Here is a 60948-nt window from a genome sequence, read left to right on the forward strand (position 1 = left end):
TGTATTCTGCGTTGTTGAATGGCTCCAAACATACAAACGAAAAGATATAGTGACATCAACGTGAGGATGCTATGCAAATATTTCTATATATCACTATTATGATACTACTCTTGGATACTTGAATTGCTGTTGGTTGCTCTCATACAATTCTAAACTGGAATGAAGAAATCTATTGAAACTAATTAACTCTCAATTATGGTATGTATTTCGTTCTGAGCGCTCCTTGTAGCACCATGGACTTCTGTAAATTATTCTCTCCTTTTTAACAATAAATGTTATTGAACAGAACTTTAAAGTGCAGAATCTATACACAGAACTATAAAAAGGATGGCATGTAGTGCTAAGTCAATGCGATTGAACAAATGGATGTGGTCATACCAGTACTAGTGCTAATTCCACTTCACATTGATTGAAACTCATCTCAAGACTAAGCTATATACATTTGTAAAAGTCTTTCAATTATTCATTATTGACAGGCAAGTATTACAAGACATGCAAACCATGTAAGCCAGCAGTACTGCACCTGAAAGTTATGTGTTGCAATTTATAAGCCACTATAACCCTCCTGAAATGATTCATAGCATTTCAATGGAAACACTGCAGTGTACGTTACTTGTAGCCATGCTTTCTACACTAGAGTATCATTGCCAATACCATCTCTCAGTAGCTGAAAGACATTTAAATACTCACAGCAAAAGGTCATTGAAAATATGGTCGGTAATTTGATTGATTTTGACAGTACATCATCTGCTTACCTTGCAGATCCTGAGATAGACTGCCATCAGTTTGATTAGTAGCACTGTTACCGTTCACCTTCAGCAGTGGGACAAAAGTTATACAGACCAGCAGTTTCATTACACAGACCAGCAGATTCACTACATGGACCAGCAGTTTGCTGGCAGTACTACACCACCTTTTCCAACTTTATTTCAGTGTCACTGGAGTCTTCTCAATGATTCAACCAAAAGAATCCAGCCTTGCTAGTTATGCATATGTATTTCTAAATGCACCGAACATAATTTAATTAAAAAGTTAATTTTTTTTTAATACAGAAACAGCAGAGCAAATGCATACTGTAGCAGATAGCTAATGATCAAGAAAATCAGTAGTCACTATCATCACGATCATCATGTATCTTCTAGCAGCTGAGATGAGGTAATCTAGCTAATAATACAATCAGTATAAAGTATGCATGAATACTGAAAATTAAATTAATACCTTTTCCTATCACAACTTCTGTTTGTCCAGTCATCACTCACAGATTAACAATTCTCTGAAGTATAGGGAAAGCTAATGTTAGTATGTTCCTGACACAATTACTGACGGAGTCCTGGCCTGCTATTTAATTCTTGGTCTGTATATATACGTGCATCACTAAAAAGATAGTAAACAAGTTAACTACTGAATGTCAATAAATTATCTAGGGTGTAGCTAACACACAATATATAGTGTAGCCCAATGAGGTCACATCATAAGCGGCTACTAGAATTCAGTCTAAAGTTAAGCTAGCCCTGGTGATGAGAGTGGAGCAAAAACAGCTGGCTTTGCCACTGACAACAAAAGCATTCAGTCCACTCACCACTGCTAATGCCTTAATAGTTATAGACCAACGCCACATAATAAGCACATAAATAGTCAGTCTCCCTAACAAATTTGGAACAAGAACTATAAATTTAGCATTGTAAGTACTGTATTTGACCGGTTAATAGCTGCGGCTTGTATCTGAATATGCTGATACAAGTGTTGATGATGGAGAAACTAAGCAAAGTAGTTGTTTTAAGCCTGGAGTTAGTGTTTCTGAGAGGAGCCAAGTGGATTAACAGTATAAAAGGATGGTTACACAAGGTCAGCCATTTGAAAATCCGTTTAAACAATGCAGGCTACTGCCACACAAGCTCATAGTAGCTGCCCTCAGATAGTAGCCGCCTTCACATAATACCTGCATCATTTTCCTTGCTGAAAATTATAGTACCCGTGGCTATTAACCGGTAAAGTACGGTATTCGGATTAAACATATTCAGTATAGCATATCCATTGTGAGCAGAGTAACGTCAAGGTACGCTGCATTATTATGTGCATTCAAAGAGATAAATACTGCATGTTCTAGCTAACACAAAACACTAGTAATTCTAATGGAGCTGAGACTTGACATACCTTGCTTGCAAAGCACAATACAAAGCTCCCTATGGTTTCATGCTCACTGAAAGGCATGGATGGAAATTCAATATTTTTTGCCGTTGCTGCTGCTGCTATGCTACTTAAGGAATTATACTTCTTAAAAATATGTTCTCACAATAAGTATGTCTGCCAAATTTGTAGTCACTTTATATGTGACCAGATCTGTGAAAACCTGACACAATCGCACATTTTTAAATTCCTGTTTATGAAATATTTATAAACTAATTAGCCAAGTGTATGTTCTGGCAAAGTTTCAGCCTCATACAGTATGCCAATAACTTTGGTAGTTACAATCCTACAAAGTAGCAACAACAGAAAGATCAATTTGTACGGAAGTGTAGGGAAAATATGATTATTACAGGTACTTACTAAACAAATGATTGTAACTTACGACCAGAATGCCAGAGTTAAAATTTGCATCATCGTGTTCACCATGAACAGGGGAGTCGATTACTGGGTGAGTTTCTCCTTGTAGCACCTATCCTCACTACATACAAAGGCGAAGTGGTGAAGAAAGATTGATCTCGTACTTCCATTTCGATGTGATGTAAACAAACGCCCATATTGCGTATCCTTGAGTCTATTGCAATAAAACAAAGATTTTCAAGCTCCTTTTGAGTTGGCAAATAAGATGATAACCAGGTTTTTATTGTTAGTCCCTGTCTTCACTAAGAACAAAGCAGTTAATTTTTTTTAATAATATGCAAGTTGTATTCAATGCTTTATACTGAAAATTTAGGCTTGCACAATTGTGTCGGGTTTTTGCAGATCCAGTCACATAATATTAATGCTATTTGTAAACAGATTTACCAAGCAGCTTAGACTGCAGTATCCATCTCTTCTAATGCTGGAGATACCACTATTAAGCTACAACTGTCAGTAGTGGTCTTCCTCACAAGACATGAAAGTCACACTTGTACTAATTTATTAGAATATATTTACACACATACTAGTAGTGATAGAGGCTATTGTTGTAGCATAGTTTTATTTCTTAGCTGCAGTACTAGTACTTAGCACTAGTGTTAAGGCTTCACTGATGAGCCAGTAAGAGTTCTTAGTTGCATAGCCCCTAGCATCACTTTAAATTTGTTCTACCCACCAGCTCAATATCGAATAGTAAGTTCGTACCAATCTGCAACTGTCCATTCACTATAAGCAGGAGTTTATAAGCGCTGAAGGTGTGAATGCGACTTGTGGTGCTTATGAACTCCTGCTATAAGTTATGTGTAGGAATACCCATGCCACTCACCCTAAAGAGCCTGACTACTGTTAGCTATACGTTTTTGCAAATATTCTATTAATTTAGTCCATGTGCGACCTTCGTGACTTGTAAGGAAGAGCAGTACCAGTAAGCAGTTGTAGTTCGATAATGGTGTCAACAGCATTGCAAAAGATGGATAATGCCTGGATTATCAGTGTTAAAAAGCTGTTTCCAGCTCAATATGTGAATACATTATGCCTGCAGCTACCACCAATTTTTGACAGAAAATGTTAAACATGGAATCAAAAATATTTTTTTTATCCACATATGGAAACAATTTTGCGACATCAGTGAATTTTCTATTGGAGTATGTAAATATAGTCTTCATGGATTTCATTGATGTACATAACACCTTGTGTGTAGCTATAGACACTTAGTAAAGTGCTATATACATCATATGGACCAATGAATTTGCTTTAATAATGAATAACATTTAAGAAACCAAATATGTCATACCTGTCTCGTTGAGTGGTATGAATATACTTAACAGTTGTAAGGATTTCATTACCTGAATAAGTAAGTAGCTGACCACTAAAGAAGGCAATACAGAGCAACTGATTTTAAGTACAATTGTTTCTGATATACGATAACAATAATTTTGAAGTATTCTAATAAAGCAGTCGGCCAGGTTTGTATTTAATTTTTTTTATAGTAAACAGTGATCACTTGAAGAAAAATTGAAGGGTTTGCCTTGAAGACAATTATTTATGTGCACTGTATGAGCTAATGAATTCCCTTCAATAATGAATCATGTTAAAGAAAATTAATGCGACATAGAAAAGGCTCATTGTCACATATTGCCATATGAATGTAATTTGCACTTGTAGGGATTTCATTGGTTAGATAGGCTACTGATCAACAAATAAAGATGTTTGTATACATCAATCATCTCTCAGTATAGCTATCTCTATTTAATTATGACAGAAAGATTTTAAAACACTCTAATAAGCAGTCTGTCTTTTTTTTGTATTAAATTGTTCCATATGCAATTAAATTGTAAGGTGCTTATAGAATGGAACCAATCAGGACATGTGCAAATTAAGCAAACAAATCATTTTTAGCAGATTGTGCACCATTTCCAATAATCACACATTAAGTAGAATTGTGCTAGAATTAGTTTGCTTATACTTCTAGGCAGACTAAAAACCATTCAATCAAAAGTCTATTTAATGCCCATAACATGGCATGTTGTATTTTTAAAAGCGCAGATTAAAACTCATGCAGATGTACTTCTAAAAGGTAAACTACCATAGTACTTTCATATTGTAGTTGTACCCAACCTTTAGTAAAAGTGAGGGTGGTTGCCTAAACAGCTATACTGTAGTTCTACCAATATTGGCAGCGGTTAACTGCAAACTAAATTTTAACTTGGCACATGCCCCAATTGGTTCCTGCCTGCATTCCATTCCATTTCAGGGTTCTACAGCTACACTCTAGTGAGCATAAAATAAAACCCATTCCATCACTGCATTTTATTACCTTCAGTAAAAATACCAAAACCAGAGGTTAAACTTGCAGTTTGGGTAGTTTAGACTACAAATATTAGTATAGCTATACCAGACTCAAATCTATTATACTGTCTGTAAACTAACACAATAACAATTAAACCAACTACCAACAAATGCATTATTCAAGATGGTTTTGATGCTCTACAAGTACATGGGTGGAATTTATACTCAGGCATGTGCACACATACACACACACAAATACATGTATATGAATCATCAAAGTACGTACTGTCCATTTGAGTACACTCTAATATGTCTTATTAGTCACTCATTCTACAAGGAGTGTAAACATACGTGTATCTGACATAATATTCAGTAACTGTATTTTCATACGATTTGGCCACCTAGGTGTAAGATTTGTACTGCTGCACACAAGGTTTCTGCGGACTATACCATAACATGGCAAACTACATAAATAAATTGAATTATGTTGGTACTCATGACTACCTGCTTCAAAGGCTCTGAAGCGGTGTGCTACAACAAATACAGTATATTGACACAACAGCTTAAATAAAAGAACTAAGCATTGTTGGTTGGTGAATTACACTAGCACCCCTGGTGTTGATTCACTATATACATTATTACAAACTGAAACAATTATATTTCAAATTCACATACAGTAATTTGCTTTTAGTGGTTGTAAAATAATTTTTGTATGTAAAACTTATACAAAGAATTCTTACACGAAAACTTTTACACAAGATTGAACTACTCTAATAGAGCAGTCATTCATGTAAATCTTTATACAAAAAAACACAAAAATTTTTGCACAAAAATAAAGCAAATTATGGTACACACTAGAACAATGCTCCCTTCTTTCTTGTTGCTGTGGATGTTGATGATGGACTCTTCCTTCTTGTCCTTGATGTTGACAATGGGTGCTGCTGCAACTAACAATCCACACTGTTCCAAAATTGAATTTCAACCTCACCTATATATTTACTGCACATTGCACTGGATTCCTTGGAACGGGCAGTACAGAGGGACAGCCTTCCACCCTTGGCTTAGCAGAAAAGTGACCACCAAACACATATTTTTCTCTACTCAATCATCAAGGACCACCTGCTTGAGTTCATGTAATTCTGTCAAAACCATAACACAATTATTTGAATATCTATTATATAATAAAAATCCCTTACCATCAGATGCTCATGGCAGATGGTGGAGTACCATATGCCATCCTCCAGTTTGTTGAGATGGGTGCATCTAGCAATAAAGGTTTAAAAGAATGTGTACACACCGCACATACACGCACCCACGCATGCACACACTCAAACACACACTAGCACGCACACACACTGGCACACACACACACACACACACACACTGGCACACACACACACACATACTAACAAACGCCACATACACACACGCACACACCTGTCCTCCTGCCATAAATTTTATAGTCTCCTCATACCCCTCAGTGTAGGCTAAGTCCTTACAGATAACATCCCTTCACCTTTCCTTGGACCACAACTAGGTCAGGTTCAGACAACGAACTAATCAAAACACTCCTGTTTTCTGCCATTCTTGCCAGATGACCAAGCCACTCTAGTCACTTCATTCTAATCTTTTTCTTCACTTCTGTCATTGTGATGCGTTCAGACCACTGCTGTCTGTTGGGATGCCCAGAATCACCCTAATACATCTATGATGAAAAGGAGTTCAATTTTCTATTGTTATGCACGCACACACACACACACACACACACACATAGTGCACTTTACACACTAAACATACATATACACTACATCACATACAGTACACTACACTGCACTACATACACACATATACTTAGTAAAAAAGTGGTAACTGGCTTGTCAAGATGGGTGCATCTCAACACATGATATGTCACATGATGAACAGTGACATATCCTAGATGTCGCCTTCTGACTACCTGTTATGCTTTTTTTTACAGAACAAGTCAATCTTGTGTGTACTCAATGAGGGTTGTGTTTACTATAAACTGTTCTCTTGTTTGCAGGGATGCCTACAAGACCTGGTGATATCATTTAGGGAAAGTGGCATTCGAAGATTGTGCCCGTTAGCTCCTACTTGTAAGCATACATGAGTAGTGATAGTTTTGGGGTGTCATTTGTATGTCATTCTGTATATAGATTGTGAGTACACTGCTTCTTACCAAGCTCTAAATGACACAGTTCACACATTGATGGCCACTAATATTGAACTTACGGCAGAGGTAAATGTTTAAAACGATTCATAATAATACTGTTTATGTTATTGTCTGTGTAGGCTGCTGAGTTGAAGCAAAACTTGTCCATGATGGAACTAATGACCAAACCATTTACATGTTTCGTTGATGGCAAACAATATGATTTTGAGGAGTTATTCTGGAAAGAAGATGGAAGACTTTGCGTATGCAGCGAGAGTGTATTAAAGCATATGGCTATTAACAGATAACCCTACTACTTGCCAGTATGTACTAATACTAACAACTGTGTTTTTTAGACTGGTTCCACTCTGAGATGTACTGTCCCAAGCAGCTTAGAAAAACCAGGAAGAGTTGTAATCATAGATCCAGGATTGGAACAAAGTGAGTACTTGTATTTCTATACAGAAGGTGCAGTTTACTGTTCTTTTTGTGCTAAATATTGTAGCTTGTGAAATTAATGGGGAAGATATATTGGCTGACCATTATCACACTAAAAGAGAAGATGACAAATGCATTTTGACAAAATGCTATGTATCACATGTAGGTAATCTGTTAACATGCTTGTACAGTCTTGTAGACATTGTAAAGTGGTCATCTGTATAAAATGTTTAATATAATATATTTATTGATTTTCGTTGTAGCCAATTTTGGGTCGATACATTAAAAGAGCAGAGACACCTAAGCAATACATGTGTACTGATAGACTGAAAAAATGTTCTGAAGCTAAAAAATGGACTGTAGAAGAGAAAGTTGCCTTGCGTTGTTGTGGATTTTGTACTGGTAAGTAGTTTAAAATAGCAGCTTTGAAAATTATTTTCTTTAGTTTGCCAAATGCAGAGTTACTGCCTAGAACATGAAGAATGCATATCAAAAGGTGATGATTACACCTGCGAGTGTAAGAAAGATTTTGTTGAGAGTAAAGGCAAATGTAAAGGTAAGATTATTACTAGTTATTGTTTTGTTGAAAAGATTGTCGCATAATTCTTAATCTGTTTAGATCTTGATGAGTGCAGTAATGGACACATTGACAAATATGGACATTACTGTCCCTCTGATGCAAGATGTATTAACACTCAGGATGGATTTATATGCCAGTGTCCTGTGGGGTTTAACTTCAATGATCAAAGAGACTTCTCATTAGATTGTACAAGTACAAATTGCGGCGTAGTGTGTTACTGTCATATCATTGTTACTAACTAGATGTCTTGATATGCACTGTGAAAAAAGAGGGATATAAGATGGTATTTCCGGTGGCTTATTGAATACAAAAAAGCTTGGTATAACCTGTGTTATACTAACAATCTCTTGTAAGACTTCAGTTAATGTGTTAAATATACTGAAACCATATATGCGACGGTATAGTGTGGACATTATATTAGATATAAGCTATTTCAGGTAATGTGATAAGTAAACTGAAACCATATATGCAATAGTATAGTATGGATTATACTAAAGTATAAAATTAGTATAATACAGGATTTATATTAAGGCTTATTTGTATTCAATAAGCCACTAGAAATACCATCTTATATCCCACTTTTTGCACAGTGATGTATCATTGTTACTATCTTGATGTCTAGATATGTATCATTGTTACTATCTTGATGTCATAACTTTTCCGCTATAGATATCAATGAATGTGAAGATGACTCTGTCTGTCCTAACAATTTGGTGTGCAAAGATCTTCATGGTTCATATGAGTACACCTGTGAAACTGGTAACATCAGAGCAGGAGATGGTTGTACACGTATATTACACTCTTCTGCTGTGTAGTAACATTGTATCTGATCAGGAAAGTTTTAAAGAGTTTTCTTTCTACCTGTAGCTCATTGTAATCCACCATGTCATTCAGCAGGAACTTGTGTAGCTAATAACACATGTTTGTGTCCTGGAGGACTTACTGGAAGATACTGTGAGAGTGGTATGTTATAATTATGATATCAGATAGTTGTGGGTCACTGTGTTATTGTAGGTAGTTGAGTTGTAGCTCCTCTATGTTGTCACTGTAGATATCAATGAGTGTGACAGTAACTATGGGTGTAGTGAACATGCCACTTGTATCAACTTTCATGGTGGATATTTCTGTGTTTGTAAAGATGGCTACCATGGCAATGGAAGAACTTGTACTGGCAAGTGCACTCTGTTGTGGTATTTTCACAAACAACAAACCAAATAGCAACTTTTCATATAACATGTACCTTAAAGTGTTGACATTTTATTGTCGTAACTCCTACAGACGTCAACAAATGCAATGAAGGAACTTATGATTGTCCACACACAACAACTTGTAAGAACACAAACAGTAGTTATGAGTGTTGGTGCGCAAGTGGAGACTGCGGAGGTATGCAGTGTGCTCATTGTACCAGATATGCCATCATGTTTATTTGTTTAAACAGGTGGTTGTGTCCATAATGATGAAGTATTTCCAAATAATGGATTCTTCTACAGAGGACATCACAATTGCCGAAAATGTACTTGCCTTGTAAGTCGTATGAATAATTACTTGTTAAGTTACAATAAGTATACTTTTTATACAGAATGGAGAATGGGATGACTGTCCTTGCCAATGTGACACTAACTCTTGTTGTAAAAGTTGCAGAAAAGGTATTAATGGTACAATACTTACACAGTACACAATATAGTTTATATCATACAACAATATAATTATTTCAGCACTCTATACACATCTACTAGTTATTGTTTGTAACATTACAGTATTTTTTTCATGCAGTAGGTTCTTGTCAAATTGGTGGTCAGGAATTCAATCACAACAAAGGCTTCATTCACCCTAATGACTCATGTAAAACTTGTACATGTGAGGTAAATATACAAGGAAGAACTACTAACTTCATTATTAGAACGGTGAGATACAATGTACAGGCGAAGGACTTGGGTTTAATTGTCCTAAGGAACTGCTGATAAGTACAGGAAAGGGCAAATGCCCAAAATGTGAAGGTATGTGTGTTTGGGTTGTTGTTGATATCTACTGAATGTTTGTCATATTCCTATAGTGGAAAGTGTACAGAAGCTAATGACAGAGCTGTTCATAACAACAGCTGTACTGAATGCATCTGTGAGGTAGGTGGTACTATTGTATGGTATTGAATATCGATATGCTCAAATATTGTCCACATTTTACAATATATATTTTTACTACTCAGAACAACGAATAGACCTGTCGTAAGAAAGAAGTACTGTGCCCACCAGTGACGTGTAAATCTACTATAATTGTGGGATGCTGTGAAGTGTGTGATGGGTCTCAAACAACTACAAGTACAAGGATACTCTCTAGTAGTAGCCAACCAGCAATTGTAAGTACTTGAAATGTACATCATTAGAAGACACAGTGGGACACCTCAATAATCAAGTCACTTTTCAACAGCGCTGTTTATTAAGTGTTTATGTTTAGATGCTAGTGACCGGAACTTGGGAGGTATCTATTGTGTATGGAGTATATGTACTGTGTGTGCATAACCGTGCAGTTTTAACAATATTTTATTAGGTAACTACAAATCCTGTCACTGCGACATCGACACAACCTGACGATGATGATGATGGGTATTGCTAACTGTCCTGCATAATAAGTACATTTCAACTCTTGTGTAAATATGGATTAATCTTTGTTGTTATTTCATTGTATACTCATGAATCTCTGCTATAGTTTTAATGACTTGTTTTACCTGATCTGCTTGTAATGTTATACTAAGGTTATTATGTATGTACTCTATACATGTGACCTAGTCTGGGAAAACCGGCTATTTCAAAGTATTGAGAAATGACTGTTTTAATTATTTAGTGTGTTGTAGCTTGCCAATGGTTGAAGCTATGCATACCACTGAAATTTTCAAATGTTTTACACCTATTTTTTACCTTCCTGAGCATCAACAAGTAGCCAGCAGCTAAGTTTTAGGATTTTAAACTGTCTCAGGCGAGCTCCAAAAAGGGAGGGAGGCAGGGCCCCAGAAGGAGGGCAAGAGGCTGATTAAATAATTGGAAAGGAAGGTGTAGGATGAATTAGACCAAGTTACTGTATGGGCCATTCAGGTCTCAACAGTGGCTTAAATGAAAGGCAATTCACAGCACAGGTCTTTATTCAACACCACGGAGCTGTACATGTACAGCCACATACAGCCATCCCCATGCTGACCAGAGCTCTATTAAGGCCCCACACTGCATGTACAGATTTCCACTTACTGGGCTTGGGAAAAGCACTCAAGTCTAGCTAATTTTGATTGTAAAAATTGAATCTGCTGACATGGGCGATAAGACCAGTTTTCCCAGACCCAATCACATATGAACACAGTTACTTGTTCTTGACCAGTTTTATGAATGGATGATTTTAAAAGTATATACGTATTGAGTCATATGCATCTATCTACCATTGTGAAGGTAATGAGAATATTATTTCAAGTCAGAGGAGGTTGGATGTGCTTTAAGCGCCATGCACTAAAACAAATTATGCAAAATTCATTCTTTTTGTTGAGGAGGTTAATACATCACGATCTCAGAATAACTCAATAAATCATCTCGTTTTCATTAATAGAATATACGTGCAGACTGGTGAAGTAGTGTACACTAAACCGCAACTTATTAATTTCACCCATAATTCAAGCACGGATTACAAAACAAAGTACATTACCTTGAAGCTTACATGAAGGACAATCTAAATATTTAATGATCCCCAGCATTTTTCAGTATCATGTGAAATACCAAATCAAAGAATGCAATTAAGGGTATTGCTCACGTGAACGTGTCCAACCTCCTCTGGTTTAAAGTGTAGACTTTTCTGATAAGTTAATTAATCACTGACTATTGTTTCATAGTTCACTGCCAGAATCTGTCTTGTTATATTAACATAATATCCTCACGATCAAAAGCAGAGTGAAACTACTTACACTTTGAACTATATACTCAAACCATCTTACCTGGTACAGTATGGTCATTGTTGATATCTACTGAACGTTTATCATTAACCTTATAGTGGAAAAGTGTACAGAAGCTAATAACAAAGCTGTTCATAACAACAGCTGTACTGAAGTAGCTACAGCTGTATCTCAGTGATAACAGTTTCCAGCAGCTTCAAGGTGATGAATGCTTTGCCAAGTATTTTCTTCACTGCTTGTTTAGTCAATCCAATGATATGTTCCCAAAATCCTGGGTCAAGCATTGGGATAAAATGCAGTGGCATTCTGGGATTCCAGGGCTTCCTTTAGAGCTTCTGATTTAACATTCTCTGTAATTCCTCTGCCTCAGCCAAGTACACTATGTAGAGGTGTTCATCATTTTGGACAATTGTTTCCGGCTGCAGAATCAATGAAATGGTAGCAAACACATTTCTGCTACTACTTCTAAATGTGCAGCTCATGTAACTGTGTATGAGAACACCTCTCTCTGTGTGACATACATACAGTGCCTTGGTAAATGGTGACTGTACATGGTGGGGTTTCCATGTAGGGGTCCAGAAATTATGCCTAGGCTTGTGTCATTTATGCCAGCATAATAGGGATGAAAAGCATAAAGCATAATGCTGGCATAATGGAGCATAATTAGGAGCATAATGGACAAATTTCCACTACAATAAGTATAATTTCTGCTATAACAGTCACAAAGTCAAGGGCTAACCTGTTTTGGAAGATGAAATGATTCCTGATAACGAGTAGAAAAATGCAGTACTACAAGTTTACACCCCTTGACAAAATTAATATTTTTCATTGTGGGTTTGATTTTTACAGGGCACATGCAGTCATGTGCAGGGGAGTCCACATTCCAAATTTGAAGAAAATTGCTCCATCCATTTCCCAGATACGACCGGCCAAAGTTTGGTGTTTTTTTTTTTTCGTTTTTTTCTTCTACTTCTTTTCGCACACTTTGAAAAATCCACCATAAAACACGAATTCATGCTCCAATCGGGCTGAAATTTGGCACACTTAAAGGGCTCATTAATGCGAATCTCAGTACCAAGTTTGGTAGGAATCCGATGAACATTCACCGAGTTATGACCGATTATTTGCGTAAAATAAGGTCGAAGGTCTGTCACGCCCACAGGGTAAACCGCTTGAAGGAATGAGCTGAAAATTGCTATGTAGATGGAGTAACTATCGTAGGAGTGCCTTTTTGTGGTTTGAAAGGAATCCAGTTAAAGGCCATCGAGATATGACACAAAACCCAACCTGTGTCACAATTACGCGATCGATTTTTATGAATAAAAAAACTATTAGTTTTCACGCCTACTAGGCAAACCGCTTAGAGCAGTGAGCTGAAAATCGGTGTGTAGCTGGAATAATCATCATAGAAAGTCCTTGCAGTAGTACAGAAGAATCGGATTACAAACCACTGAGTTTCTTTTTTTGTTTTTTTTTTATTAATTTTTTTTTCCCGGGCTAGATGGACTGCCCTTGCCACCACCCCCAGCACTAGGTGTTAAAGTGCTGGACAGCTGGAAATACCAGCAATCAAACAAGGCCGCCAGACTCCAAGCGACCCTCGGAGTAGGCCAGATCAATATTAATTGTTGATGGATGGCCAACTGAAGAGCGATGACCCCTCAAACACATCACTGCAGATCTTAACAATGAAAAGCAAAGCCTACATCGCAGCCAGAATAAGCATTTGCTGTAATTAATGCTTCTCTTCTCAGCCAATATTGAAGCAAGCTTCCTGAAAACCATTGTAGCAGTGGACCCCATGCCACCAGTAGCTGCAAACACCAATGGTGAAAAGCAAGCTCTCTCAACCTCTCTAACACGCTCATCATATACCTGTCTTTTTTCACGTTCATGAAGCTGGTAACATCTGGACAATTGGGAGCGAAAATAAGAGCGTGCAAAAGGGTTGAAAACCCTGACATCGAAAAACGCACGCTGCCTATTTCGACCCCAAAAATCCCTGGCAACAACATCAAGACGGGCACCATCTTCACTATTGGCAGTAGCAAATTGCAATGGCTCACCATCAAGAGGCTGGAGAGCAGGCTCAACACCAACATCACTGCACACTTCACTCAACAGGCTTGCAGTTAAATCCCTGACTTCATTGTGGCGGATAGATGGAAACCCACCACAGGGACAAGTAAAGGCATGCTCCACACAAAAGGGTTTACCACAAACACACGTCTGAGACAAGTTAATAGGTTGCCATCCAAATCTTAAACACAGGGCATCATGAAACTCCCCCTTGCTTAAGGTAAACCCATGTTCAGCAATAGGTAGTGCCGTTAGCCAACACGACGCATCTCGCTCTGATGCAGCTTCAAAGGCACGTTGCAATTGTGGAGACAGTTGATCACAAAGCAAGTCTGCTTGAGCAGATAGATCATTTCAGTGTGAGACCCGTAAATCAAGCTTGCACTGGTACATTTGCTGATAAACATCTAAGGAACAAGAGGTACATTTTCTTAAAAGATGGTCAACTAGGGGAGCCTCAACACGGCTAGAAGACAAAAATGATGAGGAAAAGTGAACGGTTGGAATAATGACACCAAGCCCTCCAAGGCGAGCAGGCAGTGAAAGAAGCTCTCGTTCGATAGAACCAAATGCTGGTCGGCCAGTCATTGCAGGAAGAAAACGAAGACTCAGGACATCATCAAGTGGATGGAAAAGCTCAGGAATGAAAGGCACTGTCCGAGTAATATACGACCAACGGTGCAGAAACACATGTGTAAAGGCCGTATATGCTGCTTGTGGTTGGGTGATAGCAATTTCAGAAAGTTTCTTCATCTCACCCACCCATGTAGAAACCTTGTTTTGAACGTAACTGTTCAGAAATTCATCAGTGCCCAATGCGGAGCCAAGGTGGCGCTTACCAGCATCAGTGATGACCGCACCAGTGCCCCGGCCCGAAACAAAGCCCTAGCCTTACGTAGATGTTGTGGCTTCACAATAAGGCAAGTCTTAATGGCATTTGGAAAATATCCAAAATCAGGTCCCAGACAAATCAAGTGATCCCACCAACAACGGAGACTCTGCAGGGAGCCACCCACTGAGGCATCGTCAGCATACCACATCTGTGAGACATCAATGTTAGCTAGTTTCTGGATTAGAGGCACAACACCCAGAGCATACATTGGCATTGCCAAACGATCTCCCTGGGTCGTGCCCTCTTGGGAAAGTAAATAGTTACCGTCAATGTAAAGTTTGGAATCCTCACGATAGGTATTAATCAAAATTCTAGCAAAAGATGGACAGAGGACTGAAATGTTATGATTCCAAAGCCAACTATGTGTAACATATGCGAGATCGAGATACTCTAATAGAACAGTCACCATAATAGAGCATTCAGCTAATTAATTTACTCCATTATAGAATTCTATTACATTGCAAGTTATTCTGTAGGGAGTTCAGCTGCAAACAGTTAATCTTATAGACAGTTCAGCAAGAATCAAATCACCCTATAGAGAGTTCAGCTACAGATATATCGCTGTAGTGATTCAGAAGAATCAGAACATTACAAGTCACACTGAGGAGAGTTCAACTATAAACAAGTCATGCACCCTGTGGAGAGTTTGGCTACACTCTCTAGAGAGTTCAGCTACAAACAAGTCACTGTGGAGAGAATTCAGCTACAAAGAAACTACCCTGTAGAGAGTTCATCTATACAAACAAGTTAACCTATAGAGACCAGCTGCAAACAAGTAACCTTGTAGAGATTTCAGCTACAGACAAGTCACTTTATAGTTTATACAATGTTCAGCTACAAGTAAGTCAATCTGTAGAGAATTCAGCTACATACAAGTCACTCTGTAGAGAATTTTGCTACAAACAAGTCACAGTGTAGAGAGTTCAGCAACCAAAAAACCACCTGTAAAGAGTTCAGCTATACAAACAAGTTACTCTGTAGAGAGAACAGCTAGAAACAAGAGAGAGCTCAGTTAGAAGAAGTTGCCTTGTAGAGATCTCAGCTGCAAAGAAACCCTGTAGAGAGATCAACTACAAACAAATCACCCTGCAGAGTGCTCAGCTATAAACAAATCACCCTGTAGAAAGTTCAAGTACATACAAATCACCCTATATAGAGTTCAGCTACAAAAAAAAATCACTTTGTAGAGAATTCAGCTACAAAGAAACCATCCTGTAGAGAGTTCAGCTACAAACAAGTTACCCTACAGTGAAATCAGTTTGAAACAAGAGATTTCAGCTACAAACAAATCAACCTGTAGAGAGTTCAGCTATGAACAGATCACCCTGTAGAGAGTTCAGCTATACAAGTCACCCTGTAGAGAAATCAGCTAGAAGAAGTCACCATCTACACAGATCAGCTAGAAGCAAGTCACCTTGTAGAGAGTTCAGTGACAAAGAAACAATCCTGTAGAGAGTTCAGCTACAAACCAATCACCCTGTAGAGAGTTCAGCTACAAATAAATCAACCTGTAGAGAGATCAGCTAGAAACTAGACACAATATAGGGAATTCGGTTACAAGCAAATCACCCTGTAAAGAGATCAGCTACAAACAAATCACCTTGCAGTGAGTTCAGCTACAAACAAATTACCCTGTAGAGAGATCAGCTACAAACAAAATACCTTGCAGTGAGTTCAGCTACAAACAAATCAACCTGTAGAGAGATCAGCTATATAGACACTAGACACAATATAGGGAATTCGGTTACAAGCAAATCAACCTGTAGAGAGTTCAGCTACGAACACATCACCCTGTAGAGAGATCAGCTACAAACAAATCACCTTGCAGTGAGTTCAGCTACAAACAAATTACCCTGTAGAGAGATCGGCTACAAACAAAACACCTTGTAGAGACTTCAGCTACAAACAAATCAACCTGTAGAGATTTCAGTTACAAGCAAATCACCCACTGTAGAGAGAGCAGCTACAACCTAAATCACCCTGTAGAGAGATCAGCTACAAATAAATCACCCTGTAGAGAGTTCAGCTACAAAAACAAATCACCCTGTAGAGAGATCAGCTAGAAACACATCACCCTGTAGAGAGTTCAGTTACAAACAAATCACCTTGTAGAGAGTTAAGCTACAAACAAATTACCCCTGTAGAGAAATCAGCTACAAACAAATCACTTTGTAGAGAGTTCACTTAGAAACAAATCTACCCGTACAGATATCAGTTACAAACAAATCACCCCCTGTAGAGAGATCAGATCACCCTGTAGAGAGTTCACTTACAAACAAATCTACCTGTAGAGATATCAGTTACAAACAAATCACCCCCTGTAGAGAGATCAGATCACCCTGTAGAGAGTTCACCTACAAACAAATCACCCTGTAGAAAGTTCAGGTATAAAAAAATCACCCTATAGATAGTTTTGATACAAACAAATCACCCTGTAGAGTGTTCAGCAAGATAACAGTCACCCTGCAGAGACATCAGGTTACCCTATAGAGAGGTCAGCTAGAAGAAGTCACCTTATAGAGAGCTCAGCAACAAAGAACCCACTCTGTAGAGAGTTCAACTAGAAACTAGTTACCCTATACAGAGATCAGCTATATGTAGAAACAAGTCATCCTGTAGAGAATTCAGCTACAAACACATCACCCTGTAGAGATTTCAGCTACAAACAGATCATCATCCTGTAGATAGTTCAGCTATAGATACAAGTCACCCTGTAGTAGGAGAAGTCACCTTGTAGAGAGATCAGTTAGAAACAAGTCACCTTGTAGAGACCAGCTACAAAGAAACCATCCTGTAGAGAGTTCAGCTACAAACAAATCACCCAGAGAGTTCAGCTATGAACAGATCACCCTGTAGAGAGTTCAGCTATACAAGTCACCCTGTAGAGAGATCAGCTAGAAGCAAGTCACCTTGTAGAGAGTTCAGCTACAAAGAAACCATCCTGTAGAGAGTTCAGCTACAAACAAATCATCCTGCATAGAGTTCAGCTGCAAATAAATTACCCTGTAGAGAGTTCAGCTACAAACAAATCACCCTGTAGAGTGTTCAGCTAGATAAAAGTCACCCTACAGAGAGATCAGGTCACCCTATAGAGAGATCAACTAGAAGAAGTGATCTTGTAGAGAGTTCAGCTACAAAGAACCCACTCTGTAGAGAGTTCAGCTAGAAATAAGTTACCTAATAGAGAGATCAGCTAGAAACAAGTCACCCTGTAGAGATTTCAGTTACAAACAGATCATTCTGTAGATAGTTCAGCTAGATACAAGGCACCTTGTAGAGAAATCAGCTAGAGGAAGTCATCTTGTAGAGAGCCAGCTAGAAACAAGTCACCTTGTAGAGAGTTCAGTGACAAAGAAACTATCCTGTAGAGAGTTCTTCTACAAACAAATCGCCCTGTAGAGAGTTCAGATGCAAACAAATCACCCTGTAGAGAGTGCAGGTACAAACAAATCAACCTGTAGAGAGTTTAGCTACATTTCAAGTCCCTTAGTAGAAAGATCAGCTGCGAACAAGTTATCCAGTAGGGAATAATAGACATGTAATAAATATATTTATATAATTACTGATAAAATCAAAAACAGTTGAAGTATTAAAAATCTGCTCTGTCTTTTTATTCTTCCTGTGATAAAGAAATAGGATAGGTTTAAAAAGCCCCAAAGCCAGCCTATGGCCAGCTTTGTGGTATACAAATACAAAAAGAAGTGATATCTAATCAAAAACAGCCAAGCTGTAAAAAAAGGTGTGGCCCCTAAAAAGGCCATGGTGAAAAAAGATGTGAAATCCAAGGTGGCGGCCAAAAAATGGCTGTGATAGTAGGTTAATGGTAAAAATTTTAATAACGACAATTCAGGTGAATTTGGTGCCGCTTGGTCTTGGCACAAAATTCACCTGAATTGTTGTTATTAAAATTTTTACCATTAACCTACCATCACAGCCATTTCTTGGCCGCCACCTTGGATTTCACATCTTTTTTCACCATAGCCTTTCTGAGGGCCGCACCTATTTTTACAGCTTGGCTGTTTTTGATTAGATATTAAGTGACATGAAGCATTAAATTGTGGTAGTTAGGCCAGTGTGGTTGCTAAGTTTTGACTAGTTGATAGTTACAAAACGATGATTTTATGAATGCATATTTCCACCTACCAATGTGTCAGCCATACAGAACAACACAAAGAAGACAACTAGGTAAGTAACTTATAGTCTTATTGTACTATTGTGTGCAGATCCTGTATACAGGCTGTGCCTTTACCGGTACTTTAATCATAATCATAATCATAACAAGCCTTTATCCTTAAGATACAAATATATAAAAGATCGAGATTCTCTAATAGAACAGTCAAACACTCTAATAGAACACTCATTGCATGCAACAGAGAGAACAATGAGTGTTTATCCCCAGGAGGCTAATATGTTCTTGGCATGGTGATGCAAATGCAAGTTACATATTATACTGAGCAGTTGCTGTCTAGACAGGAGTCTATTATGCTTTTTATTCTTCCAATTATTCTTTCTGGCAATTCCTTTTAAATTGACCTATTATTCCCAAACTTATTCCTGGAATTTGTGTAAAAGAAAGCATGTTAGTCAGAGTTTTACATAAGTGACTGCTATATTAGAATTATGGACTCAACGTTGACTGCTCTATTAGAGTAAGTGACTGCTCTATTACAGTATCTTGATCTTTTCAACCGTTTTTATGCTTGCACTGTTTCAGTGGTGTATTCAAAAGATTTTTGTATCACACTACAAGAAAAACTTATAAGAGAGAAAACCATCATTATTATAATGAGACACAGACATTTACATTAACATTAAGGAATCCTCGGTCACATGCGACCACCAGACAGGGTTGGTTAAAAACACCTAGGTGGGCATGGCAAGGGAGTACAAAACATAAAGTAAGTATACATGCATGTACATTTACACGACTAACTAAAGAGTAGGTCTGGGGAGGCAGGAAACCACTCACGACAATCCCTAGCCATAAATATTCTTTGAGATGCTGTAATACACCTTTGCACTAATTATTCCTAGAACTCATCCGATTATTCCAGAATATTCCCCAATTCTTTTCACTACCTATTATTCCCAAAATTATTCCGGCATAATAGACGCATCCCTATTGCTGTCCTTTGAACACCAATTGTTACAACTCAGAAAATCAATCAGAATTGATGCATAAAATTTTATCTGCATAGCAAAACTACAAAGATATTAGACAATAAAATGTCTATAGCTTTGATGGACTATAGATATGCCCACTCTAATATGCTACGAACCAGGGGCGGTGGAGCAGGCCAAAGAGTGAGGGGGGCAGGCCAGCTGTGAGTTGAAGACCAAAAAAAAAAGGTCACAGCCTGCTAACAATAGCTGCTCTCCACCAATTATATCTCCTTATTTATAACTACACATACGTAGCTAAGTAATTTGCTACACTGCTTCTCTGAATATTGTGACTGTTCTATTAGAGTATCTCGATCTTTTCTTACAAACAGTGTCCCAAAAAAGTGGGACCGTCTATGCTACGAACTCTGGAGCACATCCCCTTTCAAAGCTATTGATATTATTTGTATGTTGCAGTTGAAGAGACACTTACCATTTACGAAGAACTTGTTTGAAGAACTTGTTTGCACAAAGAAAAAGCACACAAATAAAAGCAAAATGCATTTCTGAAAAGCATAAAAACAAACATAATAGGCAGAAAATTGGAGAAATGCCAAAAAGCATAATAGACAAATTTTGGAACATATTAGACTCAAGTCTAATATATTATGCCTGCATAATTTTGAGCATACATAATGATGGGTTTGGGAATTATTCTGGTATTTTGAAGTGATTTAAGAGCATAATTTAATCATTCTAAACATTATAAATAGCAACAGTCAAATATCTTTATATAAAAATTGGGAATAATTTTGAGAATAATGAGTTCATTTTGGGAATAATAAAAGCATAATGATCATCTTTTTAGATAAATTCAGAATAGAATAATGATGAAAATTTGGAGCATAATTTCCTGATTCCTATTTCCATGACTCTGACTTTGGATATCGGTAAGGAATCTGGAGATCTGTATGGCTTTCCTATAAGTTTTCTACAGTGTACACATTCTCTCAGTATGCTCTGGACACATTGTACATGTCATGGTATCCACTATGAACTGTAACCATTATTAATTTTACTCCTCCATGGTGTAGTCTCGGATGAGTATCAACAACAATCATTTTGGTGATGGGATGCATGCATGCTTACTGGGTAGAAGTTAAGGAAATATGTTGAAGTCCGTTGTAGGTACGTTGTGTACTTTTCCTCCACAACAAATTCGTTTCATAGGCAAGGAAGAGGCAACAAGTTCTCACTAATCAGGGGGACATGTAGACATTCTCGTAAGGAGAGATCCCACAACTTAACATCTTTTAACAATATGTATGGCGTGATTGGTGTATCTCTACCTGATCACTAGCACTTCACCACCACACATACTACACATCATCCATAATACCATCTACAAGTACCACTACAATTTAAGTAAGTTTTCAGGAGCCATAACTGATTGTTTGTAATGTGCACAGCATGTTGTTAATTCTAACATATATTATATATTTAGAGGATGGCTGACATTAGTTGAGATAGTGACCACCTTTTCTCTAGCTATGCTTTATTCAACTTCTTTGGGCAGCTTGTCATGGATAATAGCACTAAAAGATTCTCATAAGTCTCTTCTGACTTCGAAGAAGATAAGCCACGAGTATGACCTTCAACAGCATCATGAGATGTAGGCTTGAGTCAATTATGCTTTAAAAAATTCCTATTATGCTTTTGAGCAATGCTCAAAAATCCAGCCTATTTACTGTATGCTTTCAAAATCAAGACTATGCTCTATAGTCGGCTGTTTTATTAGAGAGAAAATCATCAATGATTAAATGATGACAATGACAATTTTGTATAATGAAAATTAAATGCAGGTGAGTCCTTGGACACATGCGACCATGGGGACAGTCCTAAAAGAGGACCTGTGTGGGCATGGCAAGGGTGTGTGGATATAAAAATAGAATAATTACAGTAGAAAGTTACCTAAAGTTAGTTAATATTAGTTGGATACAACCTTCCTTTACAATCCCTAGCCAAAATATCCTCTTGGAGGCTAGGATACTCTGGTAGGCAGCATCTTCTAATCATTTTCTAATGGATTACTTGGAGATAGCTATGATAGAGTTGGAAAATTTGATTAAAATTCAGAAAATTTCCAATGGAGGCTGGTTGGTAATGGCCAAGTGCTGAAATTTCAATGGTCTCACAAAAACTGGAGATGTTCAACCTATCAAATTTTGCTAATAATTGCAAATATTAAATTTTGATTGCTTCCTATTCTACGCTGATTGTAAATGGACAGAGTCTATAATGGACGTGTTAATTCCAGCATAGCAACACAATGGACTTGCAAGTTGTATACAACAATATCAGGGCAATACAAAGGTATCACATTGTGATGGTACCTTGAGGTGCTTCACAGGCCTCAGTGGTTATGTAAGACATGAACAAATGGGTAATCAGCAAAAACCGCAATGAACATAGTAGCAAGGATAGAGAGCACCTGATTATGTCGATAAGTGTAGCGCTGCTGAGACAATGAAACAGGGCAACCATTCAAGCAGACCTAGCTCTTGAAGCTGGGGGTCATAAGTAGCACTAACACAGGACAACAGACTACCGAATAGCTGGTAATTTTCGAAAGGTTTTTATTTTCGGATATTTTGAAGAGGTCCTTCTCTCCAAAAATAAATTCCAACGTCCAGTTGTTCTTCGAAAATAAATTCCCACAAGTGAAAGCAACGATCCAACTTTTGGTGATTCGCTTGTGTATTCCTTGAGTTTTAGCTCAGTATTACTGATGATAATGGGTAAACTGTATCATTACTGTGCCAATAACCAGAAAATAGGTGATCCAGAATGGGATTAATGCCGTCTGCTCTAGAATCTATGCTAGCTATGATCGAGCATGATCGAGCCAGTGAATTTACTCCACTCGAAACTCCCTCGGTCTTCCCTCCAGTGAACAGGGATGGGGGGTTATTCCATCAGTAAGTCAGTTTTTGGCAAACATTCACGCATCTTCATAATTTGTGATATGAAATCCATCCGGACTTCGAAATATACACTCTTCGAAATTAAAATCCTTCGAAATTCAGATTTTGCTTCTTGTGCAAAATTTTCTGTTTCTAAAATAACCCGCTATATGGTAAGCTTTGTTTTCCTGGACACATGAGTAATACTCAGGCAACAAATTCCTGGGTAGTACAGTATAACCTTGGAAGTACTACAAGGCAACTTAAGCCATTTATTGAGGAAATGAGTGACAATGGATTCTAACTTTGAAATAATCCAGCTGGAAACTATATCTACACACAAACAAAATCATATATAGTAAAGAGATTATGTAGTTCCGATATATATCCTGAGTTTATACTCCCCATGAATAGGGAGTAAGTCGGTGGCAGTAAGCACATCAGACAATCGAGTAATTATTTATTTACTAGCAGCTTCTTGCAAGTTATATCAGCCTTTCCTGACTGCTGTATTAGAGTATCTCGATCTTATTCCCGTGAAGTATGAATCATCAACCAAGAAACAATAAAAATAATAACAATGCACATTTTCTTGATATGAAATGCAGAATTAAGGTGTGTTTGTGTTTTGCTGTATTTTGGCGCACTCAATGTACATTTAATTTAAAATCTTGAAAATCATCTATTTTGCTGGCATAATGCTTGATTTTTTGCTAGCCTACTACGCCTAATGAAAGGTAAGAAGGGACTCAGTAGTCTAACAGTGCCTGCATGTGTGCATCAATTAATTGATTTGTACTGCATATCATGATTAATGTTACAATCAATTAATTGCATCATTGATAAAATTGCACATCAGTAGAATTTGTGTGTGATAGTTAACCATGCAGAACATAGGTGTGTGTGTGTGTGTGTGTGTGTGTGTGTGTGTGTGTGTGTGTGTGTGTGTGTGTGTGTGTGTGTGTGTGTGTGTGTGTGTGTGTGTGTGTGTGTGTTGCGTGTTGCATGTGTGTGTTGCGTGTGTGTGTTGTATGTGTGTGTATGTGCTGTGTGTGTGTTGTGTGTGTGTGTTGTGTGTGTGTTGTGTGTGTGTGTATGCGTGTGCGTGTTGTGTGTGTTGTGTGTGTGTGTGTGTGTGTGTGTGTGTGATGTACGTAATATAGGTAAAGTGTGTAAAGTAATGTAAAGTATAGACAGTAGTAAATTTCATTATATCCTGCTTTTCCCCACATCTTGTAACATACAACCTTTCTTGCAGATAATATACAGCTTTGCACATCAACAGTGAATATATACACACATCATGCTTTTTAATTGCTTTTGTAAGGTCATTAACCTGCTATAAAATTACATCTGTAGTTGTACTTTTGCTGAGATATTTTTAATTGCCTTGGTAGTATACTGAGATACTAAAACCAACTGATGTTGGCATTTACATGATAAACTAAGCTTCCAGTACTATATTTTAATCATTGAAAGTGATTCGAAGGCTGCATACAATCAATTTAGGCATACAATCAATTTAGGCATATAATTTACATTCATAAATAACTACTGTATAATAGACGATTACGGGCTCCTGTATGTATAATTAGCTACAGCTAGCTTGAATAATACAGCTATGATAGCTATGACAACATTGGTAACATTAGCTACGTACATACATGCACATTTCAAATGTACACTTATGTACATACGTACAGTACATACGTACAGTACATACAAACAGTACATACACAAAATTGTTGGCTTGCATGAGTATTATGAAGTTACTGAGTATGCCTTGAGTGATGACCCAATTCCAGCTATCAAGACAGGACAGTACCTGTTACCCCCAGAGCAGTGATGAGTGAAGCACACTGCAGGTAAGTGATGGCTGTCAGCTAGTACTGGAACACTCTGTAGCTTGTGACCATTTAGTAGTGACCACATGTTAATACTTGACTGACTTGCTACATAGGTAAATGTACAGAAGTATGTAATGATTCGAGTTTCTAGTACAGAATTTCAAAGAAAATTCAGCAAACTGAATGCTAATTTATCACCACATAAAGTATGCGGCACAAACAGTGTATAGTACAAATCAGGGTTGAAATCAAGTCACCATCACTGACCAGCAACTGACTTGCATTGTAATCTAGGTGTAGTGGTATAATTATAATAATAAATGAGCATGCGCCTAGGTGCATAGCGGGTGTTATTCAGAGTTGAGCATGTTGTCCGTACCTTAACAAATCTGGGGGCTTGCACGGGAGTCGATACATCGAAAACCAACCTCCTAATCGACATAGACGACAAAAGAAACTATTGTTGCAGCTGTCTTTGTCTTCGAGACTGTTCAGAAGTCAGTATTATCTTAGCTTTAAGTGTGGACTTCACCAAAATGTCCACGATCACTTTTAACCAACCACTCAAAGTCCTTGGTACCTGGGTAACGGTACCCACAAAGGTGTTCCATCATTATTCTGTCATTTTTGTGGTTATTTTGCTTCCTTTTGACAGGTTTTAGGTGCTATTTGTTGCATTCTATTAATATTTTGTACAAAATGTCCACTGAATTTAATCAGGAAACTTTTGTTAATGAACCTTCGCTCCAAGTTGTCCAAACTTTACACATACCTTCAACGAATTGCCACATATTTTAAACTATCAACAACCACCACAGCTAGGAAGGACAAACTTTGTAAGATGGTTATGGAATATTTAGTCAATGAAGAATTAGTTCCTGAGGAAAGCATTGAAGACTTATCTTCACGCACCGTGGATAACAGTGCATGCTAGAGCTTAAACACCTAGAATTGCAGGATCGTGAGTGGGAACAAGAAAGCCAACTAAAGCTACATGAACTTGAGATACAAGAGAAGGAATTTTCCGTCCAGCTTAATTAAGATGAAAGAATTAGAGAAGCTGTAGATACACCAACTAAATCCCCTGAAGTATCCACAGCATTTGATGTAAGCAAACACATACGGTTTTTGCCAGTTTCAAGAAAAAAAGTAGACAAGTACTTCCTCCATTTTGAGAAAGTGGCAATGAGTCTAGCATGGCCAAAGGAAGTGTGGATGGTGTTACTGCAAAGTGTACTAGCTGGCAAAACCAGGGAGGTATATTCCGTTTTAAGTGTTGAGCAAAGTTCACAGTGTGATCATGTTAAGCAGGTTGTTTTGAAAGTGAACGAACTTGTATACAGACAAAAATTTTAGGAAGTGTAGAAAGGAAGAGAAACAGACATACACAGAATCTGCCTGCACAAAGGAAGCTCTATTTGAACACTGGTGCACATCGAAAGAAGTAGCAAAGGACTATGAGAAGCTTTGTCAGATGATTTCAGTAGAATTCAAGAGTTGGTTACCAAATATCAAGACTTACATTGAAAAGCAGACAGTCTCATATGCAACTATTGCAAGCGTCAAGGTCATGTGATTTCAGAATGTTGGACTTTAGAACGGAAAAGGAATAATCCCTCTGGCGATCTATTGGTCAGAAAAGTAAACTCTCTTGCCACTCGTAGTGTCCCTCCAGTCAAGAATAGCGATGAATCACCTTCCTCAACTAATTATCATCCGTTTGTTTCTGAAGGGTATGTGTCCCTCTCAGAGGATGGAGAAACTATTGCAGTGAAGATTATACGTGATACTGAAGCCACCCAGTCACCTGTTAGTTGATAACACATTGCCACTCTCTGACCGAACCTCTATTAGAACTAGTGTACTGATACAAAGCATAGGGTTGTATGTGATCAATGCTCCACTTCACCAGATATTCCTCAAATCAGAATTAGTGTCAGGACCTGGTATAAGGCCTACTTTGCCTGTAGAAGGTATCTCTCTGATACTTGGTAACGACTTAGCAGGTGGTGAAGTTCGACCTGATCCACAGGTTATCAGCAATCCTAGCAATGTTCTGTATTTGACTTCCACTAATGAGGGGCTAGCACAGACCTTTTCAGCATGTGTTGTAACATGAGCTGCTGCACGTCGTGTTCAAACACAAGCTAGCCTAGACCCAAACAATGAGTCAATCACTCCAGATGGTAGCAATTCAGCTGTTAAACCTATTCAGACAGTGCATAGTGAATGACACACTGTGAATGGGGCTCCATCACCAGTGGATGACAGTGATTTTTCCATCTCTCGTAGACATTTGTGATCGGGAGAGCAATGATGAAATCACCCAATTATCCCAATATGTGGTTAGCAAAGCTGAAGCCAGTCATCAAGGTCAGTGTTTCAGGAGTGTTGGTGCATAAATGGCATTTACGAGATATTCCAGCTGATGAGGAATGGACAGTTGTTCACCAGATCGTGATATCAAAAAGTACTGGCCACATTTTAGAATAGACATTTCTGAATACTGCAAATCCTGTCATGTGTGCCAGATGGTCGGAAAACAATCCCTGTGGCACCTCTCAAGCCCATTCCGGCTTGCAGTAAACCATTCAATGAGACTATTATTGATTGCATTGGTCCTCTGCCCAAGACCAAATCAGGTAACCAATACCTACTTACAATTATGTGCAGATCTACACATTTTCCCGAGGCAATCATAATAAGGCTCCTCTAATTGTATAATCCCTTGTTAAGTTTTTCTGATTTGTTGGCCTGCCAACCTTGCTACAGTCAAATCAACGCTCGAATTTCATGTCCAGTGTCATGCAACAGGCCACTTATCAATTAGGGATCAAACAACATAAATCAGCAGCATACCACCCTGAGTCCCAGGGGCACTTGAACATCATCAAACTCTGAAAGACGTGATCCATGCTTACTGCTTTCAGTATGACAAACAATGGGACCAGGGAATCCATTTACTACTTTTTGCAGAATATGAAACAGTCCAGGAATCACTGGGCTTTAGCCCATTTGAATTAGTTTTCAGATGTACTGTTCGTGGGCCTCTTAAAGTATTGAAGGCTGGCTAAGAGAGGAACCCCCTACTAACTTACTAGACCAGGTATCTACTCTCCGTAACAGACTAACTGTCGCTTGTGAGTTAGCACAGAGGAACATGAAGTCAGCACAGACTAAGATGAAGAGATGGTATGACAAGAATGCCAAGCAACATCATTTTAGGGTCGGAGACAAGGTCCTTGTGTTACTACCCCATTAGAACCACCCTCTTCAGACAAGATACTCTGGTCCTTATTCAGTGGCTAACAAAGTCAATGAGGTGGACTATGTCATTAACACTCCTGATAGGTGGAAGACTCAGCATTTGTGCCATGTGAACAATGAAGCCATATGTTGAGAGATAGAGTAGTGGACAACCAGCTAAACAGCCTGTTCCAGTTCTGGTTGTTCAGAAGGGACTTGTAGATCTTGCGGAAGTGCCATCAGTATGTGACATCACAAGTGACAATACGAAACTGATGAATTCTGCTGTATTAGTTAATTTGGGAACAACGTTATGCTATCTGACCTGCTCACAGCAAATGCAGCTTTCTTCACTGATTAGGGAGTTTATTGATGCATTTCCTGATGTGCCACCTCAGATCATTCTTGTATCACACATGATGTGGGTGTTGGGGATTCCCGCCTCACCAAGCAGCACCTGTAGAGTGTAAATCCGGTAAAGCTAGAGGCTATGAAGAAGGAAATACACTACATGTTGGCAAATGATGTGATTGAACCCAGCAAGAGCCAATGGAGTTCTCTGTGTGTGCTGGTTTCAAAGGGCGATGGAAGGTACAGATTCTGTACAGATTTCCGCAAGGTGAATCTGATAACTAAGACTGACTCATACCCCATTCCCCGGGTAGAAGATTGCATTGGCAGTAGTGCAGAATATGTGAGCAATTCAATCTTTTAAAGGGATGTTGGTAAGTTCCCTTAACATCCTTAGCCAAGGAGATAACAGCATTAAGACCCCTACAGAGTTTTACCAGTACAAAGTTATGCTTTTCAGGTTGAAAAAAAATGTGCCCACAACTTTCCAATGTAGGTTCTTGAGGGCCTGGAAGGATGCAAGGGGTGTATTGATGATATTGACATTTTAGTGACACTTGGGAGCAGCACGTACAGAGAATGAAGCAGTTTTTGACATGTCTCAGATAAGCCAAGCTGACTGTCAATTTGGCCAAGAGTGAGTTTGGTCAAGCTTGTGTTATGTATTTGGGGAATGTTGTGGGTAAAGGGAGTATCAAGCCCATTCAGGCCAAGGTAGAGGCCATAACCAATTTTCCCATACCCACGAGCAGTGGCATAGCCTGGTTGGGCATGTGCCCACCCAAATTTCCGTAGGACAGTGGTGCTCACTTGCTATTGCTACTACAAACAAGAAACAAGTAGTATGCACCTCAGCAGTGCAATATTTTCATTGTAAATCAGCAGTTGATGTTGAGATAAGTTCAATAATTACATCACGTGATCCAAGTCATTTCAGTCCTTTCTGTTTAATGCACAACATCACGCCATCCAAATTTTAGGCGGGGAAAAACAGGAACATGAGAAAGGGGGATTCAGACTATTTTTCACATCCAGAATACTGAGTTGTGAGTAACAGCACAGATTCTGTTGCTGGAGAGGTTTCATAACCAAAAGTGATAGACAGAAATTAAATTCTCTGGTGTTACACAAGTCGGTTGAAGATGGATAATATTCAGAAGTGACTGAATTAAGCCATACGATTATCTTAAGAGTCAGGCTGGAGTATAAAGAGTTGTGTGCAAGTACAGGAGAACAAGACAAGGAGGTGTAATAAGTTAGTTTTCATTTCTAGCTTCTATATCATTCATGCAGTAGCATAGATTACTTAAATAAGCTGCAGGAGCAGCAGTGTAGTGTATTATTATTAGCTAGCTGGATACATATCTGCACTTTTGAAACAGTTTTTAAACCAAACGTATGTAGGGTCCACTAAGGATGGACTCGTATTTTGTACTAGTTAGTTGCATGGGGTGAAACATGTGGGTGAGTGTGCCCACCCATCCCTGAAGGTCTGGCTACACCACTGCCCACAAGCAAGAGCCAACTAATGAAATTCTTGGGGATGGTGAGTTTCTATTGCAAGTTCTGCAAGAACTTTGCAGTTGTGGCTGAGCCTCTGACAAGACTCCTTCAGAAGAAACACAGCTTTACTTGGACAGATAGTCAACAGCAAGCTTTTTGTAAGATCAAGAGGATACTCATCACTGCCCCGTGTTAGCCATGCCAGACTTCAAGAAACCATTCATCATACACGTGGACGCCAGTGATTTGGGAGAGGTAGCTGTCCTCAAGCAAGATGTGCATAAGTTAGAGCATCCAACCTGTTATTTCTCAAAGAAATTTAACTCTGTTTCCTATAGACATTTTTACTGATCACAATCCTATAGTTTTCCTTAACCGTGCAAAGAACCGGAATCAACGGTTATTGAAGTGGAGTTTGATGCCAGAAGAGTACACCCTCAATATACACCACATCCCAGGAAAGCAAAATGTCATGGCAGACAACGTTGAAACCGGGTCACTACTGCTGACCCGGATGACCCACTGACCCGGATTTGACCCGGATGTGACCCGGATTAATTAAAGCCGAGATGTGTTTCGGCTAGTCTCGGGCGAGCGAACGAGTCTACATTTTGAGCGTTCAATTCGTGTTGAGTAAATATTGCAACTTCAGCCTAGCTGTAGGTTGAAGACCAAAAAAAAAAAAAAAAAAAAAAGTCTTCACCTACTGACAATAGCTACCCCTCACCATAGATACCCTCAGTATCGTGCTACATACTGCACTTACTAACAAATAGGCGTGGCTGAGCATATGTTGGTAATGCGATAGGTGGGCGTGGCTCACGAAAGAGCTACGCGGTAGCGTTTATAAGTTCCACGTCGTCAAACTAACAATTTCGTTTCTCACGTGATCCAATCCGGGTCAGACCCGGATAAATTGTAAACCGTGTCAGACCCGGATGACCCGGATGACCCGACCCGGTTTCAACGCTGATGGCAGATGCTTTGTCAAGGGGTCTTTGAATCATTGTTGTAACTTGTAGTACTAGTAGTATTTCTAGGTCATTTTTGTGTAACGTTTTCTTTCTTTTGGTTTGTTCTGTTGTATCTAGGTTATTCTACTGACCATTCTTTCATGAGGGGGGTGATGTATAATTATAATAATAAATGCACCTAAGCGGCCATTTTTCAGAGTTGAGCACATTGTCTGTACCAATAACAAGGGTGTGTGCTAAACTTTTCATTGTGGGTACTTCAATTGGTTTTATACTAGACAGATGATAAAACATATTGGGGTGAGCCTGAACTGTCTGGTATGTGATATTTAATTGAACGTCTCTCTGTAGCCATACTCAGCTGATCATGAGAAAGGCAGTAGATGCACGCAGGAGACAATTAGCAGAGTAGTGAATTAGAACATCTAGTCAACCCTTCTTTTCAATTTACTAAGGACATACAGAATATTAACAACCTACAATACTATAAAGAAGTGTGGGGTGTCCAAGTCACCAAACTGTTGCCACAAGTACAGTAATAACACTGTATTTCATAGCATATTACAAAAGGCTTCAACACCTATTACTTCTCAATAAACGAGAAAAGGCGAACTTGTGGTGATAATTTTACAGATTTCCATATACGTATAAAATGTATGTCACTTGTAATGTTCAGGCAGTACTACACTTAGCTCCTATATTATATTAGCAACAGCAAAAGTGAATATGTATATAAACCAAACTGTAACACCTATAGGCAAGCTTATTTATCACTACGTACTCTCATATGCAAGAGTTGGCGTGGCTCCAACTAGACAACTGTAACATTTTTTTGCTGTATTGGTGCTTTCTCGATGAGTGATCATTGATAGATAAGCATCAAACAGTTGAAATACTGTAATAGAGCAGTCACATAGCTATATTTGAAATTGCATAACACTCTACTTCTTTTCTATTTTTCTTAGATCACTAGCACTGATCTATTTCTGAGCATTGCACTTCCAACTGTCACTATCCAACAAGACGTTAAATATAATCACTACACAAAATGCAATGCACAATTTTGGTCAGACAAGGATACTATACAAACCAGGTTGGAGCAAAAATGAACATGACCCAGTTGACCCGACCTAATATCAACCCTAATCCTACAATATGGCATAACTATGGATATGCCACTAACAATTTGTCGGTATTTCTGACGACAACCTAAAGCTTTGCTAATTCTCACCTGAAGTCAAAAACATTTCTTTACTATCAACATTGCTTTTAGTATAGAAGAAAGATGATTCATCCACTACTCCATGTGAAAATGGCATCACCACTCTTCTCATTCTCAGATCCCATTCTAATACCTACGTGTAGCATGAACACAATATAAACCCTAGTCAAGTGCCTTTACCTACTGTATAAAGATTCTGGTATAACTAATTTGACATAATATACACATGTTTTCCACATACTTAAAAGCACAAAAATCAGTGTGGGCCAAAATGATAGTGTGAGCTAAGGCAATACAGTGTAGGCTAAGCACCCATTTATGCATACATGTACATACAGTGCAGCCTCAGTTATCCAAACTCCTTGGGACCAGGGGTAGTCTATTAGTCTGAAAAGTCTGTAATCTGAAACTGTATAAATAACCTATAATTTTTTTTTTAATTTTAGTATTATCAACTACCCTAATAGAACAGTCACTACTCTAATAGAACAGTTATTTCTGTAGTTCAGTTAACTAAGAATCCGGATAAGTGGGGCCCGGATAACTGAGGTTCCACTGTAGCTGGATCTGCACGTGTAGTCCAGAGACTTGTACCACTACATACACACCTGTACATTCAGCTGTACACACTAACCGTTCCATTAGCTGAAGTGCTTATCAAGTAGTTCTCATCTCGTAGTACATTTAGACAGGTGACTGAATTCCCTACTCTTTTGTGAACTTGTAACATGATAGTGGGTGGAGCGTGACCCCTCAACTCCCTAATATCCCACAAGATGATCTTGCCATTTCTAGTACCACACATCACACATGGAGTCTGAAAGATATGGACAAGCACATAATTTTTATGGCACTAAATATTTACCTTTGGAGGGTGATACAATGTGTATGTACACACAGCATGCTTACTTTTACCATGCTGCAGTCCTCAAACACACTGCTTAATATGCTGATAATGTTTATGACTCAGTTCCAACGTTTAACTAATAAATTTTGCAGTTACTGAATAGATAATAATGCAAGTATTGTTACCTATGAAAAACTTATCAATTTGGTTGCATTGTAAAACATTTGATTGCCATAGTCTAATAAAACAGTTATGTCAAATACTTACTGGACTGCTCTATTAGAGTATATCAATCTTTTCTATGACATGCTATTTTTACAAGTGAGTTAGGATCTGCATGTTATATGCTAGCATGCTTCACAAGTTATGCTCTAAAATAATGAAAGCATTTCTGTCGTATGTATAGAGCCTATTGTAGATGATTATCATTCACCACTTAACTGTATTATAAATCCACATGTATCACATACCTTTGTACCAAACTGAGTACACAGTACATCACTGTCAGTAGCAAAGTACTCTGAGACTCCTGCATTTGGGTGGTCATAATAATCTTCTACCCAATCACTCACTACCCACACTTGTTTGCCTTCACCTACAACACCGTATAACTGGAATAAACTCATTGTGCTAGCAAAGGTTGGGTATCTATATAGCTAAAAAATAAATCTTGTGCAGCCAGACCTTATCTTTTGTCTTAGCTGTGTAGAAATACCTCTCTAGCTGTATACAAAATCTACAATACAACATTGACTACCATCCAATTGTGGATGACAATCAAAAACACAATTCATTTATCAGCATACTTAGCTAAAGCTAATTATGTTACCTGAGAATTGCATAGAGGACGGCTTACATGCAGTATTTTACCTGGAAGACTACAGGTTTCCATATTGTATGTGCTTACTGGAATGTGTCTGTATACCAGGTTATCCAGAATTATTGACCTGTACAATGCTGTTTTATCCTTCATAAAAAGTTGGCTTAGGCCACATAACCTTAACTATTAGTTTCTCATCCCCGCCCGCATTGCCGTTTTTCTTACCTCATCAAGGATTTTTTTGCACCACTGGTGGCTTAGTGCAGCCATCCAGCACCTTTTAAAAGTTGGCACCTTGCTAGAGCAGTCTAAGAAAACTGTATTCTCAGTCATTTTAACTAGCTAATTCAGCTATTACTTAAATATTAGTTTCTCACTAAAAATAAAATAAAAATCCGCCCTCCCACACTGCTATTTTGAGTGCAGGAGGATGAGAAACTAATAATTAAATTTATGTGGCCTTAGGTTAAAGGATGTAATTGCAGTACTTGTGGATTTGGGACCTACGTAGATAGGTGTGGGTCTACCTACAAATCAGGGTTATCCATAAAGTTGGGGGGGGGGGGGGGGAGGAGGATTTCACTGTACTTAAAAATAATCAGTCTTACTAACCAAACGCCATCAAATTCATCCTTGGATTCCATGAGAAACCAAAGCATTCATCTATTGAGTATTCATGACATTCACCACCACCATCATTATCAAACAACCGGTGAATTGTTGCACCTGCAAATCTAGAGTTTGGTTGGGTACGTATTGATGAAAAGCTAGTTACAAAAGTTAAGTGTAAATACCATTAGAAAAGTAAGGATCGAGTACTTTAATTGATAAAAAGCAATGTTACAGTGGTCCCTCCATTATCCGAACTTATTGGGCCCCAGATGTGTTCAGATAATGGAACTTTCAGATAAACGAAACCCATTCAGAGCTCAGTTAAATACTCTAATAGACTATACAATTTAGGCAGAATACTCTAATAGAACAGTCACTTCCATAGTTTGGATAACTAAGGACCACTGTAACTATAGCACAAACCCAATGAAGACATGATAAAATGAAACAAGCAACATAAATAGGACAACGTGTGTAAAACAAAGCAACATGTATGTAATATCATGCACAAAGTAGCTTGTCAAAGTGTGTGTGTGTGTGCGTGTGTGTGTGCGTGTGTGCGTGTGTGTGTGTGTGTACGTGTGTGTGTGTGTGTGTGTGTGTGTGTGTGTGTGTGTGTGTGTGTGTGTGTGTGTGTGTGTGTGTGTGTGTGTGTGTGTGTGTGTGTGTGTGTGTGTGTATCACTAATAAGGAAAGCAAGGTATTTAAAATGTTGATTAGTTTGCCTTTCCACCAAGACAAGGAGATCAGAAATATGTTTATTGTTATATACTTGCTGGAGAAAGGTATTAACAATTTTTTTACAAAACTTCATGCACGAAGTTCTTCACACAGCATGGGTTGCTGGATCAAAAATTCTACACATCAGTGAGGTCACTGCAAAACCCTATATTTGGAGATATCCAGACAAACATGCACTGTCCTTAGTGTATGAAGAGGCAGGATTGATTGCCATGTTGTAAATGGATCTCACCTTCAGCTATATATCAGCAAATCCCAAGCAGCCATCGTATAAGTAAACAACTACAGAGCATTCACCCCATTTGTTCTATACACTGGTATATGATTGATTGTGGTTTTAATGATTATGGGCTAATAGCCCTCAGAACACTATTCACACGTCATTATGGTTCAACACATAATGTTGCAACTTACAATTATGTTTTGTTTTTTTTACTCTTTAGTACTACTGTATTATGAACTCTTGGTACTACATTAAGGCTATAAGTACTTAGATTTTCAATGTGAAGATCTTGTTTAGTTGCACGATGCTGTGGCTAATTACGCATCCACGCATCACCCAAACAATTTTAGTGATCATTTATCAATAAATATTTTGTAACTACACTCAGCCTTGCAAAGAAACTGATACTGAATCCCACAACGCAATGCTCCATGTCACTCAATATGGAGTTTAACTATTTTGTATCTTTGAACTGGTTGGGCATCAAAGCCATGAGCAAACTGCATTCCCTTGATATGGCCTGGGAAATATGAGAGTTGAACTCCAAGTAGCGCCTATCAATGCCCACGCTAAAATGGTATATATAGGAAGTTACATAATACTACTTGTATAACCATACTACAGAGTACATACATACCTATGTGTATATATGTAGAGTATGTATGGTGCTTTGCATGATTATTACAGTGAAGGATACGCTAACATGTCTTCTTCTCCTCCACATAAAAATTTCATATCAGTTACACCCTAGAAATGAATGCACGTCTATAACTTTTTAAATACTCTAATAGAACAGTCATTTCCAATTTCAGATAAATGAGGGTACACTAACTGAGGGTCTACTGCAATGAAGAGTTTGACATTGTTGATGCTATTAAAAGCTTGTCATATCACACTGTTTTAATCTGAACTGACTTGCACATTTAATATTAAATACTCTTTTACAACACAAATCAAATAACATGGGGATTTGTATAGGATATACTTGGTTTACAAGATGTGTGATGTTTATGGTACACCTTTATGACAGAGGACTTGACCACTTGAAAAAGATCAAAATTTTATACCATCCAAAATCATATTCAAATGTTTATAAATCTTCACAAAATTATCCATTTTAGCTCTAGCTAGTACTATATACACTAATGCACACACCTCCAAGCGTCCTGTAAACCCTAGTGGGTTTCTTCTCTCAATAGATAAAACAGGATTAGATGCTTCCCATGAATTAGTGCAAAGGTCGAAGGTGTATAAACTACAGAACACAACAAACATACACAATATTATGTGTGTGACATGTCACTTCATGAACTCACGTACAAGTCCCTCGATTCATGGCTAACACAAACAGCGATGATTTCGTTTGTTGGATGAATCTGTGAACACAAAAGTACACATAGTGCTAAGTAAAACACACAACTTAGTGATTAAGTATTCAAGGTTGATCTCAAAACACCACAGACCCCTTGTTTTTCTCTATAAATGTACTGTAAGTATTTGATGTACTTTACAATGATTTTTGTAAAGTGTACAAAAGAAGGCACTCTAAATCTAGGCCCCAGGAAAGAGATAATAAAGAATATAAGTGCAGGCGTAATGCATAATAAAGTTGTTAATGTGTGTAAAAATATTTCCACTTGTACGTTAGCATGAAATTTGTCCTTTTGTTCTTCTTGTTTAACAACCTTAACATGTGTCGTGATCTAAAAGTAGCCACAGCTCAAATTACAGTGCACAAAAAAGTAACAAAGAAGTTGTTAAGTGATGCAGGCTTTTTGTCTGTTGCTAGGTTACCTAACACCAATAGGAGCAAAGCATAACCTTATATCAACAGCTTATGATTTACAGTCTGATTCAATTAGTAAATACAACACAACAGGGTACATAGTTCACATAATGTTCGTAATGCCTATGTAACAATCTCGCAAAGCCTTGCACCTAACGAATGTGTGCAAACCACCACAACTTTTGTTACTTTTTTGTGCAGTGTACCATAATCATAACGACCATAATAACTTGAACCCATGTTGTTAGTAGTACTGAATATTAGGCCTAGAGTTTATTACAACAACAAACTAGTGTGACCACTCACTGCAATGTGTTTGATGACACAATGGTTGAAATCATAAAGTTGAACAGAAGAGTTTAACAGGCCAGGAATACCAGAGTACATTAGCCTGCAATAACAAACATCACGTAAAGTCTGCAAAAGCAATACCAACAGACACAGCATATCAGTGTAACACAGCATATCAGTGTAACACAGCATATCAGTGTAACACAGCACATCAGTGTAACACACCAACCAATACAACACATGACCCTTAGATATACGCGCACCATTACCAATATTATTGGTATCAGTCAGTTTTGGTAATATCATAATATTATCTGTATCGGTTATGGTATAAACGATTGAGACCAAAACTGATACTATTTATGATTTCTTTTAAGATGGTGGCATGTGCAGCAAGTTGAATGGACTATTACAGAAAAATATAATCGATAATTTCCTTAAAAGAAGCCAGTGATTATGATTATTAGAACAGTTGATTTGAGTAGTAAGTCATGAAACAATTATTGAAGCCATATACGTGATAATTGCAATTGATAGCAACAAAACCAACAACCAGTACTATAAGTCATTAGGAATTAAGGTAGCTGCCACATTGGAAATATTAGTCGTTTCTTGTAAATAATGCGTCTATGACAAAGCATTGCCATTGGCAGATTGGCTATTTCTCATCTAAATGTACTGGGATCAGATCAGCCGGTAAAAAGTGGTAATAATACATCACCAATGACACTGTGGATCTCAGATATCTGAACACTTTTGTTCCTACAGTTATCCAAGTGTTCAGATAAGTGAAATTGTTTGGATAACGATGTATATACAGAGCTTTGTTCAATCACTCTAATAGAGTGCACACTAATGACAAAGTATTGTAATACAACAGTCACTTTTGACATTCAGGTAATCAGTTGCTCGAATAACTGAGGTTAGAATATCGGGTACCCACTGTACATGATTATATTAACCAACACATATGTACAGCTGTATGACACCAAAACTATACTATACAGTAAATACAGTATGTACTAAATACTTGGTAAGCGTGTGATGATGCAATATCCAGTCCAGTCAATTACACAAGATAAATAAATATTTGACTATACAATAACACATTGTAGCAAATAATAAAGTAAAATTTTACATTAACTTCACACATCATAATGCATACATAGACTAGTAGCAGTACAATATACCATGTATGAAGCAGCTAGGACTGTGTAATTACAGAATCATCTAAACCTACAGCAGGGGGTACTACGACAACTGACAGGATATGTTGCATGATGAGTACATGAAAAATTGTAATTTCTTATACAATATATCCTTAGGGGGCAAAATTAAAGCAATTAACTACTCTAATAGAGCAATCATACGGCATTTGATAACAAGGGGAAATATTGAAGTCCCCTCCACACACACGTCCGTGCACACACACGCACGCATGCACACACACCCACACACACACACACACACACACACACACACACACACACACACACACACACACACACACACACACACACACACACACACACACACACACACACACACACACACACACACACACACACACACACACACACACACACACACACACACACACACACAAACACACACTACACACACGCGTACTACACACGCGCAATACACACAGACACACATACATGCACACACACAACACACTACACACACACATACATTACACACATGCTATACACATACACACACACAACACACATGTGCACTACACACACGCAATACACACACTACACACACGCACGCACGCACGCACACACACAGAAACATACACACGCACACACACACACACTAACACGCACGCACACTAGGTTCTTTCCATACCTTCTTGACTGTGATACCCCATATTCTCTGTACTGAAGTAATTCATTTATACTACTACAATTACCAACAGCAGTAAGTTGACATAGTCTTTCAGTAAGTCGACTTCCCAATGAGTTTTGAGTATGAGTACTAGATTGTGAAGAAGTGAATTTGGAGTAAGTCTTCCTTCTCTTGCTACTGGTACTATTTGACTTGACTGGAGATCGCTTACTGACTGATGGTTTCACTAGAGATGACATGGAGGGATTATTAGTGATGCGGTAGTAACGATTCTTGTCTGGGTCATACCAGTAACCAGGTATATCTATAGGTTACAATGGTACATAACACATAGTTGTATCACTACATGACATAACATATGTATTGTAGCAGTGGTGATTGTGTACCAAAATTTCCCAGCTTCAATACACAGATAATAGGCAGGCACTTAGTACACAAGATGTCACGGTTAGTTTAATTTCACCACACGATCAAGTCAGATAAAACTTGCAGATATTCAAGACAACATTAAAAATTGACAGGGGAGAATTTCTGTACATGAAAGTTTACTAGGAAAAGCAAATAACAGCTGGACTTTTCCTAATCAGTGGATACGACTAATCAACAACTTTACAAACTGGTCATTGATCTGGTCATACTGTGCCTCCCTTTATGGTGTTGTCATGACTCGTATTCTATAATCAAATACTTACAATTTGGTGTAGCTACAAAATTGATGCAGACAGTGACAGGATACAAAGAATCACAAACAATGATGGCCTTGCAACTGATCAAATACATACACCCATACAAAATGCATTACAGCAACTTTAGTATAATCATATGACATACACGTGGGTGCATTCTGTCAGCGCAGGTAGCTCTAATACGTTGCTAGCATATGCAAAACTTGTAATTGTGGGTTTCAGAAATTGCCTAGCTGATCACTGAGTTACCTGAAGTTTTGGATGGTGCAATAACCCAGCTATGAGTATATGTACAAAGTGCCGACCACACTACACTCTCACCCATATTAGATGTGCTACATTCACCAATGTCGGAACGGATATTTCCGTAATACTGCCAGGAAACCTGAATCTTCCACTCACGCTTTGCGTAGCGTTAATTAGAAAAAGATGGATGCAATAGACTTGACGGTTCACATTCACCCGGTGGCTTTGTTCACGATTGTAGGAGGATATGAGAGGCGTCCAGATACAGAAGCAAGGAGGGATGCGCCCAAAACGCCCCAAAAGCGAATCATAGGAACTGTATTGGGTTCTCGCGAACGTAACATCTTAGAGGTCAAGACCGCATTTACGGTTCCCCATAATGAAACTGCAGACGAGGTGTGTACTTTGTGTGCTGTTGTTCATGTGATTTGTGCTACAGTAATGAAGGATGGTAATTTTTAAAATTATCCTCGTGTTTCTCCAGAAATCTGGATCTATCCTAGGTTTTGTCTTCATCATTGGACAGGAATGTGTTCATCCCAAATAATAGCATATTGATTACAAGCACATCACTACTATTTAGCTGCTTTTGGAGTATATGTATCATTTGAACGAGTTTAACTGTTATATGACTATGACAAATTGTGCAAAATTGTTGTGCTGTACTAATCCTGCTCAGTTGACTTCAAACGCATGAGCTATGTGCATGTTTGTGATGTCAATCATCAAATGTAAACAATGTGAACTGTACCACCCTACCCAATGATGATTGATAAAGGGATTAAAGGTATACTGGTCCCAAGAAATTAGGGCGCATTTGCAATGATTTCCCTTGCAGTTATATTCCAAACAATATTTGGGACATAATCCACTAGTGGTGTATTCCAAGTACAAAAAGCACTTGTACGATAAAAGCATTTGGGTTTGGTCTCGAGCCTATTATAGCACTCAGCTTCACCCTCATGCTATATTATAGTCTCTCGCCCATGCCCTCGTGCTTTTATTTCCACATTGTATGCACGGCGGTGCTTTAACTAGTATAAGCTGTCGAATCTACAATGTACGTACAGGTATAACACTTTCTTTACTATCACTCAACTTGGAGAACACTTTAACACCTGTACTAAAAAAAGAAAAAACTTTACACTTTAACATAATAAATGTGTCAATTATCCTCCTATGAATTTGACCCCTATGGGCGTGTCCATTTCGCTACTAGTGTATCTTGCTATGAAATGTGTAATGTAGGGGTGGGCGATATTGATCAATATCATATCACGGATAAATATTGTGGTGTTACTAAATACCCACTAAATATGTATAAGCTTCCATTGTATCAATAGTCTCATTGTAGACTATGCAGTACTTAGTCTTCAAGTGGGAAAACAAATTGGAGGCGTTAGCCAACAAACGTTTTAGACAGAGGTAACAAATATCACTCTCATATTTGACTGGTCTCCCATTAGTACCTTACTAGTAGTCCTATGCTACACTCTTTGGTAACAAGTTCTGCTATAATGCTGTTAAACAATTTGAAAACCTTAATAATTTGCTAATATTCTCCTGATATTCTCGGTATGTGGTATTACTAAATGTTACGTATTAATTTAGTGATTCGGTTTTAAAAAATATTGTACAACAACTAAAAACCAGTATATTGCTCACCCCTACCCTAACGCAATACAGAACTTTTATAACTACAGGGTAGGCAAGTTGTGGGTAAGTTATGATGGCATGCCGCCAATGGAGTTAAGTAGGTTTGAAAGTGTGGTGTATTAGAGACTGAGCGGTATTGTTTATTAGCACACACTGCCTGTTTGTTATCTCTTATTACTCCTATACAGGTACAAGTTGATATGGAGTTTGCCCAAGGCATGTTTGAGCTACATAAAAAAGTGAAACACTCAGATATTATTTTAGGATGGTAAGGGAGTAGTGATGTAGTAACGTGTGGTGGGGACTAACTGAATAGTGTATCCATAGTCAAGCTTCTCAGAAAGGATTATAAAACCAGGACACTTGTCTGTGATGGTCTCATTTTTATTATTAGTGTGCGTATATGTTTAAATTGACCCCTGAAATCAGGCCACCTCACCAATAATTCTGTGAATTGGAATAGGTGGGTTTTACACTGTTGTATAAAACTTTTGATGGAAGATACTTGTTTCCCAACTGCAGTTTTACTTAGTGTACTAATGATTGCAGCCTTGTTCTGTCATTTTGTGCAAGTCACATAACGTCCCATCAGTTAGTATTTTAGTTTTGTGTGTGTGTGTATTGTATGAGTAGAAGTTTTTGAAGCTAGGGAAAATGTAAAATATTTTGGTGAGGTGTGGACGGTTTTACATAAAAGTGGCTACTTAATTTTCTTTTCATATTCAAACATTGTTCAATGCTATGATGTAGAGGTGTGATATACACTGTACAGTGAAAGGGGTCTATTTATTTTGCACGTTCATTTCCTGTTTTACAGGTTTGCGACAGGTTTAGAAATTACGGAACATTCTAAACTCATCCATGATTATTACAACCGTATTTCTGATGGTCCTGCAATCCATGTTACCGTGGATACCACAATACAAAATGGCCGCATGGAAATCAACAGCTACATCGGGTGAGTTATTGACAATAATGAATCTCTTTGTAATGGACATGCCACACTTGGCAACCAGACCATTTTAGAACGTTTTTCTTTATTCTAAACCTTTTGCCTTTCTCCGAATGTGTATAATGATTGTATATTTGTACAGTGGAACCTCTCCATAATATAGTCACAACCTGTTACCAATCACTAAATCTAGGTGTCCTGCATAAATTGGTGCAATGCTGTTTTGGTTAACTACACAGGTGTCATTTTACATAATTTAATATCAGCTTGTAACTTTAGTGTTTGTAAAAGGAAAACTGGGTGTACACCGTCTGCTTACAAAGACACTTGTATAATAATGATATCTCTCTAAACCAGTGCTGCAGCTTTAAATATTTCCCTATTCAAAGTTTTTAAACCAGGCGCACGGCTGTGGGCACGCGCCTGGTTTACTGAAATTGTTTTCGTAAAAGTGTGTATGTGTACCTATCTACCTATGTTTGTCCGTACACACTCACCTGAGTAAAATCATTAAATAATGGTAAAAGCAGCTTTTACGTAAGAAGTGAAATGAAGTTTGTATTAAACTTCTGCGCAGGTGAACTTTGCTCTGAGGTGGTTTCTTTTTGGGGGACTGAAATACGGGTGTGGCGACTTTGCTCAGACTACCTTCCCCTTGAGGTTTTCAGGCATTTAGCAACTGAAAAACAACGATGCAGGCCTCGTACACTACCAGGAATAGCCTATCGCTTCGAGTTGAAAGGGGGGGCGTATCTCTTACGTACGCGAAAGAAAATGAAGAGCAGCTTTGAGGTTTTGTCAAGAGAATTTGTGGGAAGAAACACATTAGTCACACTATAAAACAGTTTAGAAGATACTTCTGTGCGTAATATGTTGGTAAAAGTGGTTTGTGTATCAAACGCTTCCTTAGCAGTGCATAGCAACATAATTGAACGAATTACGAATATTTCATGAATTACGAAATACAAGAATTAGCTAATAATATTATTGCACAACCCAAAACTACCCTATTGTAAAGTAGTAATACATAGTTGGTTAATTCATAGCATATACTGTCTATAGTTAATTCCAGATGAGTTAGCTAGCTGCATGGCACCTGGTTTTTAGAAGTAGCACAACATCAACTCGTTGCATTAATTAATATAAATTGCATACCTGTCTAATGCTAACCAGCTTAGCAAGGTCATGGTTCTACTTATGCGCAGGTTTTGCTGTATTATGATACTGACACTTAACAATACTTTTCCCTCTCATTTCAGTTCCCGTGTTGGCGTTCCTGGCAAATCTGATGGTGTGATTTTTACTCCAGTCAAAACAGAGATTGTGAGCTTTGCACCAGAGTTGGTCGGAGGTGAGGAATTATTTAGAAAGCAACTGTTCATCAAACAGATGTTTCCCTTTACATGTACTAGTTAACTAGTTTATGTATCTGTGTACATGTGCTAACCTCTTCTCTGAGAAGTGTAAACTGTCCATGCTCACTGTAAAAACCCTCTCCCATCAGTAATTCCAACTTTAGAACATCTAGTGTCTACTCAGTATAAGGGTGTGTTGTATTAGGTGTATTGTACCAGTCCTGATATTGTGTTGAAGTGAAACCTCGTATAAAGTGTCGGTTGTGAGTACAGCTATGGCCAAGGTGGTCTTACTAATGAGGTTATAAGTACACCTTAGGACCTACTTGACATGGTCACAAAATGAGGTGGTTTGTCATGAAGTAGGCTAGCTTGTTTGGGACTTTCTTGACACAGTTACTAAAAAGGCGGTCCTATTAATGAGGTCATGAAGTATAGCTTAGCTCTTGTTTAGGACTTTCTTGAGGTGATCTTATTAATGAGTTTCCACTTTTGCTAATGTAACCATAGGTGATGTGTGAAGTATTGTGCACCAAGACAGTATATGAATTCAAGGGATGAATTTTTGCAAAAAAAAAAGCACATTTCTTTTTTTTTATTCTGAAAAGTCCAGAAAACAATACATCTTGCTTTTGCCACAATTAAATGTGATACAGATAGCCTCAAACACATTCCCAACTGCGTATATTTCATGAAGCTGCATGGACATCAGTACAACTTTGCTTTGCAAAATTCACAAAAAGCTTGTCCCTTGCCTTTACAGTACTGTATGTAACATGGTTTGATCTCCAGCCTTTTCTTGAAATTGTACACACGTACAGAATCGATATTACGGCAACAGCCTATACATTTACACAACCCCAAGAAGTTTAATTTTTGTGCTCCTTTTAATTACAAGTACTGTGGAAGTAATGTGTATTATTAAAGTTGTACATCTTGTGTTGTTAGTAAAATATCTACAGTTGACAAAGCAGTCTGATGCACAGTCAGTTGAGATCATGAAGGACTTGAACCACATTGAGATCGCATCAACACAAATGGAACAACATTTAACGGAGATCATCGCTTATGTCGAAGATGTGATAGTAAGTGAAGACACTCTATTATCCTGTACTATGTGTATGGAGTACATAACATGATTGTTCTAACTAATGCCCACTTATTAAATATCTGGGGACAAATGATTAAATGCAAGGGGAGGTCTCTTTCAAGACTACGTACTTCCTCTATTACAAAGACAGTAGCAATAAAGACGATGGTCCTCACCAGCTGGCATCCTTCAAAAATTAGTTACCTACATACAGGTTCATGTATACATTACTATCTTGTAAACAATTGGGCAAGGCTAATTATCTGTTGGAAAGGTTATACCAATATACAGTGAATGTGTTAAATAACTAATTGCTGTTCCTTGTGTCTAGTGACTAGTAGAGAGGGCATATCTCTGTTTGGTAGTGAAGTTTGAAGTTTATCGTATAACAACTTTATTGATAGTTTTTGCTACTGTCGTACTAAACACGTGGCGTAGAATGAATTAAAGCACACTATGCCAACCTTATATACCCCCTATGTCACGTGAGGTGTGATGCCGACCCATCATGTATTCTTGTGGAAGCTTATTTTCTGTGTAATTCACTATGTTCAACCACCAGAAAATTAGTGCTGTCAACCTGCAGAATTTATTAAAACCAGTTATTGGAAGGTGAATAACCAGTTATTGTCAGTAAAGTAGCAGACATCATGGTACTTGGAAGCCTTAGGGTGGTACCAAAGTGACTAACAACATCCTGCCTTACAATAACAGTTATTACAATCACATATTTACACATGCTTTGAGGTTATCTTATTAAATTGGCTTGCAAGATATTATCAGTTAATAACCAGTTTTTCCATACTGGTTCACAACACTACATCTCCTACACCATACCCTGGCTACACCATACCCTGGCTACACCATACCTTGGCTACACCATACCCTGGCTACACCATACCCTGGCTACACCATACCCTGGCTACACCATACCCTGGCTACACCATACCCTGGCTACACCATACCCTGGCTACACCATACCCTGACTACACCATACACCCCAGTACACATGCATATTCTCTCTCACCCAATGGGTTTGTGTCACCACAGCGGTTGGCTATTGATACACTAGGGCTACAAAGAATGTGTTACTCATTGAAGATATGATCCAATTTTTCTTGAGACCTCCAATCAATTCTCTAGACTATCCTTCACATACCCATCTTTAGCATTCTCACTTTTCCATCTCCCATGCCTTTTGAAAATACGGTCTGGTACATTTGCATTAGCTGCAGCAGTGGCACCCCTTGACCTCTTAATGTGAAGGCTGAACTCTTGGGCTGGGAAACCAAGACTTTCCAACTTCTTAAGATATTGACTGTGTAAGCAGGTGAAACTTATCCTTCCAGATTCTTACAGTTTCTCTGTTTTTTGGATTCAGATATCTGCCATCACTTGTTGTCATTCTCACTCTCCATAGGTAACATTCAAACATAGCAGCAGGACAGATCCGGGACCATGTTCTGGCGGTAACCACCTCATCGCATTGCCTCAACTGGTCGTTCTTGCTGTGCCTGATTCGAATTGACATGATCTCCCCGTTGATAGCAACATCAACCGGTGTGAGATATACCAGCTCACTGAACCTTAGAAATCCAGCATACCCAGAACACATGCGGTTGCAAACCTCAAATCTGACAAGGAACCTGATTGCTCAATATCTCTAACAACTACCTCGATCATCTCAATGGTCATTGGCTCTTTTTTCACCACTGACTCAGCTAAAGAATGCTGTAGGCCTAACAAATCACCAGGGGGTGGGTTGCTGGTGACGCTAATACTGATATAGAGACAACGCATTGCAGGCTTCTTCTGCTGCTAACTTTGATCCTGATTGCTCACTGATGAACTGAAGATACAATGCAAATTCATGCGACTTGGCTGGAATGGGTGGCAACTTGTGCTCCACTGCCCAGGTTATCCATCTCCTGAAAGCACCACAGTACTTTTTAACGGTGCTGTCTGCACGGCTGTGCATTATCATGCGTGGCAGCCTGCTGGAAAGATCCTTTAGTTCCGGGTCCTCTAGGTCTTTCATGAGTAACATGTCCTAGCATACCTACAGAACAAACACCATGCACATGTAGTAAGTTATTCAGCTCAAGCAGATACTGGCTGCAGGCTGAATTCTTGTGTTATGGGCCATGACACTGTGTGACCAGTACAACCCTGGGACTGCAGCCGACACAGCATGCTTTACTGACATGAGACCGACCCAGCATACATCTCTAAGCTGTGACCGACACAGCATAAGCCTCTGAGCTGTAACAACACAGCATATACCTCTAAACTGTGACTAACACAACATAAGCTTCTGAGCTGTGACCAACACAGCATATACCTCTAAGCTGTGACCAACACAGCATATACCTCTAAACTGTGACCAACACAAGATATACCTCTAAACTGTGACCAACAAATAGGCCTCTGAGCTGTGACCAACACAGCATATACCTCTGAGCTGTGACCAACACACCTTAAGCATGTGAGCTGTGACCAACACACATAAGCCTCTGAGCTGTGACCAATACAGAATAAGACTCTGAGCAACACAGCATGTCCCTGAGCCGTGTCCAACGTACCATACTTTTGTGACATGAGATGCATTACCTCTTGGCCGTCTGTCTAATACAGCTTTACGCTTGCAACCCCTGATTTATTGGCCAGCTACAGCACCCTAAATGAAGTGGTTTTTTTTTGTTTTGTTTTTTTTAAATTAATTAATTGTATTTGTACTTTTTTAACTACTTAATTACCTGGTACAACTAAACAATGAAACCTGACAGCCAGGATTGGTGTATCTGGGAGGCCAAGGAATATATTCGAACCCAAAGGGCCTGGTAAAATCAATGCATCGCTTAGTGGCAATTTAAGCCATTCTATGATGAAGTCGGCTGGTTCAGTGGCCTTTGGGAACAGTAAGGGCCAGAATGGGACAGAAATCCATCAGGAAACTATCAGAGTACCTTTAGCAGCTGCTGCTTGTGCATACCTAATCACCCTTTGGAGTAAGTAGACAGGCAGGAACAGCCAGTTGATGTCGGTGCCCCAGTCACATGTAAATGCATCCACAGCCTCTGACCCAGGAGCCCAGAATCTGGTATTAAATTTATCATGGTTGGCATTATTTGGGCTGACAAATCTGTCAGCACTGTGTGTACCCCAAAGCTCATCTAGCCAAGCAAAAACAGATGGATTAAGCATATAGTCATCATCTTCCACAAACAGCTTCTGTTCCCTTGGTATCCATTCAGGCTCTACTCCCTCCTCATACCCGAGATACTCACACAAACACATACTGGTGTGCAGCTACTAGTTCATTTAATTTAACAAACACTACATACACTAATCACAAAACTTAAAATAATGTTATAAACACTAACTATACATATTAACTTAAAAAACTCCCTACTTGTGCCTAGCCAGGGTGGGGGCCTACGCAGTGCAATTAATTTAAGACCCACTGTGCCCAAGTGAGCCTAAGGGAAAAAACCGATAGGGGCTTTTTTTTTTTCTTTTTTTTTTAATTTTGGCTGCCCCTAACCGGAAAAAACCAAGCGTATCCACCCTATTAAATACAATGCGTGCTGTATGCGAAAAGTCCAGATTTAGCAGCAAAATCTTCACCATTATCTAAATCTGTTAAGTATATACACCAGACACAACTGGGAGGGGGGGTGGGCCAGCCAACACTGTCGCACCTGTCAGCCTAGAATGAACATGCGTTCACACTTTAGCTATATAAATACTCACACATGAATCATGTGCATTAACACACATGCGCAATGTATTACGGCGGGAGATTATTTTCTGTCTAATTCGCAAGCTCAACCGACATAAAATACATCTCCCTCCTCATACCCGAGATACTCACACAAACACATACTGGTGTGCAGCTGCAGGCGCGGCTACTAGTTCATTTAATTTAACAAACAATTAGAGTAACAAAGAAGGCCTAGTGTTGGTTCACACTCTGCAGCTAAGCACCATATGTTACCCCTCCATAAACACCACCACAGGTATCCCCTTAATAAATAAAGATACTGTTATATCCCTATACTCTTGGACACTGTCAGGCGGTTCTCCACAGAATCCTCAATGTAGCCATCTTTAGCTGTCTCTGATCTCCACCTTCCATGCTGGCGGAACAATCTGTCTGGGACCCCTGCCTGGGCTGCAGCGGAAGCACCACCTGCCCTGAGACTGTGCAGACCATATCCTGAAATAGGGTAGCCCAGTTCCAACATCTTGCCCCTAAACTGCTCTCTCACGGTTGTATAACTGAGCGGACCTGTACCTCTTAGTCTCTCACCACCACTGGTTCTGGTAATCCCTCTAAACAGGAAGAGCTCACTTGTGGTGTCCAACCCGGCCTTAGCCATGTACCGCTCCAACATTCCTACTGGGCAGGTCGGCATCCCTGTCCTGGCAATTAATACTTCACTTCCTTGCCTGAGTTGATCAGTCTTGCTACGTGGGATCTGGAGTTTGGCCATTCCCTCAGCAATAGTGACATCACTAGCCCTAATGTGAATGACCTCATCAAACCTGAGGAAACCTGCGAAAGCCAGCAGGTTCAGGGTAGTGATCCTCATGTTTGCCAGAGTTGGATGAGAGTTCATGTTCTCAACCATGTCAGCCAGCATGTCTACAGTCACAGGCTTCTTCTTCCGCACAGGCTTGCAACACGATCTCCTTATTCCTTGCAGTGTAGCTTGTACAAATGTTGCATTCGCTGGAGATTCTAGCCCTGCTAGTGTGTGAGCCCAGTTGATCGCATTGACAGCTTCTTCTGCAGCTGATTTGGATTCAAGGCGGTTGGCAATACTCTGCAGATACAAGGCAATGTGCTGCTCCTTAGCTGGAAATACTGGCAGGTTATGAGTTGAAGCCCAATAGCGCCACCGTTGAAAGGCTCCTAGGTATTTTTTGGTGGATGAGTCTGCTCTGCTCTTGAGCACTGTGGATGGTAGCTGCGAAGCAAGCCTAGCCAGCTCAGGGTCCTCAAGGTCCTTCAGCGTGAGCCAGGTCCCTGTCGTCTGGACATCTGTGGTAATAACACAACATGTGATACAATATCTCCATGCATAGGTGACCTTGAATCCCATTGCACTTATCATCCATGTTTACTAAGAGTCTGATAACTATGTTTCCGTAATTATAAAGTATAACATTCTATGTACAACTAGCAGCTAAGCTAGCACATTAAACATTAAAACACTTGACTACCCCAGCACCTGGGCTGGTCCATTAAACATTAAAACACCTGACTACCCCAGCGTACATTAAACCTTAAATTACTTGACTACCCCAGCACCTAGACTGGTACATTAAACATTAAAAACACTTGACTACCCCAGCACCTGGGCTGGTACACTAAAACACTTGACTACCCCAGCACCTAGACTGGTACATTAACACACTTGACTACCCCAGCACCTGGGCTGGTACATTAACACACTTGACTACCCCAGCACCTGGGCTGGTACATTAAAACAATTGACTACCCCAGCACCTGGGCTGGTACACTAAAACACTTGACTACCCCAGCACCTGGGCTGGTACATTAAAACACTTGACTACCCCAGCACCTAGACTGATACATTAAACATTAGGAACACTTGACTACCCCAGCACCTGGGCTGGTACACTAAAACACTTGACTACCCCAGCACCTAGGCTGGTACATTAAAAAAACACTTGACTACCCCAGCACCTGGGCTGGTACATTAAAACACTTGACTACCCCAGCACCTAGGCTGGTACATCACATTAAGCATTAAAACACTTGACCTCCTCTACATCTGGGCTGAAATCTTTTTATTCATTTAATTAATTTTTTTTTTTTTTTAATTTATTTATTTATTTTTACCTCCAAAACTGATAATAGCACATGCATAGTTTACATAAATATGTCCCTATTACATTTATCATACCTTAACAGTCTACAATGGCTGGCTAGCAAATCCTAGCTGTACAGTTACTGACCCACCACTATGGTATGCGCAGTGCCAACAAGTTAGTGTTGGGGTAACCTACAAACAAGCTGGAGCCTCTTCTTCCAGGAATTATAGTGAAGGTAGCTGGTGTCAGGGTACGGGTTTCTGCAATGAAGCTGGCTGGTTTGCCTCCTTCTGGGAATAACATAGGCCAGAACGGCGCTGATGGCCATTCTGGCAATATCAGAGTTGCTGTTGCCTTGCACTTCAACAGGTGCCTGATAACACGTGGCACCAAGTTTACAGGCGGACAAAGCCAGTTGTTGTCCATTTGCCAGTCGCAAGTGAAAGCATCCACATCCTCTGTGCCTGGGTTCCAAAACCTAGAATTAAAACGTGGCAGCTGTGTATTGTAATAGCTTGCAAAGCGATCAACTATGTGAGGGCCCCACACTCTGTCCAATTCCATGAAGGAAACATGACCCAGGCTCCAATCATCATAGTCAACAAGCCGACTGAGGTAATCAGCGACCTCGTTATCCCGCCTTGGTATCCACTCTGGCTCAACGTGGACGCAGTGTGCTAGCGAAGTCGAAAATATAGCAAGTGTTTCATTCTGCAGGTCAGGTTTCTTACTCCCTACTGACAGTATACGTACTACATTCTGATTATCAGTGAACCACCTAACCCGCTCATTAGCCAACTTAGCTGCAAGGGCTTCCAGCACTAGTCTAACTGCTCTTAGCTCACGCCATGTGGAGCTCCTTTTGGATTCATCTGGCAGCCATGTACCCTGTGCTATGTGACACCCATGTTGCACTGTGTAACCTGCATAACCAGAGTCACTAGCATCAGTGAACACAACCCTTACTGCTGAGGGTCCCATCCATATATTATGCCCATTGAACTTTTCAATTTTGTTATACCAGAACCCGAGTTCCCCTCTTACATGGTCGGATAGTGGCAGGTACTGTAGCCATGACATGCGTGTGTTCAATAAGGTGTACAGTCCCCTGGTCATTAACCTGGTCACTGGACCCAACCCTGGGGACATAGAAATTATCTTACCTGTAATACTAGCTAGGGCCTTAGCAGGGAGGGAGCACTTGCCTATTGCATCTTTAAGTAAGGCTTCCAGTGCATTAATTTTTGCCTGTGGGACTGTTATCTTGCCTTGCTCCAGGTCCAGCTCAAAGCCAAGCCAGGCGCACTGTTGGGATGGTGTCCAATTACACTTTGTATGGTTTGTGACAAAACCTGCTCTACTAAGGTCCTCCTGGACTAGTACACTAGCAATCTGTGCCTCCTTTTTTCCACTTACTGCCACTATCCCATCATCTAAATAGACAACTGCCCGCAAGCCTTGGGCCCTCCAGTGCCGAACCAGAGGTCTCAACAATTTGGTGAATAGGTAGCATGCAGTGGCTAATCCAAAAGGTAACACACACAAGACATAAAATTGCTGTTTCCTGCCCTGACCCCAGGAAAACCCCAGAAATTTCCAGTGTTGCCTATGGATATCTACGTGGTGGTACCCCGATTTGAAGTCTAAAGAAAACATATAGTCCCCTTGTTGAAACATTGACATAGCCACCCTTAGATCTTCGTACTTAAATTTAGCCTTCAGCAGAAATTGGTTAAGATAACGCAGGTTCAGGACTAGTCTCAACTTACCAGAGCTGTTGGACACTACTGAGAGTGGGCTACATATGTGAGGTTTCTGTGTGACTGTTTGGATGCAGCGGTTCCGTAGCAATTCTGCAACTGCCTCAGTGACAAAGCTTGGGTTATTGGTAGCCGACTTCTGGTTCTTAGCTATGAATGGCGGTGGCAGAGAAAGGAGAGGGAGCTTATACCCCTCCTCAATGCACTCAATCACTGGATTGGAGGCATTCAACACTGTTCTCCAGAATTCTATCGAGCCTTTAAGCCTACCTTGCACATCGACTATTTGTTCCGAGTTCTGTTCTAGCTCCCAAAAACGTGTGGGGCCCACCATGTCACCTTCTGTGACCTCCACCATGGTATTGCTCTTTCGTAAACCCTCGTCACCATCATGAGTGTCATTACTTAGGGAACCCACCTGCATCCTGGGCCCACCTGGCTGGACTACGGGCTGTGATACTACACTCACTCTGAACTCATCATCCACAGTTTCCAAAGTGTGGGCACAATCAGTAGCAGATTGGTTACTGCTAACCTTGTATACATCCCCCTTACCCTTAGCATTGAAAATAGTATTGAGGCCATTGGTATTACCCACTACACTAATAGCATAAGCACTATTAGCATTGCATACATTATCAACACCATTAGCATTATCCACTGTAGTTACTGCATAAGCACTATTAGCATTGCATACATCATCAACACCCTTAGTATGACCCACCTTACTCACAACAAAATTACTATTAGCATTGCATACATTATCAACACCATTAGCATTATCTACTGTACTTACTACATAAGCACTCTTAGCATTGCATACATTATTGACACCCTCACAATGACCCACTGTACTCACAATACCCTGACGTGTAGGTAGTACAATGCTCACACCATAAGGTGTACCCCACTGACATTCAGCATAACAATCATTACTATTCACCAAAGGATACGGTCTACCACCCCTGAACCTGGCTGGACATTGAGCCCTCAGGTGTCCCATCTGTAGGCAGTGGAAACATGGACCTGGCACTCTTGTTGGTGGTCCTGGTGGCCCAGTTGGCTTCATGAACATGGGAGGCTGGGGGTGCGGTGGCGGCCCAAATACAGGGGGTGGTGGCATACCACAGGCAGGACCTGTGCCTACTACTGGAAAGGGGCCAGCAAAACCCTGACTCACAGGCTGAGGCGGCGACTCACAGGCTGAGGCGGAGACTCCCTCTCACTAACTGTCCTCTTTAGTCGCCGTCTCTGCTCCATTGTACGCTTCTCTGCGTCAGACCATTTCTTGGCATCCTTCTCGTCGGTGGCAATCTCTTCCTTTAAGTACTCTTCCACCGCACCCCAGCCGCAGTCTGAGCTATCCGCAAGGCGAATAAGCTTTTGCTGTGCCGCAATGGCGTGCACACCTTCTTGCAGCTGCTCTCTTGCGTTCTTAAGAATGGACGCTGCCTGGGGTTGCTCCGGCTTCAGCTTGTCCAACATCGAGGCAGCTGACTTGATGGCGTTGTTCACCAACTGATTGAAGGCGAACTGACGCTCATTCCCTTTTCGACGAAAGGTCGGTTCGGGCTCCTTCTGCTGGATCTTCCGGACGATAAGGTGGGCTGTCTCCTCTTGGCCGTCCGCTACCTCCTTCTCGAGGCGCTCAAACTTGGCATTCATATCCTGCTGGATCTGCGCATGGGCCGCCTTCATATCGTCCTGAATCTGGGTGTGGGCCGCCTTCATCGAGTCCACGGACTTAAGAAGTAAATCCAGCTTCTGGGAGTCATCCATCCTTCGGAGGTAACTATTGTGGCTCGTGAATAGCCGCCTAGTAAATTAACAACTTATATACTTATTACTAGAACAGGTACTAGCAGCCAACACTGTCGCACCTGTCAGCCTAGAATGAACATGCGTTCACACTTTAGCTATATAAATACTCACACATGAATCATGTGCACTAACACACATGCGCAATGTATTACGGCGGGAGATTATTTTCTGTCTAATTCGCAAGCTCAACCGACATAAAATACATGTCTGATTGAGTTATTAACACACACAGAAAATATCTCTAAAGCTTCCACTTGCGGGACCACCTTGGGGCTACCGTGCTATACAATTCTAACCACATTCTGATTGTCTGTGAACCGTGGACTCACTCATTTGCCAGCTTTCCCTGAAATGACTCTAACACCAATCTGACTGCTCGCAACTCCCACCATGTAGAACTTTGGGCTGCCTCCCCAACTGACCATTGCCCATTAGCCATTAGGTTACCATGCTCTACTGTATACCCACCAAAGCCTGTAGAGCTAGCATTTGAATAAACAATGCAGATGGCTGATGGTTTAGGCCATATATTCTGTCCATTAAACTCTGAAATTCTAGCAAGCCAGAAGCCCACCTCATCCTTCACTTGTTTAGTCAGGCTAAGTTTTTGCCACCATGAAGTTCTACTATTGAGTACAGCAAACAAGCTGCGAGTCATTAGTCTGGACACTATTGACATTGAAATTATCGATCCCATAATACTAGCTATTTGCTTTGCACCAGCCAATTCAGCATTTTCCTGCTCTAACAATTTACTTTTTAGTCAGTTTATTTTGTCGTTTGGAACTGAGAACTCACCCTTAGGCAGGTTGATAAGAAACCCAAGCCATTCAATACTATGGGTAGGGTCCCACTGGCTCTTTTTTATGTTAATGACAAACCAGCACTCCAAATCCCTTTTCCCCTGAGGCATTTTCCCTTATGGCTCTCTTTTTCCCACATACAGCCACAATACCATTGTCAAGGTAAATAATAGCTTTAAACCTCTACCTCTCCACAACCGAATAAGTGGCCATAGAAGCTTTATAAATAAGTAGCAGGCACTAGAAAGCCTAAAAGGCAACACTGTAAAGACATAGAAAACTCCACTGAAAACCTAGGAATCGGAATTTATAACACTCAGGGTGGATGTCCACATGGTGATAACCCGATTTGAGGTCAAATTTAAACAAGTATTCATTCTTTTCAAACATAAGGGCCGCTACATGAAAATCTTCATATTTGGAGGTCAAGACATGAAGAAATCAATTAGCATACCTTAAGTTTAATACCAGGCGTAACTTTCCCGCCGCATTGGATACGACAGGTATAGGGCTACAAACATGCGACTATGTGTTCACCCTAATAACACAATGATTCACAGTTAAGCTACATATCGCTTCATCCACTAAGCTCTGGTGGGTCTCTGATGATTGATGGTTATGTTGGATGTGGGGTGAGGGAATAAATTTTAAGGGCAGGCAATTGCCATGTTCAATGCATTCAAGTATGTGGGGTGGTGCATGCGATACGTCCTACACATCTTTTATTTGTACTGGCCCTTGGCTCTCTAGCTCCCAAAATGGAGTTATCTCTGAATTCACTTTATTGTCAGGCATACCCTTGTCATCACTTGCATGCTCATGAGATTGACCATTAGCACCTTCTTTCAACATAACCTGGTCAATACCAACAGCTCATTAACACATACACTAGGTGTAGTTAACCTGGTAATAATACCACTGACACTTTCACAACATAATGACAACTCCTCTAGCCCTGGGCTAGGCTCATACACCTCTGCACTGCTTACCACAGGCTGAGAAAAAGGATACGGTCTGTTCAGCCCTAAGCAAAACTTGGCCATATGTCCATCGCCGCTACATTGCAAACATGGCCCAAGCACTTTTGGTCTGTAGGGCCTCTGAAGCACCATGGCAGGTGGATGAGGCCCCCACTGCTCCCTCCTGTCATAATATCCAGGAGCCTGATGCTCACCCCACGGCTGTACCTGCCTCCTTTTACCACCTCCGCCTCCACCTCAACGCTTGAAACTTTTTTTGTGCTTTTTCAGCATCTCTTTTTGCATCTTTCTCCACTTTGTCTCAGCCCGTGTTATCTCTTTTTCATCCTCGGGATTGGATGCCAAGGGATCTTCCTGATAGTGAGCAACTGTGCCCCATCCGTGGTCAGAGCAATTGGCATTTTTTATGTGTTTCTGCCTTGTTGCCAATGCCTTCATACTTTGCTCGAGCTTCGTCCCGCTAATTCCAAGGCTGTCTTCTGGTCTGGATTTACCAGCTTTAACTTTGGTAAATCCACTGGGACAGAGCTAATCGCTTCCCAGTTAAAGCGGTACTGATGCTCATGACCTTTCTTCTTAGACTGGTAACTGGTGTTACCAATTTATCTGGAATTGGCGGGCCTCAACTAAAAGCGTATCGAACTTTCTCCTCCATAGCAGTATGCTCATGATTCACTTCTATCAAAGACACATGCAGCCAACCTGTACTAAACACATGGCATAGAATGAATTAAAGCACGCCCCACGTGATCCTAACACATTGCGTATTCTTGTGGGAGCTTATTTTCTGTCTAATTCAGTATGTTCAACTGCCAGAAAATACATAACTTGTCTATATAAGCCAATCACCTTAGAGTGACAAGTGGCTACTCAATGGATTAGTATATAAACTACTTACTTATATAGTTTGAAGTTGACTTTGTTTTTTAAATACTGGTAGCTGCTAAGAAAGGTTCCACAGTATATGCATACCATTCTGTAAAAGAAAATGTTATTCAGTTGAAATAATAGTCCTCAATAATGGTTTGTGTTGTCTTGTTTGCACAGGCTGGTAAGATTCCTGCTGACAGTCAAGTAGGAAGGTCATTAATGCAAGTTGTTTCAACTGTACCTGAGATAGACCCTGCCAAGTTTGAATCACTGATCAACAGTGGCATGCAGGTGTGTTGTGTGTGCGCACGTGTGCGTGGTATGCTTGTCTGTTTGTGTGCGTGAGTACAAGTGTGTGTGTATCTGTGTCTATGTGTGGTGTATACATATGTGTGTGTGTGTGTCTGTGTGCGTGCGTGCGTGTGTGTGTGTCAGTGTGTGTGTCTGTGTGTGCAGCTCATGTGCATGTGTTACATTTGTGTGTGATAAACGTGTCTGCATATGTATTTGCAAATGTCCAACTGTCCAAGGGGTCTTGGGGTCGTTGTAGAACTTCGACCTCTCTCTGTGATACCTAGATGGTCCTATGGGTTACTAGTCCTGCCCTGCATAAGTCTCAAGTGTCTGAGTGGTGCATGGCTGCCAGAAGCTTTGCTTTTTGCTTTGCGTGTGCTGTATAGCATGCATGTGTGAGTGATTTTTCTAGAACTTTAATTTGGATGAGTAGATTTCTGATATCAAGAGGGAGCATATACTTATAGGGCATGGGGAATTCCCCCTTCCTAGCAATTTTTTTTGTGACTTGCCACATTAAGATTTAGTATTACATGATTTAATTTGTAATCAATATATTAATTTGTGTGCAGAGCAGACTCACAGGCATTTGCCTTTTTACCTGCATGATTAAGATTGGATCTGGTGGCACTTTAATAATCCAATTACTAAAGACTAGCTACTTCCAAACAGACATTTTCAAGGGAAGATCAATTTCAGAGGTGGGCTGTTTTGCTCCTTTTCCCTATGTTGAAATCCCTTGCATGTGTTTGTTTCTACCTGTCCGATAATACTGATGTATTATGTCTGGTTCATATCATTCTCTTTCCTACAGGATTTGCTGATGATCGTGTACTTGGCCAACCTCACTAAGACTCATTTAGCTCTAGGAGAAAAATTGTCTAAGATTGTTACCTGAATGTCATCCTTGTTGTAATAATTATTGTTATATTTAAATTTTCACATTATTCAATGGGTACAATTGTGTGCCCACTTGTACATGGAGAGATTGGGCGTGTATTTGTTTAAAATGTCAGAACTAGTTGGTCTCGTGTGGTTGAATGTTTTGGAGGGATGTTACTATTTAGCCTGTTCACAGTAGAGGTTTTCACACTTGGACTAAAAATAAATTAGGTGGTTTATAATTAATTCACTGTGGTTTAATTAATAGGCATTTACATAAACAAGTCCAGAGCAAAGTTCAATAAAACTCTGAGCTAAAGAACATAGCTATACAACTAGAATTACTTTAAGAATTTAGCGAAACTCTGTGCCATTTACCTAGCCGCAAAATAAAGTAGCTAACCAAACTTCTAGATGTGGGAATAGTTTGGCCGTTTTGTATGATGTGGCAGTTAAATGAGGCATGTGCTGTGGTACGTGGCAATGATGTGATAGCTGAAGTTAAGTGAAGAAGAGATTGAGGAAATCTCACATGAGTGACCTAGTACACAACTGCATGTAGCTGTACTCTCAGATGTAGGGTACATGAATGAAAAAAATTGTCCGAAAATTAATCATGATTTAACACACCCTCAGTGAAACCTGAGGCGCAATACATAGCTGAAGAATAGAGCCCATCAGTAATTTTTGTACATTGCATAACCTGGCATAGCTAATTTATGACTAAATGGTTACATACATAGCTAATATAAGTTGCAAGCACAGCTTGAACTTTATAGGATGTTATCTAAAGTCATTGTATAAGAGCCCCTTCTAGAGGAGGGGACACATAACCCAGCACCACCCCAGAGAATGGGTCTGCTACTAGAGATGCACCAGGGTAGCTAATGATTATTGTAAGCAGAGGGTCTATGCTGAAGGGACACAGCCCTCCAGAAACAAACTGAGACATACGTACATAGAGGATGATTATTGTGTTGCATGCAATGACTGTTCTATTAGAATATCTCAGTATGAAATTATTATTAACGTTTTACAGTGACCAGCACTGAAGGTCTGACAGCAACTTGTGCTGCAGCCTTTGGATTACGTAACCTAAGTTCAAGGACTTAGACTTAATGACTTATTGCTGAAAAGGGGCCAAAGTAAGGAAAAAAAATCCCTCCAACCCCAGGATTCAAACTGCAGGTCACCCAATGTCTAGTTGGGACCACACTCAGTCTTCCTCCAGGAGGGGTGGGTGCTTGCCTGGTTAAACTCAGGCCTGAAATTGGTTTGGGGGAAAATGTGTACATGTGTGTATGTATGTGTGTGTGTCTGTTCACACACCCACATGAGCAACCAAACAAGCTCCAAGCTACATATTCATTCTATGAATGGAGGCTGCTTGTCATTTTCATTCATGTAAGTAAGGGACATATTGGTCCCTTCATCTCAAAAGGATATGCTATTAATTTCTTGTAACTTATGATGACTGCTACATTGTTTATCAACACTTGTTACAGTGCATACAGTAACAAGTTAAGCTGAAAGGGTTTATAGGAAAGCTAACCAGCCTTCAATGAGGCTTTGTCTTGAGAATTTTTCTGAGAAAACATAACAGACAAACTATAAAACAGTTGAGAAGATACTGCTTTGCTTAATTGTCATTGAAGTGGTTTTTTTGAGTGATGATTCCTTAGTAATGTGTAGCAGTGTAAGTGATGAATTGGGTGAATTGTTTAATACATTAGGTACAAACACAGGGAGTGACTTTAACTGCATGACCAGTAGCATTTAAACCCAGCATGCACCCCCAGACAGGCACTGAAGTTGCAATTGTTTTTGAAAATGCATGTGTTTGTTTATTACACCCATATTCCATTATAAAATTAATCTTCCTGTTTCATAGCACTGTAACTCTAAGTTCTCAGCTTCTAAGGTTGACCGCTTCTAAAGGAACAAAAGCTGTGCAAACATGTGGCACAATAAAAACTCACCATCTGAGTCACACCCGGATTATTTTATAGAGCAGATAATACCTAGTCTGGCAGCGTCCACCCCTTCACATAGAGTAAGGGTCTGGGTACTGTAAGTATTGGTATCTGAATTCAAATGTGGTTTCAAATTGCATGTGACATAATATGATTACCTGTTCAGGTTATTGTAACTTGGTAAAGAAAGCACGAAACTTCATACTTCTCAACATAAGTCTTTACAGCGGGTGTATCTTGGAGTCTCACTTGGAGAGTATCAACCATTTTCCAACCATTCCAAATTTGGTCACCATGGTTACTGTGTTCTTCATGGTGCAAAATACACGGTTTACATCACAAATACTTATTTAAACAAGATACTGTGCTGCTACCA

General features: G+C 39.5%; 2 protein-coding genes and 1 long non-coding RNA gene across 5 annotated transcripts; 2 read left to right on the plus strand and 1 right to left on the minus strand.

Annotated features, from left to right (window-relative positions):
* Positions 1-10159: 10159 nt before the first annotated feature.
* LOC136251696 (uncharacterized) lies at positions 10160-10731 on the plus strand. Its single transcript, XR_010699159.1, has 3 exons — positions 10160-10198; positions 10282-10431; positions 10623-10731. It is a non-coding gene; the product is annotated as an uncharacterized lncRNA (long non-coding RNA).
* Positions 10732-24571: 13840 nt separating this feature from the next.
* On the minus strand, positions 24572-40475 carry LOC136268402 (DDB1- and CUL4-associated factor 4-like protein 1). Of its 3 annotated transcripts, none has more exons than XM_066063745.1 (11): positions 40368-40475; positions 39361-39664; positions 37519-37603; positions 36747-36802; positions 36582-36681; positions 36124-36173; positions 34463-34617; positions 33501-33625; positions 32818-33000; positions 32193-32316; positions 24572-24992 (listed from the first exon to the last, which is right to left on the minus strand). In XM_066063745.1, the coding sequence occupies exons 1-11, from the start codon at positions 40369-40371 to the stop codon at positions 24802-24804; spliced, it is 1377 nt and encodes a 458-aa protein (XP_065919817.1). In that variant the 5' UTR covers positions 40372-40475; the 3' UTR covers positions 24572-24801. The 3 variants fall into 3 exon arrangements, with proteins under 3 accessions (XP_065919817.1, XP_065919810.1, XP_065919825.1); XM_066063738.1 differs by having other exon boundaries at positions 40296-40452; XM_066063753.1 differs by lacking the exon at positions 40368-40475 and adding an exon at positions 40192-40244.
* On the plus strand, positions 40415-58695 carry LOC136268423 (eukaryotic translation initiation factor 3 subunit F-like). The gene is made up of 7 exons (XM_066063765.1): positions 40415-40688; positions 42137-42216; positions 42766-42906; positions 44160-44251; positions 45204-45340; positions 57601-57714; positions 58532-58695. The coding sequence occupies exons 1-7, from the start codon at positions 40476-40478 to the stop codon at positions 58613-58615; spliced, it is 861 nt and encodes a 286-aa protein (XP_065919837.1). The 5' UTR covers positions 40415-40475; the 3' UTR covers positions 58616-58695.
* Positions 58696-60948: the final 2253 nt, after the last annotated feature.

This window comes from Dysidea avara, chromosome 1, assembly GCF_963678975.1.
Source record: "Dysidea avara chromosome 1, odDysAvar1.4, whole genome shotgun sequence".
Lineage (NCBI taxonomy): Eukaryota > Metazoa > Porifera > Demospongiae > Dictyoceratida > Dysideidae > Dysidea > Dysidea avara.

What these genes read in the sequence shown, in the direction of transcription:
- LOC136268402 (XM_066063738.1), bottom strand. Translation starts at nt 40,371, where the DNA reads ATGGGTGAGAGTGTAGTGTGGTCGGCACTTTGTACATATACTCATAGC. An exon ending in GGTTTACAGGACGCTTGGAG is followed by an intron (nt 36,174 to 36,581) that starts GTGTGTGCATTA and finishes ATTCATTTCTAG; the next exon opens with GGTGTAACTGATATGAAATT. An exon ending in GCACTTCAGCTAATGGAACG is followed by an intron (nt 32,317 to 32,817) that starts GTTAGTGTGTAC and finishes TGCTACACGTAG; the next exon opens with GTATTAGAATGGGATCTGAG.
- LOC136268423 (XM_066063765.1), top strand. Translation starts at nt 40,476, where the DNA reads ATGGATGCAATAGACTTGACGGTTCACATTCACCCGGTGGCTTTGTTC. An exon ending in ATAATGAAACTGCAGACGAG is followed by an intron (nt 40,689 to 42,136) that starts GTGTGTACTTTG and finishes ACTCCTATACAG; the next exon opens with GTACAAGTTGATATGGAGTT. An exon ending in TGCACCAGAGTTGGTCGGAG is followed by an intron (nt 44,252 to 45,203) that starts GTGAGGAATTAT and finishes TTGTGTTGTTAG; the next exon opens with TAAAATATCTACAGTTGACA.